Here is a 58,688-nt window from a genome sequence, read left to right on the forward strand (position 1 = left end):
AATGGATACAGATATTTTGCTGCTGTATTTTTCCATCTATTTTACAAGAGCAGGTTTGTACACAACAATTATTAGCTTCTCTGAACGGTGGCTTCTTTGTCTCCTACTGTTTCAAAAAGGCACTTCTCATTGAAATCGCCATTACTTGTTTGTCAAAAGAGCACCTTCTTTTTACACCTTGTAAACCATCGAGTGCTGTAACTTTACCTTCAAAATATAAAATTATTTTTTCAGAAGAAATTGCTGTTCATGAAAACCATATTTTTTTCACAATTTCTGTTTTCTGAATAAAAAAATTCAGGAAACAAAAATACTTCTTTTTTTTTATATATATATAAAATCTGAAGAACTTTTCGACAAGAAAAGTAAGAACTCTACAGATGAAAAAATATCTTCCAGCCAGAAAACTATTTTCTGAAACCAAACACCCTCTTCGACCATACAAATGCAAAAACAGAGAGCCGCTGTTCACAACCTTTCTCATTTCATCCCTAGTCACACCTTAATATTACAAATATGGGAAAACTTCAAATACCGCTCCTGTGGTTTGATACTTTCTCACTTTAGTACCACGTGGTTTCACACTTTCTCATTTTAATATCCTGTTGTTTCGCACTTTCTCACTTTAGTACCCTGTGATTTCAAGTGTATCAAGTTAGTACCATGTGGTTTCGCACTTTCTCACTTTAGTACCCTGTGGTTTCAAGTGTATTAAGTTAGTACCACGTGGTTTCGCACTTTCTCACTTTAGTACCCTGTAGTTTAATATTTTGTTAAATTATATACCCCAAAATGGATAATAAAAATAGAAAATTAAAATCACAGTGTACTAACTTGATACAAAAATAAAACCAGAGGGTACTAACTTGATACACCTGAAACCATAGGATATTAAAGTGAGAAAGTGCGAAACCATAGGATATTAACTTGATACACTGTGGTTTCTTTAAACCACAGGATCCTAAAGTGAGAAAATGCGAAACCACAGGGGGGTATTTGAAGTTTCCCCTAAAAAAAAAAAAAAGAAACAGCATTTTAACCTGGATAGAAAATTTTAATCCTCACAATATGCTTCCATAAAACTACTCTTCATTGCAAATAATGAGAAAGTAGATGCCCCCCTAAAGCATATCCTTCTTTTGCTTCTTAGCAAGCAATAATGCAGATAAAGATTTGAAGCTAACTAAAAATCACCTTGTCAGTCACTTCATTCAGGAAAGAAAGTAAATTCTTCAAATAGCGAAAACTAGACCAAAAGTAAATACTTCACCCTTAGGAAAACAGCAGAAATATAATTTCATTTCGATACTTCGTGCTTCACAAGGATAGGGATCGGCAAAATAGCTTACTATCAGTAATTCCATATTACACTGCAAACCAAAATTTGGCCATTTCCTTGGGTTTGATAGAAAATACCAGAAAGGCCTGAGTCACCGCTTAGTCTTGATAAAATGAGAAGCTAGCAACTTCGAAACCCCAAAGCCATTGAACGAATCGACTTTGAAAAGCTCCTTTAGCTTCTCATCGCATATAATTGTCCTCTTATTGCTAGGATCCTAGCACAAATAAATTAATGGCTTAAGCTAAAACGTGTCATGGAGTTGAGAACATTAGCCTAATTAGCCTAATTAGCAAAGATGAGCAATATATTGAACATTAAGTTACAAATATAAGGCATCAAATCTTATGATGTACTGATAAATCATCTGTGTTAGTGCATTTGTAAAGAAAGACATATTGGGGCAACTCTTTAAAGATAATGCTGCACGCTGAATTTTGACCAGTTATATTGCGTACGTGAATAGGTATTCCAGGTATATGCATAAATAACGGTTCGTAGCGTAGGATGACGATATTCCATTCATTTGGCACATTCCACTCTTTAAATTATTAGGACTCGCTGCAAACTTCCATTCAACTATCAGGTAACAAGTACTTAATAAAAGTGCGACTTCTACACAGAGTTCACAATCGGGTTTTGTTTTGTCGACAAACTCTGGTAGGTTATTCGCCAACTGGCCTATTGTCTAGGAGAATGTAGTACTTAAAGGCAAATAAATTAGCTCCAGCAGTAGATATGCAACCAAAGTTTCTGAACATCAAATGCAATTCAGAGCACACGTAAAATCATAATAGAACAACAATTAACGTACCAAAATTAATGTTTGAGAAATTTGAGAGGAATGCAAGGCCCAAGATTTTAGAATAAATAATTGCTATCACCCGCACACTTGTCTAAAGCTATTTCATCTGCCAATGACTATTGGGAAAACAGCTCCTCAGTTTCCATCAAGTAAATTATTGAAAGAAGTAATTAAATTTTTTGAAAGAAAACCACCAATCAAGTGCAACTATGCATTATCAGAGAAATGAAGAGAACAACACAGTACCTGAAGATTGTTCTGTTTAATGTAGTCCCACATCCTCTTCACAACGTCAGATCGTGACAATGTATTCTCGCCAGTACCAATAAACTTCACCAGTTCATCTGAGAGTGGAAGGGGTGCGAGAAGGCCAGAAGATCCTCCTTTGTGCCTTTTTCCTGTCCAGGACATTTTTGAGAATAAAAAGAGATATAATGCTAAGGCATATTAATGACCTGAGACAATATATATTGATCTCTAACCTTCGTTCTTATCTTTCTTTTGCTTCTTATCCTTTGTCTTAGACCTCACAGGAGATACAGATCCTGCTTAATAATAGTATTGAAATAGTAAAAGTTAGGATTAAATCTACCAAAGCTAGATAGGTGAGCTTACTTAGTCTCTTGATGAGGCAACAAGTTGTCTCCTAACCTTCCTTATCTTTTTGTCGCTGCTTGTCTTTCGGCGTTGACCTTGCTGAAGATACATGACCAGCTACATTACAAAAGGAGATACTCCAAACATGAGAACTAGATCTAACAAAAGATGGATGAGCAGAAGAACTTGGCCTCTTGATAAGGCAACAAGAGAGCTGCAGGGTATAAGATACAATATCTTTTTTATTGATGAGCATTTCTTTAAGATCCTTAGGCATGAGGGGTGCAGACAATGCATAAGCATTGATAGTTTAACCCTTGAGTAGATTGGACTCCGTGCTAGCATTTTCCATCAGATGAACTCAAATCAAGAAAATAAGATCTTTGCCATATTGAGAAAATTACAGGAAATATGTAACACAGAATGCAGTGGATATTAGCATCTTGGATCCAACCAAAAAAGCAGATCCGCGACTTAGTCAAAATAATAAAAGAGGTGATGATATTTGTCTAACCATAAACAACTAAATCAAAAATTGGAAGGCTGAGCTTATCTAGATATTCCTCCAGCATAACATAACCCCTGCTTCCAGCTCCCCAGCCCCAGACTTTTCTAGTTGGTTATCTGGGTGTCTCCAGGTCAAACAAGAAACTTGACACACACATGAACTCATGCGAAACACATTCTGTATAACATAACATAACCCCTGCTTCCAGCTCTCCAGCCCCAGCTTTTTCTAGTTGGTTATCTGGGTGTCTCAAGGTCAAACAAGAAACTTGACACACACATGAACTCATGCGACTTCTTAATTAGCATGATTTTTTTTTTCCTCCAGGATCCTCCAAACCAGAAAGTTATTTGTCGACAAGCGAAATATTAGCAAACAAAAATGAGCAAAATCTGGCTGCTGATGAGTCAGACGAGGAATTTGAATCTTGAACAGGAAAGACAATTGAAATCTAGAACGAGGAAACTAATATCGAATATCTAATATCACATAGATATAGTTATTGCTGGAAATAAAGAAATGAGGGCATCTTTTCAATATCAGTGTCCACATGTTTACACACCGTGCAACTAGAGAGGGGCCTACTTACAGCCTATTTGGCCCTGCTATAGGGTGTAGGGAGTACTGTTATTTGATGAAGTGTTATTTGCATAGTGGTAATAGCTTAATGGCTTCTCTTTGCAGTAGAATAACTTGACGTTTCTAATTTGGGGGCTCATAATCTTGTTTCAGCTCCATGCCACAGCAGAAGCACTAGAGTGTTTTGTTTAACAGACATTTTATTAGAGATGGGTGTTGTAGAGAGCAAAAGCAGAAGAGGGGCCAAACAGGCTTGTAATGTGTTCATACCATGAATGATTGCAGTGCTCTCATGTTTTCATTTAAGGCTCGGCCCCTGGCAGTGCCTTGCTATTCTGACAGAACTTACCAATTCATTTTGACATACATCATGGTGCATTGATTGTTATACCATGATAAATGGTGCATTGATTGTTATACCATGATAAATGGTTCTAGAGACAAACCATTCTTGGTCCATCAGAATGTACTAAAGATAAAAAGCCTGTGCAAAAATCTTTCGTACAGATACTGAAGATAAAAAGCCTGTGCAAAAATCTTTCGTACAGAAAGCTCTGAGAATATCTTGAAGAAGATGGCATGAAGATTAGATTGAATTCAGAAAACAAGATACTGCACTCACCAAAGGTTAGAACATTGAATCTGCATCATTTTTCACCCCCACAAGCATGTCAAAAACATCCTCAAACCCTCATGCCATTACCTATTTCCTTTCCCTTATAACCATAACACCTTCTTAAATGAAAACATGGGGACATATTTACTCTGAATTATGAAACATACTCCAAAAATGCTTCTCCATCACGTGAGGATTAAGGTCAATAGTAAGAAGAAGTCATAACAATTGGAAGCATCAAAGAGAAACATATAACTAGGTTAAAATATACTACATGATACCATAATCAAGAACAGATTAGTTGAAAAAACTATCCTATTTTAAAGGAATACGTGTTAAGTTGATTGGTTTATCTGCTAACAAGACCCTTTCTTAGGTAAATCTTCGCTAACTAAAACTTCAAGTAAAGAATCTAAAATTGCTTGCAACATCGCCGGATCAAGTGAGCAACCACATTTATTTTTCCTTCAGAAAAAAAAACTTTCCATTATCATGGTCCCAACATCAGCACAGTTAGTACAAAGTTTCTAATCATAAATGGCATCACACCAAAATGTAAGAATAGAGAAAAAAACTGTTAACACCAAATTCTAGGAACATTATCAGAACTATTTGGGTAAACATTTTTTAATACCAAATTATGAATCTAATATGTGATGCCTCAATCTGTAGACAAAACATTCATCCATGTTTGCTATTGGTAAAGCAAAGGAAAATAACAATACCCTAACTAGTTAGACTAAGTTCATCGAGAGAATTACCATCTTCCAGTGGCCAGATATGCTTTGTCAAAGCCTTATTCATTTGAAACATGTCAATGGTGTTAACATTAAAAAGGCTCCGAAGTCTCTCATCACATATAATCTTTCTCCTATTATTCGGGTCTTGCAAATTGTTTTCTCGGATATACGCCCAAAGCTTCTTGACAACCTGAAACCATTAAAGAATATCAATCAAGGACGCGATTGCCAATACACAAAGCTCCCTCCTAGTCCTTTCTTAAGGTGAACTAATACTAAATGATATAAAAGTCTAACAAGAAACATTACTTCGGTTCTCGCTAACTCAGATTCACCAACAAAATCTTGTAGTTCCGGGGAAAGGCTGCACAATTTGGTAAAGCCGCCACCCCTTCGCTTGGACTCCTCATTGACTCTGTTCAACCTTATAATATCGGGGAGGTGCACAAAGTCAATAATTTATCGAAACTTAGGAATGTTAGAAAGGCATAAACTTTCTCATCTTCTAAGCAAGTATTCTAATGGTAGTTTGAGTACGGCCAAAGGAATGCATCGATTAGCTATTCTTACTTAAAAGATTCCCCTTTTTTTTCAATAATGCACAGGTTACAGTATTACAATTAATAGAACAATACTGAAACAGGAAAAAAAAAAATATTTTTGTCAACCTCAAAAAGGATTAAACACAAAAAATAAGCCTAATTTCTGAAAATCCTAAATCACGATAGCCTCTTGTTGCATTATGAATCATTCCGATGATGCGACCTTCTATAATTCACTTAAAGCAGCAATATTAACCCTAGCAGGAGCGATTATAGTTATTGCACAGAATACAAAAACCCTAATTTTAATCGAACTATCTCAATGGGGTCACATAGCAACCTAAAAATGGAAACATAGCTAAGAAAATAGCAGCTTAATGAAACCTCACCTCCTCTTTCTACTTCCTCCGCCACCACCGCTCACCTCTTCATCCTCCTCCTCCTCCTCCTCCTCCTCCTCCTCCTCTTCCTCTCCGCTCCTTTCTCCTCCCCCCTGCTGCTCCTCCTCCTCCTCCGCCCCCGCCTCGTCCTCCTCCTTCGCAGCCTCCGCTGCGTCGTGTTCGTCGTTGCCGTGGTGGAGCTCGGAGTGGAGGAAGAGGTCGACCTGCTCGCGGATGAAGGCCTTCTTGTGGGAGAGGTCGAGGGCGAAGTGCTCCTCGAGGCTGCGGCGGACGATGGCGGTGGTGGTGGTGGAGAGGTCGGAGGAGCGGAGGAGCTCCCGGAGACGCCGCGCGAGCTCCTCGTCCGTCACCATCGTCGTCCCCCTCACCCCTTCTCCTCCTCTCTCCTCTCTCCCTCTCTCCCTCTCTCTCTCTCTCTCTCTCTCTCCCCTTTCGCTCTCGTTTGTTTCGCCTCCCCCCACTGCGTCCGTCGCCCTTTTAGATGGATCTTTTTTGGGCTCCCACCCCTTTCGGTTTGTACGGTTCTGGGCCCATATGGGCTTTATTGGGCCTTTATTAGGCCTTTGATCCTTTTTTAAGCGAACGGTTTATGTTCCACACACTGATCCAAACCCGATTTACTGGGCCTGCTCTCTTTTTTTGATTTGTCGGTTACAGGGTTTTATGAATTCCTTTTGAATTATTCAACAGAAACTTAAATCTCCGACCTTAAAAATTTTAAAGTTCTGAATCTAAAAATATTAATGATACTTTTTTTAAAAAAGTGTTTATTAAATATACCTGTATTTTCATAATTTACATTTTCGTACCAATTAATTATTATTATTTTTTTGTTTATTTTGCATTCATAGCATTGTACAGAGGCAAAAAGGCTGCGACATGCAGCAACGTTTTGTGGGGGAGAGAATCCAATTCATTCAAGCACGCTTTCCAAAGGCTGCTGCGCCCCCTCCACCACGACATGGAATCTTCAAGCATTAATTTTTTTTATTTTTTATATTTTATTTATTTCCTCCTCTTCAATGTTTGATTGTCTCTTCTTTTATTAGGCTAGTTCAGTTCTTTTTCTTTTATGTATGAAACGAATAGTATATTTTTTTTTTCTATTAAAAAAAATATTTACATTACCCTTTCTTGTTCTCATCTCCTCCTATATCCCAAAACAAAATCAGTTGTATAAATATGGTCAAAATTATTGCACTTAAGCTGGTTTAGCAAGTGGTTAATTGGAAAACAGGTAGAGGTCCACTTGCATGTTTATTAAGTGAGACTCCATTTTAATTCTTATTTTAGAAGTGTTATTCTTAGATAGGATTCTCGGTTCGGGGCCTACAAAATTGTTAAGTTTACCTATTTTAGCGAGAACGATTTTATGCCCATTGTTATATATCTATAAATCAAACCAAATGAAAAGGTAACGTATGCATCTTAAGGAACAAAAAATTTATAAGGATTTAATCCATCATTCATCATGCGGACTACACAAATCTCAAAATATGAGTCTTATAATAAGGATTATTTCTATAAAATTTTCGTCCCATCTTAATTGCTATATAATTTTTTTTTTCGTTCAAAATTGCACATAGGAGAAGAACTGTGCAATAACTATATATTGACCATGATTAATACAAACCGCAATCTAAACACACATTTAACTACTAACCATAGAGGGAAAAACACATCCAACCACAGAAATTACATCTAAGTAACAAAAGATAAAAGGGCCGTGTGCGCAAATTCGTGCCTTATCGAATCTCCAAACAAGATGAACTAGCTAGAACACTTTTTTTTAACATAGAACAACATATACACTACAATAACAACAAATAATTGATTCAAAATATACATATTCTAAGGGAATGTAGAAGAGCCACTGATAGTAGTCGGCAGATGAGGCCAAGTGAATGCCGAATTCAAGCAATACCCAAACTCACTTTCCATGAGAGGAACCGATTCTGAGATAGAAGAAGCACTTCTAGTAGTAGTAGCCACCAACAAACTACCACTACTACTATTACTAGTAGTAATATCGGAAGCAGAGGCAGAGGCAGAAGCAGAAGCAGAAGCAGAAGCAGAAGTGAAAGCGAAGCAATCCACAATGCTGGTAACTGTGTTTAAGTGATCCTTGTAGTAATAGTTTGGCACTTCACTCAGCAAGGAATTGATCGGGCTAATGCTGGGCCCAAGCCTCGGGTTTGGGCCGCAATTGGGCCATAACAGGGCCATCAAGTGGTGGGCCGACGTCCTACAGTACGGCATAGCCCGCATTGCGGTTGGGCTCACCATTGATGGACCTCCAGATAGGATCAGGTTGGTGGATTTGCGCTTGGACCTGCGGGAGGTGCCGCCGATGGGGACGTTGCGGAGGGCGCCGCCTTGGGTCCAGTAGCGGCGGCAGGTCCTGCAGAAGTGGCGCGGCTGCGCGCGGCTGTGGTTGTTGAAGTAGCAGAACTTTGTGTTCGGGGAGTTGCACCGTGGGCATCGCAGAGATCCCGAGTGCAACAAAGATGACGACGACGACAATGCAGCAGCAACAGCAGTAGCAGAAGAAGAGTTGTTCACTAGTTGGCCTACAGATGGATTCGTGGACGTGTTACTCTTCTTTGTAACTACTCCACCGGCCGTTACTTCTTCTATCATCTTTGCTAACTCCTTATGGGCTACAAAATGAATTACAAGAAGTGGAAAAGGAGAGAAGGAGAACAGGAGAAGAAGGGAAGTTAAAAAAGAAAGGATGTGTGAGATTTGAGAGGTGGGAATGGGCAAGGGAAGTGAGAGTTGGAGTGTGGCTTATTTGAGTGGTGGGGCTATATATAGCCAGGTGATGTGATTTATATTTATTTAGATACGAAGAAAAAGTTTATAAAAGTAACGTGCGTTTCGGTGACTCTTTTGCGACTCTTTATAGTGGCTAATGTGTCGGTTTAGTGACTCTATTAGCTTAAACTCCACTATTTATTTCGCATTTTTGGGCCAAATAAGGGACCACAATGTCATAAGCACTTTAGACATTGGAGTCTAGAGAGTGAACACTGCACAAAAGAGGGGGGCCCTTTTGATGCTTTTTTTCCGAACATCTGTTCATCAGTGTAACATGAAACAGAACTTTACAGCTAAGTAAAATCCTCATCAATTTATCTAGTTATTTCTATGTTATTAAGACAAAGTTAGGAGCACTTTGGGCCACCAATTTTGAAACCAATGTAATATAGAAACCCGTGGATGGAACCCATATTCTAGAGCCCGAATTGATGTAGGTAGGGCCAATTTGAGATCATGACTCCTAATTCAATACTATTGAAGGGAATGATAACTTTTCTTTTTTCAAAAAAAAAAAAAATTTGAAACTAGGAGGTATGTATTCAATCTTGCAGTCAATGATAGGTCACAGCCAAAAACCCATTTGTCATTACAATTACAGAGTTTTGAACTTTTCGAAAAAGTTCATAAAATAAGGTTCCCAATTGGCCAATCAAACATTTAAATCGACCACGAGAATCCACAGCTTATGACTCATTCATGAGGTGACCCCTTGACCATCGGTGTTGGAAATTGACCATCTTAAGCTCTGGTTTTCTTTTTTTGGTTGGTGAGGTTTCAACTTTCAATCATCGAGCTCAATAATTTATCAGAAAAGTTATTATCAACATGGCCCTCCTCTTAAGTGTGGAAGGAATAGCACATCTCATCTCATAAGATACGCTATTGTCCCATCGACCATTTGTTGACATGCATGTTATGTGACATTTTAGATTGTATGCATTGATAAATCAAAACATTATATTATATGTGTAAGCATATCACTATATCAGCAGCATTGTAAGATTAAGATTTTGAATATATGTAGCATTACCTCGAGGTGTAACGAAATATACACGAAGCCTGAAACTGTTGGTGTTTCCACGGGCGGCTGCGCCGACAGCCTTGGTTTGGTCATCTGAGCCGCAAGTGCAGACCAAAGCAGGAGACCCCTGGCGTGCCGGCAGATGAAAACGACACCACATGCCAACTCCACCACTCCTCACAACTTCCCATTATCAGTACTAGTACTGCTGAAGAGATCAGATGCTTCTTCAGGACCGACTAGTTCAAAGCCACAACAAAGTTTGTACTAGTAAGTAAAGCTATCTCTATTGAGAGAGAAACTGAAAAGAGAAAGAAAGGAGGCACACTGAAGTACACCTCGAAACATGGGCTCCCTTCGCTCTTTGTCGGCCACTCCACGGGATGAATCAGCGCTGTCTATCGCGATTGCACCTAATATGTACCCCGGTACAGGACTCTGATTATCAGAGAGATTCCTTTCTTCAATGTTCCCTCAGTCACTTCCTAAGTTCTATGGTTATTTACTTAGCTTGATAAAAAAAAAATTGCTGATTCATTTTATTTATTATAATTACTGCTTTATTCATAAACTGTCTACCACATCAACAGTGAAATCGCCATTTATACACTCCATTTCTTATCAAACAGATGAGTGTATCAATCTATTTCAATTTCAATATTTTATGTGAAAGTGATCTGCATTGACAATAAAAAGAAAATGGAAGGACGAATCATTTGCGGTGCAACATAAGGTTGAAATGTCATGTGAGAATCCCCTCTGTTAAAAAACACTAATTTAACAAATGTATGCCACTTAGTATGATTCAATACAATCTAATTAATACAGGATATAACTCGAGCCTAAAAGCTGCAGCAGAATCACACGAAACATCATTAACTTCTTAACCTCAAGTACAGATCAGAGAAATTCACCACTTAATTATCATTCACAAAGCTTAATCTATATGCTAGCTTCACATAAATAAACCTTGAATTAATGTTAAGTTCTCCACCTGACCTTCATGAAAGAGACTTGGTAAGCAATAAAAGCAATCAAAAAGTTTCCAGTACAGAAAAAGTTCAGCTATAGCTTCACACAGACTTTCTAACACTACTTAGATCGACGCAAAGGCAACTCTAGAGTATCAGTTTGACGAACAGCAACCTCTGTTATCAGATGGTGATTACAAACAGCCGTGCCACAGAGCCCATTCCACAACAGATCCAAACTCAAAACAAAGAGAGTGCAGAATTAAAATCCAGGCCTAAAGACATTCTCATGTACTTCCACTGGCTAACAATTAGAACCCACAATGTGCTCGCACACTCGAACCGGTTCCCTGCTCCTTCCAAATCTGGCTACAACCAAAATTTGCCGCCCTTATTGGAATTACATATTACGGCCTAGCCCATAAAAAGAAATTAGTATTTTAGAGACTGGTTCTCAAAAGTATGCTTGGTCTTCAGTAAAAAAGAATGAATAAAACATCGAGCTTCGCAGATAAAAGGTATCATAACACTAGAGGTACTTCATATACTTTTTCTGATGAACCATTGAAAGCTGAAATAGTTCAAATCGAAGTAGAAGATGGTTTTACCAACTTAACCATTTGAATTAGTATTCACTAGTCAATGCATGATGATTTGGTTGTCTGAATCATAAACTTAAACTAATCTGGACCTGTGGGTTCCAACTAGGTTTTTCATGGACAAGGTTTCATGGATCGGTCTTTTCTTTTTTCTTTTTTTTTCCCCCAAGAGTAGACAGGTCGGTCAACTGGGTCTGGCAACAATTTACCATTCCTAATTCTTTTTTCAGCAAAATCATGGTAGTACGATTGTTTCTCAACTGAAACAACTACAACAAGTATGATGATCACCGAATAAAATAAAAGTGTGATCTCTAGGATATTATACATTTCCAATTAAAAGTGGTTCGCAGGAATTTTCAATCAGGCAAAGCCATTCTCATGAATAATCTCAAAAGCTCAAACAAGAATTCATAAACCTACATTCTACTCAAAGATGAGTTGAATTACTATAAAACACAGACTTCACGAAATGGATCAAAACCAGAATACCTGCTTCATATATCTTACAATGAAGGTTACCTTCTATTCTAGGCAATTCTCTATGAAACTATAGTTACTCCGTTGTCGCTTTCTCGTGCCACCTTTTATACCACATGAAAGCAAGCCAAGCAGTCCTCCAAAGCCCGCCATTAGCAAAGTGAGGAATACACAACCGGCCCAAATATGGGTAATACGGACCAGGCAATTTAATCAATAGAAAAAAGGCCGCAATCAGAACCAAATGCCAGGGATCATCTGCTTCCTGATAACAGCAACTCCCATACCGTAAGTGCCATATGACTATAAGGAAATTGATATTGGCATAGCACTATATACTATTGACAAATAAAAAAAAAACTAAATTTTGGTTCAACATGACGCATTTGTCCTAGCAATATCATATTCATTTTTTGATAGCCACAGTTCAGATTCATTGAACCTGATAATATTCGGGCAGTGTGTTTTCAGCTACGTTATCGTAAAAGCTATGTAAGACGCATATAACATCTGACCTTGAGATCGGAAGAGAGGTCGATAGCAGCGTGATTAGCGACCCCAGCAACAACAAACCCAGCAAGGAATGGGATTGGAATGAATCCCATCTTCCTCTCATGCGCACAATATGACATCTCACTAAGAGATGAGATGGCCAAAAGAGGAATCGCTAGATACTTAGCGACAACAAGAGCGAGCCCGAATGCGAGATTCTGAAATATACCCAAAAATCTCATCCACGGGAAACTTTTTACTGGTTGGGGCAAACCGTCGAACACCTTGCGGGCGTTCTCAATCCAACCCAAAACCAGCCTCTCATGGCCATCGGATTCTCCAGAGGTTGCGTTGGGCCTAGAGATGGGGAACCCATTTAGGGTTCTTCGCGGTGGTCGAAGTGATAGTGACCATGGCCCCTGTGAGAAGTGTGAAAGGGAGATACCAAGTGGGTTCCTATAGAGAGGGGCGTTGGTTCCATTGGAGGAGGGAGAGGAGGAGGAGGAGGAGCTCGCCGTGAGTTTAGGCGCCGAGGTTGGGAATGGCGATTTGGGCGGGGTGGAGAGAGGAGGAAGAGGAGCGTGACGGAGAAGAAGGGTCGACATACCCTTACAAAGGAAAAGAGTACGAAAATAAAAAGAAATTAAATTAGGAAAAGAGCATGTATAAACCCAGTGAAACGAAATTATTGCATGGACCATGTCCACCACGTCAGCATAGGTCGCTTAAGCAATTTAGGGGCCCTTTGATTGCATATAATTAGAAATACAAATACACTATAGACCTATAGTATAAGATAGAAATATAACAGTATGATTTATTTGATTTAATATAGTAAAAAATGTTGTAGGTAGAAATAATTTGTTTGGTTGTATGGAACTGTATTTTTAAGATTTTATCACTTTATATATATGGTGGTGAGATTATCTCCAATATAAAAAAAATAAATAAATTTATTTAAAAAGTGATTAGAGAGGTGCTTATCTTGTCATTAAAAGTTATTCTCCAATTACTCTATTTAGAATTGTGACCAATACAATTATCGAATTCAAATGCATCAAATTAAATACCGAATTTAAATTTGCGTGTACAACTGCAATTATACACAACTGAATAACCCTTTAGAGAGAGAATCCAATCAATTATTATTGTACATGATAGACATGAATAAAATGTCTTTGTGACACTTTCCATGTATATCTATATTTTTTTTCTTTATCCCATCCTCTTTGGATATTCTTAATAAATTTTACTTTAAAATAAAGCTTAAAAATATTTTATATTTAAAAGTTAGTAAATATTTTGTATACAGATAAAAATTTAATTAANGAGAGCGATTATTCTGAAACTATTTTGTTTGTAAAACTGCTTCCCAAAAATTTCTTGTTGTTTGCAAATAATTATTTTTAATACTAAATTTTACTTTAAAATAAAGCTTAAAAATATTTTATATTTAAAAGTTAGTAAATATTTTGTATACAGATAAAAATTTAATTAAATATTTCCACCTATATATAATACAAAAATATTTTTTATACTATTTAAATTTAAATTTAGTATTTTTATCTTTCAAATGCTTAATAAATTCCTCTGATGTATATATATATATATATATATATGTGTCCTGTATGAATTATCTATAGAGATAGAGTATGTTGGACTAGAGGTGGATGGTTTAATTGGATAGTCCACAGCTAATATGGTACAATTGGCCCACTCAAATATTTTCTCCAAACAAAAAGGGTTCTTTTGATTGGCCCATCTATTACCCTATTTGGTTAAACCTGAGTTGCTCTAGTCACTAGATTGTTATGCCTTATATATGCTGAGTTTAGGCAGAGATTGCAGAATCAGAAATGTTTATGTATACTAGTTAAACACCCGCGCTGGAAAAAAAAATTACAGTAAATATACAATAATAATTAATAAATAATAACAAAAAATATTAAAAAATAAAAAATATTTATATATTAGCCTCTTTCTCCTTCACTGCACCGCCAATCCCGCCGCGCCGTACGCGAATCCCAAAGATCGCGAGGGTACAACCATCCCCTGATCGGATCCCAACAATCCTGTGAAGCCCGCCGATCTGCCAGAAATCCACCCCGTACACAGATCCCGCGAATCCCGCACCCCAAATCTCACCGGCGCACCGTCTTGCTACTCCGTGCCACTCGCTGAGCCGGAGATCCCACAAATCCCGCCATCCCGTACGCAAATTCCGGAGATCGCGCCATTGCCGTATGCAGATCCCCCTGATCCGGCCGCAAATCACATCCCCGTCTTGTCGCCGTCGGTCGCCGGCAGGGAGCCCGGTTTGGGGTCCTTCGAAGGCCTGTAAAGAGAGGAGCGAGCGGAAGGGGGAAGGGGGGAGGCACAGACAACCCATCCACACACAGACTGTGAGCAAATAAAAAAAAAATTTAAAAAAAAAGAGAGAAGAATAACTGTACTCCTTCTTCTCCCTTCCCTGTTCGTCGCCGCCCGAGGCCGCGTCCATCACGTCCGCCGCTGCCACCAATATCACTCCGTCGACGTTGCCCAACGCCGCCCCAAGTCGGCGCCGTCCACTTCTGTGCCCGCCGCCGACATCGCCCAACGTTGCTGAAGCCGCCGTTGGCGCTTGATCCACCATTGTGCCAGCCGTTAACACCGCCGGTCCGCCGCTGTGTCCACCCTCCCCTCGGCAGCGGACATCTCCGCCGTCGACGCCCCCGCGGCCCTCGCCGCGGCCTCCGTGGCTGCTGCTGCCGCCGCTGCGTGCAGACATCTCCGCCCTCGACGCCCCCGCGGCCCTCGCTGCGGCCTCCATGCCGCTGCGCTCGGAGTGCCACCGCTGCGCTCTCCCTTGCCGACCCAGGGCGGCGGCGAGAGAGAGAGAGAGAGGGGGCTAAGATAGAGAGGAGAAAGGAAGAGAGAGAGAGTATGGGAGAGGAGGAAAGAGATAGAAACAGGGAGCCAGTTGGATGAGAGAAAAGAGAGAGGATTAGAGAGAGAGAGAGAGAGATAGAGAGAGGGGGGGAGGGGGCTAAACCTCGGGAATAAGGAGATGTCTTGGAAAGGAGAGACGCCTCGGGAAGGAGAGATGCCTCGAGAAGGAGCCAAGGTTCTTAGAAAGAAGAGACGCCTTGGAATAGGGAAGAGAGAGAAAGGAAAAATAGCAAAATTAGGTTTTAGACTAGACAGAAAGACAAAAAAATAGATGTGGAGGCCTAAAATTATGCCACGTCTATTGTTACAACCATCAAATTATGTATTTGGTTCTTGGGAAGGAGATGCGCCTCGGAATAGGGAGGAGAGAGAAAGGAAAAATAGAAAAATTAGATTTTAGGCTAGACAGAAGAGACAAAAAAAACAGACGTGGAAGCTTAAAATTATGCCACGTCTATTGTTACAACCATTAAATTATGTATTTGTATGGATTATGTTGAAGGTGATGGAAAAGGTCTGCTGTGACAACTACCTAACTATGTAGGCAATAATGCTTAGAACTGATGATTTTTCAATGTAAATGAACTTAATTATGATTCAACATCCAAAGCCTAGATTAATATAGAAGATTCTGGCACTTTACAGTCATTATAACTCCATGAAATCATAAATCCAAGTAATAATTAAGAAGAGTAGTACTTCTGATAAGGGTCTTCATAGTTGGTATATGTGAATATTAGACATAATATCCAGTGCTCTTTGTTTGACTGTTTAGCAGAAAAGCAAATAATGTAATTCAAGAGGAAATAAAAACCAAAAAAAAAACGAAAAAGAAATGTAAGGCCCCGTTTGGTTGAGGGGATAAGCGGGGATAACGAAAGTTATCCCCGCTATTCCGCCAAACAGAATCATTTTTTACCGGGATATTTTATTCCGGTCAAAGCTTGCTATTCCCGGTTATCCCGGAATAGCAAGCTTTTTACTATTCCACCATTTTGGTGGAATAGTGCTATTCCCATGCTTAATTTCAAACTTAATTAAAATTATAAAATAAATTAAAACTAAATTATATAAATATAATATATTATATATTATAATACATTATTTTTATTATAAAATTATTAATTGTGCTATATTAATACATATTATTTATATTTAAATATTATAATAAATTTTATAATAAATTATATTTAAATATTAAAATAAATTAAAATTTAAAATTTAAATAAATTTAAAATTTAAAATATTATAATAAATTATATTTAAAATTTAAAATTTGTAATCTCAAAATTAAAGTTTATAATTTTAAATTCCACATTTTAAATTTTAAATTTAAATTTTAAAATTTTAAATTTTTGAAATTTTAAATTTGATTTTATTTTTTTTCAAATTTAAATTTGATCTTAAATTTAAAGTTAGAAATTTAAAATTTAAATTTTGAATTTAAAATTTGAGATTTTAAATTTTAAATTTTAATTTCAAAATTTGAAATTTAAAAATTAAAATTTTAAATTTTAAAATATAAATATAAAATATAAAAATTTAAATTCTAATATAAATAAAAAAGTGATAATATTATTAATTTTTATTTATAACTACCCGCTTTAAATCTTATTCCATCTTATCTAACCAGACGTTATTTTTCTTATTCCCAGGAATAACCCAATTTTCATCCAAACGCAAAATTGATCTAATTCCCGCTTATACCTCAATTTATACCTATTCCTGGAATACCCACTTTTTGCTTATCCCCGAACCAAACGATACCTAAGAGTATAAAGAAGCAAAAAGACCCCAATAGTTCTTTTTTTTTTTTTTCTAACCAGTATTTTCGAATCAAGTACTCAGAAAACCAATTCCATGCAGAAATCAACGTAAATTGCGCTACCGTACTTCAATCTGCTTCTCCAAGTGCTGCAAATGCTAATTTAAGAGGGTATTTGGATTGATTAAATCGTAATTTGGTTACGGCTCATGTTTAGTAAGAGTATAAACATTAGTTTTGCCATCCTAATCCCACCAAGGATCAATATGACTTACAGCCGAATTACGATTACGTCAATCAATCGGCAAACGCCTGGAGAAGATTTACAGGACAACCAACACGGTGAAATTTCCGAAACATTCTCGGCAAGGAGACGACTTGCGATCGAAGAGGAGACGTCGGGCTCGCCGCGCGGTACTCGCGCGGAGTGACGCCGCACCACCTGAAGCTCTCGATGCTCGGAGCGGAGATCGCGAGCGTCATCTCCACGTTTACGGCGAAGGCGTTCGTTACGCTCAGCCGTTTGAGCCGGCCGGCGGTGATGCGGAGATCCTGCAGTTTACAGCGATGGAAGTTCGCGAGGGAGAGTTCCTCCAGGAGGGGGCAATTCACGTCGAGCGAGGGCAGCGGCTGGCACCGCTTCAGCAAGCACGAGCGGAGGCGGGGGCAGGCGGAGGAGACGAAGTCGGCGGCGACGGAGGGGTAGAACCGGAGGCCGACAAGTTCCAAGGTGTCGAGAGAGGGCAGCCGCGCAGAGACAGGCCAGTTGACGGGCAGTGCATAGCTGGATGTGGTGAGGCGGAGAATTCTCAGCGATGCGAGGTGGAACAGGTCAGCGTTGCGGAGCCAGCGGCTGACGGTGAGGTGGGAGCAGTTGTGGCGGAGGGCGAGGCGGAAGGAGAGGAGGGCGTTGGCGAAGCCGCAGCGGGGGACGTCGAAGTCGTCGAAGTCGAGGTGGAGGGCGGAGGCCCAGAGGTAGCGCCACCGCCGCGAGAGGAGGGCGGTCGCTACGACCGATTTAGTCGGCAGGTAGGAGAGGATACGCTCCAGGAGATGGCACGGGAGAGACGACAGCCCATCCATTGTGGCTTTTTTTTCTCCGTTGTTGTCGTCGTCGTCGTCGTCGCGCTCCTCACGATCATCTTCATCTACTTCTCCGTGATTTTTTTCGTTTTCGTCTTCTTCGGCATCTTCGACATTATCTTTTCCTTCTTCTTCTTCTTCTTCAATTTTTAGTTTCTTCCTCGGCGAAGGATTATGATCATGATCATGGGCAGGACGAGGACCAGTTGTTTCCATGGGCGGAAAAGTAGAGAGAAACAAACGCGCTCGATCTCCTCGTTAGGGTTCTTCCATATATATTGTAGGATGTATAAGAGCATGTGTGCAGATTTAATCCTAGCCGTTTATCTCAAATCTTACGACTGGTGCAGTTCTTTTGTTAGGATCTAAAATTTAGTGTCGATTAATTAAATAATAATATAGTTTAAGAGATAAACAACATAGGGTCATTATCTCAATGCATGTTCATTTTCTAAATACTTTAAATTTTTAGATCAAATCTTGTACTCTCTCTCTCTCTCTCTCTCTCTCTCTCTACGTATCATAAATGCAAAATTTCTCAAACTTCAATTAGGGACCGTTTGGTTATATGTAATTATAAATACAGTCATGCAGTTGGAAATACAACAGTTATAATTATATAAATTTTGTTTGGTTGAATGTAGTAGAAAACATTGCAAGTATAAATAATTTGTTTGGTTGCATGCAGTTGATAAATAATTTTTAAAATTTTATTATTTTATATATATGATGGTGAGATTACCTCCAATGTAAAAAGAAAAAATAATTTTTTTTTGAAAAATATTAAGGAGGTAAGCATACCTTTTATTAAAAGTTACTCTCTCCAACTGTTGTAGTTGGAACTACGGCTAATTTGGGCGTAGTTTGAACTGCTGCAGTTGGGCCTCCTCCTGCAGTTCCTACTGCAGCAGTTGAAATTAAATACATCAAATCAAACACGAAATTTATATTTACATACAGTTACAACTGCAATACAGCTGTAACTACATGCAACCAAAGAGTCCCTTAGTGATCTACAATTAAGAAGAGTGTATTGCTTTCATCCTAAGTAAAGGATAATTATTATTTTGACAAGTGACAGGATTTTTAAATATTATATTGTCACATTTGCTAGACCATATAATTATTGTTAGAGCAATGCTAATTATTGTTAACTAATTTGATAGTATTGAAGAAACAATGATTTTAAAAATTCCCCAACTCTAAAAATAACATCATTTTAATTCAAATAAACTCCCTCATAGTTATACATAATCTGAGAAAATCTCTATCATTATTTTTCACAATCATTTTACAGAATAAATTACTATATTATAACTTGTATTGGAATTAATAGTCAACTAATTATAAGTCACTTATTGTACGGTAGGCCATTTACATCATGTAAGCTACAAATTAAAATCATTCCAATAGTATCCAGCTGTGGAATAAAATAAATGAGACGTGTAAAGATGAACTTAATTACGCTAGCTTAAGATTTAAGCTATTTTATTCTTTTTGCATATATATTGTAAAAAAAGCCTTTAATTGATGCTAACATTGTAACTAATTTGTTTCAATATGATCTAGTGTAGGTGAAAGGATAATTATACAATTAAATGGTGGTTTTAGCCACGTAGTTGTAAACTTTAACTACATTCTATTTTGAAACTGCACCATAAACTTTACTTTGAGTGATTTAAGTTAAATAATTTAGGAATTTACTTAACCTTGCAATAAATTCCCAAATTTTAATAATTTTAATTTTTTAATAAATATAAATAATAAAATTAGAAAATCTGAAAAAGGTTAAATTTAACCAACTAGAATAAATCTAAGTCCAAACCCAATAAAAACTAAAAAGGGAAGGGAAAGGTGATAGGGTCTATATGTAACTCAATAGAACTGTTTAAATTAATTCCAAGTCCTCTACGCGAGTAGCTATTCTTATTCCGTTTAATTCTTATTATTATTATTCTTATTCTTATTCCCCAGTTCGGGGATAAGTTACCTCGTACGGTAAAATATCTCTGATTAAATCGATCAATCGATCGCTCTAGAGCTCTCGCGATCGATCTCGTTACCATTTTCGATCTCTCTATTTTTACACGTAAATTTTCTGCGAATAATACCTTATTATTCAGGTTTTTATTCGCCTTTTTTGAGGGCTCATGCGTGAGTGAGACGCCATGAATTGCGAAGTGTGCGAACTCAAAGAAGTGGTTTGTGTTTTGATTTTTTTTTCCCTTCAATTAATTGCTTTTTTTTTTTTTTTTTAGTTTTGTGGGTCTTATGTTCTGTGAAATTTAGGAGTTAAAACAAAAAAAAAAAAAATCATTTTTACCCAATATTGGGGATTGTTTTTATAGTAATAGGAGCATTATTCCAATTATAGTATTGTGTATAAAGAGAAATGATAGAGATTTTTAATTGCAGGAGGTGGAGCACTATGAGATTCGAGAAGTTTTGCGATGTGAGTATACTTCTTTTAGTTGTTTTTCATTCCATAATTTTTTTTTTTTTTGAACTGAAATTAGAAGAATATATAGGTGCTTTTCATATTTCTTCTGCAATGAAGGGGCATTACAAGATGTTCTACTTAAGAATTTTCCTGCAGAGATAAATCGATTTCCGGAGAATGATATCAACATAACTTGAAAAGTAAATAATAACATCGATTTGATCTCCGCAAAAAGTATAAGACTATAGAAAATGAAATTGTATGGTGTGTACCAGAAGCTTAATTGAACTTCCTTTTCCCTGTTTGGAGCTCTTCATTAGGCCTCAAAAATGTTTTACGAAATTAAATGGGTTAATTTGGTTCTGGGATGTTTGCTTTGCATTGGTGTTGTGTTAATTACTGGATTTTCTTACAAAGGCTCCGGCTTTGGTAAAATTGGCTTATGTTTCATATGAAATGCGACTCATTTTCTCTGATGTTGGGTGGTTAGTAATTTTAATGTGCGGTTTTGCCATTTGCTAGTTTCACACCTCACTGCAGTTCTTAGTTAACATTGTTACGGAATTTTGTAGTTGTACGGGCCAATCTTGCATTTCAGATGCAGTTTCTAAGTACCAAGTCATCTCAAAGTATTCAAACAGCAGCCCCGACAGACTAATCATATGGATACACGTCCAATACCCGTAGTGTAGATTCAGATATAGCATGAGAAATCCGATTTAGTTACATGTTTTAATCAGATCTTTTTTGTGCTTCTGATTGATATTTGGAAAAAAATTCACATCCTTACACCCTAAGATATCGAGTCTATGAAGAGAGTAAATTGGAAAGAAGAGGGTAAAAGAAGTACTTCTTGTGTCTCTTATTGGCTAGTTTGTTGACAATTGAAATCGCTTTTTGACAATACGTGCTAAGCTCTAATGAACCTGAATCCTACTATCGACTACAGAATAGTAGTTGCATTTCGCAGGGGGGAAAAAGTACGTGTATAGTTGATCCCAGTGCTGGTCTTTTGGCGACTTAGACTTTCTTGGTTTATTTTTGCTGCGAAAAAAATGGTAATATGTTCTCACTTTCTATTGCTGCAGGCATACTGCATACAATTCTATTTCACAGAGCTTTGGGTCTTGTTCGACCAAAAGACGTCGACTGTGAACTTTTTGAAATAACTTATGTAAGTATTGCTGAACACAAAGAAGTATCCAGTGGTCTCCGTCTAGATACACTGACTATGAGGTGTTGAGGCAGTAAAATTGAATTGCCAAGAAGCATTATTGTGCTGAATTCTCTACTGCGCAGGTTCAATGCGGAGATCCAGAGATAGAGAAGAAAATAGAAGATAAGATTGATGAGTTCATTAATAAGGTTGACAAACATCCGAACAGAAGAAGCCAGGTTTATTATTTTCTTCTGTCGGAATTACTAAGATGAGTGCAACTTTTTTATTCTTTTACGTGTAGAGATGCTATATGCAGCATTTTGCATTTGGCTTTATGTAGAATGTAATTATGTGGATTTCCGCGGACCAAATTAAACTTTTACTGTAATGTATTTATCATGCAGATTTGTTTATCTTTCTACGACACCAAGAATAAGCAACCCTCATGGTTCATTAGCAAAGTAGAGCGACTGTACTGGGAAACATGGTGCATCAATTTGCATGTCCTTAACCCAAAATCACTTCCCAAGTCTCACCAGAATAAAGTAATAGACGCTGGAGGTCGATTTTTCTCTTTTTTTACCCTTGATTTTGTTTACTAGTACGTCTCACTTGCCCATTTGTTTGATACATGTACTATCAATTGATTTCAGCATGTGCTTTCGAGGAGACTGAGTCGCACCGTGCTGCGTTGGAATCGTCACTCCGTGAAGTTTTATTTCAAATTATAAAATTTGCCAATGAGAAGAAGGATCACTTGCCTCCTATACCTTCCAATAAAGAGGGCGCATCATTTCCATACGAAATCACAATAGTGAGGTCCGTCTCTGTTCAATCTCTTTTTCCGGTCAATCCCTTTGGATCAGTTATCGATGAGACCTCGCACCTAATCATTTGACTCTTTTTCCTTTTCATATAATTTGCTGCGTAGTTCGTCAGAATCTTCTTTCGGGTGGCACGCTGATGTTTTCAAGAGAATGTTGCAGACGGGGCATCCGACAATGATCGGCTGAACATATACTTAGCCTTTCAAAAGGTGCTCTCAATATCTTCTGATAAAAGTTACACATAAAGAGCCTACGAGCCTTGTGTATACTGGATAGATATAACAGTGGAGAATTAATAGAAGTACATTATATTTATTATCTACACATGAAATGAATGATGAAATTTGAACCAACGAGTCTGATAGTTCTACTCATGCTCTTTACTTTTATATTCATCTGCGCGTGTGGTTTTAAAATGAATGTAGTGTCCCTTTATTTTCCGTGCCAATTTTGTGAGATAACATATTCTGTTTCTGCAGTTTGTGCTCGCGCTGACTTTTGAAATTTTTTTTAGAGACAAATAAACTTCTCGAGTTTCTCTGATGTTTCTTACTGAATCTATGAGCAAGTTTAGAGCTGGTTATTATCATGTGGTACTACTTGTTTCTGCTGCGGCGAATTTGGTCAGTAAGAGCCTTCATCCCCCTTTTTCGAGTACAATTGCTTCTTTAGTCTTCTGTGCCCGGCTTATTGGAACAGCTTCTCTACTCTGAAAACTGAAACTGCGTCGTTCAATTATTAGAGTTTTTGACTGATGCATGAAGTTAGAGTGACATTCTTTGCCGCAAAACCGTGACCACAGAAGAAAATTGCAGCAATGTGATGCTTTGTTCAGGAAGATCTCTTTTGCTTTCCAAGCCTTAAAGTCTAAGAACGCATATCTAGAACAAAAATTTTGACCAGGTTTTTAATAATTGTTCGAAGATGGGAAGCTAATCTCTCTTGTTTGAGTAGATTCCATTCACGTCTTTTTTTTTTTTTTTAATTTCCTGATTGTAAGACGTGGAGTGCACTGATAAAACAGCTTCAGACTCTCAAAAACTTCCGAGGATTATCTGTCCAATTTTATTATTTAATTTGAGTCAACAATATCAAAATTTAGAATTATTATTTAACTACAATAAAATCAAAGTTGAATAAACAATTTTGTATTAGATTGCATTGGATTACAAAAAATTTTAATTTAATTCAGTTTACCCAAAAGATCTATTCAGGAGATGAAATACGATACCAAACCAATTCAATGAGTATATTTAACAAAATAAATTAAATTATAAAATTTAAAGAGTCCAACTACTATGCTATCGATAACACCAAGTACTTTTTGCTATTAAGTTTTCTGTTGTTAAATTTATTTTTTTTTAATCATTTTCATTCTTAAAATCATACTATTTCACCGACCATTTATTAAACCTAGACAATCATTGTCATGCTAACTGCGCATTCCTTCGTCTAAGGGCCGAAAACTTAATAGCACATGAGTAAGTGCTATTAATAATATTCTAGCTGAGTTCTAATTTAAATTATCTAAATATATTTTTTTTATGAATAGTGTTAATTATAATCATACTCGTTAGATAAGTTTGAATTTAATTTAGATTAAACTACATTAAGATCAAATCAAATCCCAAAAAAAGTAAATTAATTTACTACAATATTAATTTCATTTAAATATATATATATATATATATATACTAGATTAATTCACGATCTTATCCTCTCCGGCGGAGCACCAGAACTCGGTGCGGTCACCGCCTCTTCTCTCTCTGTCAGTCTCTGTGCGTTACGTCCCCAAATATATCTCCACTACGACGCCAACGGAGTTGTTAGAGAGAGAGAGCGTTAATGGCATTTATTCGCCCTATTCCCCTCCTTATTCTCCTCTTATTCCTCCGCTTATTCACCTACCCTTCTCTCGCCCTAATCTACGTCTCCACCCCCAACTCCACCTTCCTCCCCCTCTCCCCCTCCTCCTCCTCCGCCTCCGATGACTCCTCCGCTTCGTTGTTGCTCCGTGAGATCGTCGACGCGATCGCGGCGAAGGAGCGGTGGGACGCGAAAGACGGGGTTAGGGTTGCGGATCTCGACCGCGGCGGGGTCAGGGTGCGGAGCGCGCGGAGGTACGAGGTGCGGGGGAGGGCGGGGAGGACGACGGTGGCGGCGACGTTCTCCGACGAGGCGGCGGGGTGGAGAAGGGCTCGGGAAGGGGGCGACGGCGTTGTGGTGGTGGAGGAGGGGGAGGATTTGGTCGGAGGGGACGGCGCGGTGGGGTTGGGTTTGGGAGCGGCGATTAGGGATTTCGAACTGGTGGGGCCGTTCGATTTGAGGGTCGGTGGAGGAGATCATGATGAGATCGCGCTTCATTATCCCCTGGTAAGTGGTCTCTTTCGTTCTCTATTGGATTTGGTGTGTTGTAGTGGGAAGAAGAGAACTACGTAAACGAGCACTTTAGTTGTTTTTGGTACTTTTATTACGAGTACTTTAGTTGTTTTTGGTACTTTTATTACGAGTAAAATTAGCTGTTAATTGAAGGTTTCTTTTATTATTCATGATAATTTAGTGAGAATTTGTGGTGATTAATGTGCATGAATCTTAGATTCCTTTTTTGCAGGGTAAATCAGTTGGTTTTTTGATAATTATGTATGGTAGTAATTAGCTATTAATTGAGTGTTTCTTCTATAACTCACTTTGGGTTTATTATCACTCTCGCTTAAACACTAATTCATTGGAAGAAATTTATTACAAGTTTGTTTGTTAGACAAATGACTTTCTCTTCGGTTGCTAAACTCTGGAAAAAAAAGAGAATTTGTCAGTGTGATGGAGATCCAAACTTGGTCAAATTGAAAAGGTCATAAGAAATTATTGAAATAACTGGACATTATTATGAGACAGTGAGACTGAGAATGAGGGATTTTCTTGGATAGTTTTTCTATTAACTAATTAGATGAGTGGTGAGGAAGTTTGGAGGAATGAAAAAGGAAAGAACTTGCAATAAGTTTTTAATTTGACAAACTTTTGTTGCTGATAATTTTCAAAGTTTGTGGTTGGTTCGATGGACATGTAGTTACTTATGTAATTTTGAAAAGTAGGAGGCCTAAAGCTAGTTTACACATCTTCATTATTTTTGTTGGTAACATTCTTTGTTTGTTGTTAAAAGTGTTTTTACTGCACAAATACTTAAACAGCTGATTATTGCTTTGTTGCTAAAAGTGTTTTTACTGCACTTCATTATTTTTGTTGGTGACATTCTTTTTTTGTTGTTAAAAGTGTTTTTACTGCACAGATACTTAAACCACTGATTATTGCTATGTTGTTAAAAGTGTTTTTACTGCACAGACACTTAAACAACTGATTATTGCTTTCTTTGGTTGGATATGCTGATATATATTTATTGGCGTCTTTTACGTTCTTCCATCCTCATCAATGAGTTTTATATTATGTAAACTTCACTAAAAGACCAAATTGAAGAGTTGAAATGTATCTATATTTTAAATAAATAGCTGTGCAAGCTTTCATTCTAGTTCGTGTTGTTGTATTTCTTCCGGTAGTTGGATCATTTCAAGATTTAGCCTTGTTCTTCTTTTGATTCTTCACTCATCTTCTTCACGTGTGTAGTTGAGTAATTGCCTGTTTCCTATACCTTCTATATTTCCCGCAATTTCTATCATCAGAAAAAAAAAAAAAATTATTATGGTGACAATTCTGCAGTATCTGAAGATAATATAACGTGTTTTGCAGCTGAATACCACCAATGTAGGTTTGAAGCGTTTACTCGTCGGTGAAGGCATCAAAATAAAGGTTGCAGGTGCCCAACAAGTCTCGTTCTCTCACCCTTACGATATTGGTCTATCAATGAATGGCATCTTGGCTCCTCATGATGTAGGTCATTGCCATATTTGGCCCCTCAGTTATCCCGCATGCGCCCTATTACTGTCCATAGATATTGTAGGATCAATTAGGGTTTTTGTACAAAGCACCCATACCTCTCGATACAAGTCGAGTGACACCATTGAGTTATTACCTAAGAAATGTTACAATAAAAGACCAAGCAGTGAGATTTCTTCATGCTTGTTCTGCTCAGCTAGTTCCAGATTGAGTTTGTTTGGCAGCGTCTTGATAAAGGTGCTAAGAAAAAGAACTTTTGAGAATAATAAACCGATTCGGTTCCTAAAAGCTAAAGTAACGGCTGCCGCTGAAGTTAAATTCCGTATAGAGCTGGAGAAAAGGCTTACAGAGAATGATAGGGCTTGGAAGAAGATCCCGGCGTGGAAAACAAAACCTAGGGTTGACCGCGTGTGGCTTGAGGTGGTGGCTAGAGTTGAAGAAGGGGGGCGGTTGAAGGCTGTGCTACTAAAGAAGCTCGGCAGAAGCTTCTCTATAGATGATTCTGTTGCCTGGAGCAACATGATGTCTAATGTTTCTTTCACGCAGTTCCCGTCTTTCGTCGTACATCCAAAAGCATTGACACTGGACGTGAAATGGTAACTATATAATCATATATTTATCTTGTATTTTAAAGGTAAGTTTACATGCATATATTAATCTCTTTTTTTGGCTGTATCGGTAACTTTTGAGGTTTGTTGCTTTTCTAAAGGCTCTCTTGTCTAGATGAAAGTATTTTAGCCAATGCTTGGAGGTTTGTAAATTTGCCTTGTATATCAAGGTAGGACTTATTGGAGCTCTTCTTTTAATCTTTTCGAATTTTATGTGAATTGATATCATTATTTCTCTCTCTTCTTATAATTTATCTATCAGAGAAAATGTGGTTGGTATTGGTACTATTATCATCTCGTCTGAGCAAGTTGGACTTTTATTTATTCTGTGGACATGCATCGACTTTAGCAGATGTATTAAAATTTAGGCAACTTAATGATCTTGTATTTCTGTTATGCCTAAAACACAGCTTTTATCATCGTTGCTTTCTAGGGAGAGTAGTTGATAGTTGTAGCCGTATGCAATATTGCTGTCCATACGAGAGAGAGAGGTATTGACATATGTTGAATCACTAAGTTGTTACTCATCACAAGGTAACCTAAAATAGAATAGAAAAGCCCATCCACAGCACATCCAAAAAACCTCACACACAACGCATCCAATCACATGGAATATCTTTAAAACAAGTGGAAAAAATAAAAACAAAATCAGCTCACATACGTGCAATGTTGATCCATCAATAATAGAGGAGTCATCAGAGATTATTTTATTACAAAATAAAGAAACATTTGGAGGGACCTTTAGAGCTATGCATACGTTCTTTTTCTACAAATAGGCTTCAAATTTAGAATCTCGCGTATCAAACATCAAGCTTTTTGTTACTTGTATTAGAAACGATTCATGCCATACTGCCAATGTTGAAGGCATTAAAAGAGAATGATCAGTTTGCAAACTTCTTTATTTGACCGTCATATTGATTCAGCAATATCTGGATAACAGGGTGAACAAAAATTCAGAAACAAAAATGGTATAGCTAAACTACAGAACGTGCTGAAAAGTTTAATACTGCATCCATAAAATTATCCAAATAATGTGATGCTATCAAACTGAAATTCCTAAATAAAAGAATAGGTGAAGGTACAAAGTTCACATTAATTTTTTTGATGTGCATGTTGACATTTCTAAATCTTTAAAAATGCAAAGGGACAGAATTAACCATATGGTCCTGAATACATGAAAGAGAGCAGCAGTTTGAATTCTGAAGTCGCTTATTATTTAGAATTTTTTGAGAGCGGGAAGGTACCATGGCTAGCCTCAAAGCAGGCTTTCAATATAGAGTATTATCTAATCACTGTGCTGAATAATAAACATGAAATCGAGGCTTGAAAGGCTTAAATTACAGCTTAGGCTTTACGAAGTTTATTTGACCCACAGATACAATTACATGTATAAGATTGCTCGATCTAATCAAACTTGATAACTTAATCTCCAAAAGGCAAATTTTACATTTCACTACATATCGAGAATATTTATGTTTCACTAACAAAGTTTAACAGATCCTATGATGTTCCAGGAACTAAAAAATGCCAAATGTTTACTAAAGCCTAGTTTGGTAATGTGGTGACTAAATATACCAGTTTAATATTTTGGATGGGCCAAAAAACAAAAAAAATCCGAAAGCGCATCCAATCTCCCTTCTTTTATGCTGGCATGTATCTTAGTGGTGCTTTTAGTCGTCACATAACCAAACCAGGCCTAAGAATCATAAAATAAACTATAGTTGAAGATACACTAAATTTTACACCTACATCATCAGGCTGTTCATGTTTTGGTTAAGCACATTGAAACACACATACCTGTACATCATCTGAAACAACTTGGAAGTATGCATAATGAAATATGCTATTGCATACTGGCTTCAAGAGAATGTCCATTCCGCCAAGAGGACTGGTGGCAGAATTATATGTTGAATACATTATCTCGCTTGATCAGGACATGTACTAAAGGATTGTGATACAGAATAGTTATTGGATAAGTTAGACGAATAAGGCCCTTGCAACTCATCCCCTATTATAACCAATGAAGAGCAAGCAAACCTTCGCCAATCTCCACAAAAAGGTATCAGGCATCTATTTTCTGGATGTTATCTCCTGTTGCTTGCAAAACGCCTGAAACCTGGAAAAGCTGCTAAAATCAAAGTAATTAAGCGTGCTCACTCCAGGAGCTGTTCAACTTAAATTAGGCTCTTGATATATTCAAATATATAGTTATTCATGCAGCATTGAATAGCTAGCAGAAAGAACAGATAGGATATTCAAGTAAAATGTGTCACTGAACCTTTAAATTTCCAGCATGCATTGCAACTTTACAACATGATACCTATTTTATACAACACGATACCTATTTTATAACTGGAATCTGCAATTGCAAATATGCATCTCCACATTATCATCAACATTCAGTGAAAATAGGGCACCGACTTTCCGGCGGAACTCGTTCATCTTTTAAGCAGTATAGGTTGGTGTACACAACAATGAGCTTAAGGGGAAAAAAAAAAAGTACACAACGATGCATATCTTTTCTCATTTTGTTCAGTTTTCATTCATTTAAAATGGTCATACCAAGATGCCACAGATAAGTTTGAGAAAATGTTGTAAATATCCAGAAGATGAAAATGTAAAAGATGAGAATGGCAAACCTTCTAAGGAGGGGTTTTGGATTGTAAGGAAACAAATCCTTGCGATGAAGATCTTCCAGAGTCTTCTTTAACGAAAGAATACATTCTTTGGCATTTCCAAAAGGGTGCAGATTGACACTATTACTTAGGCTGCGAGATTTGTGCTTTCGTGGTATATACTCATCAGTCACAAAAGAAACTGATGATGATGGTTGTTCTTCCCCCCTTAAATTATCTTCATCTGTAGAGATCCTTTGTCTCTTGTGATATGATTCATTGATTAAATTTTTGGGAATTGTATAATCAACAAAGATTTGCCAAGATTGAAAAATTACTCGTAAGCACCTACAAACAGAAAATCATGAGGGTGCCGCAACCTTAAATTGTATAAACAGAAAATAAAAAGATAAGTGCATAAAAATGCTTTTACATAAGAAAACCCCTGTGATTATGGCTTTATGTTTTGAACCAATTCGAAAGTTTTTGTTTAATATCAATCCATATTTATAAGCTTTCTTCCAATATATAGAGTTTTCAGAATTCATAACAACACAAACAGAGGAAGATATAAGCAAAACAAACGTACCTTAACAGATATTGCACACAATTAACACCGATGTCTTTAGAAATAAGATAATCAACAAGCACCAAGTGGTCATAGTGTAACTGCAATGTCGAAAAAATATTAGTAGCATGCTTGACGCTGGATTCTAGATAAAGGAGATGCTGAGAAAAATGGAAAAGGCAGATAATGGGACAATGGAGGAAGAAACAACGTGTGTAATAAGAATGATGCGCGAATTTTCTCCTTGCATGTGTTGTATAGACTATGACTAGTTCAAATTTCTATAGGCTGCCTTAACTAGAACCCAGCAATATGTATTAGTTTGAGCAAGAAACAACTTATCTGAAATAAAATGAAAAAAAAAAATGATAGCAGTGTTTCTCACAGATTCCATGAGGATGGTAGTAGAACCAGTGATGCACTGCATTTTTTTTTTTTCAATACACTGCATTTGACAAGTACATGTAGTAAGAAAGCTGGAGATAAAGCTCCATGGTACTACATTTGGGCAATAATGACTAATAATGTTGTCTTCAGCCATGAGCAAGCAATGGAATTTCTCCAGAGTCTAAAGAAACTATATTCACTTTAGGTATGTCCAGGCATCTCCTAGACTGACTAATGTTTTTATTGACACTATAAATACAACAAACCATGCCAATTAAGCACAATAAACGAACTTGTAGAATAAGCTTTTCAAAATTTCCAGATGAGGGAATACTTGACAGCACAAATACGCATTCTACTTTCCTTGATTATGAATTTATGTGCTTCAAATCGTCACATGTAGAGGAACAAGAAAAGCAAAAGTAAAGAAATAATTGCTTAATGTGCCATTCACACACTCACCAATAAAAGCAGCAGATGGAAAAGGTGAACAGGATTAAAAATACTTGAAAATGCACATCTAATTGTCTCCGCAGGAGACAATTCCTTTTCATCGCTCTCTCTGCAATTTTCCAGAGGTAAAATCAAAATATCATTGTTCGCATCCATGTATTCTTTAATGTTAGTATGATATTATTTCATGCTGCTTACCCTTGCAAGGCAATAAATGGAACATCCAAAAGCTGTAATAACATGTCAAAAAGCATATCATCCTGCAGTTTAAGGAGTATCAATCAAGCTAAATACCAAGCAAGCACAGCTGCACAACTATTACTGTAGCCTTACTACAGAATATGAGATGAGGACATTGGTAGAATGCAAACTTTTTTGTTAATAAAATGATGACCATCCAATAGTTGGGACAATTGTTTTATTTTTCTTTTTTTGAGAGAAAGGTAGTTGGGACAATTGTTAGTATGAAAAGATTGAATATCGGTGTTGCTAAGCAAAAGCCTCCTCTCTCCAGGAATATAACAAGCACAAGTTAGGTTTACATGATTCTACAAGTCAAATAGCAGCAAGGAAGACAAAGGAACCTACTAACAAGTCAATGCTAATGAAACCTATCAACAACAAGGATGACCTGTAATACAAGATTATTAAAACATTTGAGGCCCGAGACTTGTAAGCATTACTGAAAAGGTCATGACTTTCATAGTTGACCAATAGCAGCTAGCAAGGAAGTTTCATTACAGAATCATCTGAAGACTCGTATGCAAGACAAGCAACTAAAGAAAATCACAAATTTCAGTCAAGAAATATATGTTAAGGAAGTTGGCTGTATAGCAGATGAATGATTATAGTAAAAGAAATAATTTAATGATAGCTTGCAAAAGAAAGCATTTGAAGTACAAACAGATCTTTGGGTAATGCAGTTTCAGCAGCGACAGCCACTAAAAAGAAATAAAGAAATACACAGGCTTTATTAAAGCATACCTCCTCCATATAAAGTTGCAGGAAGGACAAAGCAAACGATGTAGATGATTTTAATAAATATACACGATCAAACATCTCTATGTGACCACACCTTTGAAGCCATTCAGAAATTTCTAATAGACCAATATGGCAACAATGATCACCGCACACTGGCAGCTTATAATTCAATAGAGAAGGCTCTTCTGCACATGAACATTGCTGACTATTTTCACCACTAATGTGGATCAACACGAAGCATAATTTGAAAAATAGAAATATGACTTGTCTCTGTAGGTGTTGCGTACATGGAATTTGCAAATTAACTGCATCAGAAAAGCTAGACCAAAATGGAGATTCTTCCAGAGAGATTTCGCATTCAACATCGGAATGTGAGACAGATTTGTATAGAAGATCTTGAAAATGTTGTTTGAGTAATTGTAGCCATAAAGCAAGCTGAGATGATTGCCACTGCATGAGGAAGCTAAGCCTAATCATAAGCATCTGCAGAAAACACAAATCACTGTCCAATCAGGTTTGTGCAATCTTACAGTACACTAGTATAATAAAGGTTAATGCCATTAAGTTTCAAGACTTAATAGTTCCACGTAACAAGTCATTAACTTTTTAAGTGAAAATTAGAAATTACATGATAGTAACAAATGCTTGCATGACGTTAAGAAACAGCTTGTCTTTCAGAATAAGGATTACCAGCATTTTATGTCTGAGATATTGAGAAATGAGTTTGTTATCAGCTTCCAGCTGATTGCAGAAGTAAGACAAAAGCTTGGGAACAAGATCGCATAGTTTGCAAAACAAATCTTGCCTTTCCAGTAAATCATTTTCCACACCTTCTAAATCATTTTGCCCAACTAGGGAGCAGAACAGCTGAAGTAGAGTCCCAGGAAGGATAGCTTCCAACCCTGACAAGCCATTATTTTTCTCACCAACATTAATCTTGCTTAAACAATCCCATGGCATATTTTGAACGAAAGGTGTTGCAAGGTCTATGTACTTTTCTAAAAGCTCATTGTTATCAAGTTTAAGAAACTTCAGAATGTTACGAAGAAGTCGCAAGAGTCCAGCAACCATTTGCCAGCTCAAGTTTGCTCTTCTTAACTGCAAAAGTGCAATGAAGCTTCTCGAGTCGGTACTCAAATTCTCAATTTCATATAACTTATCAGTTGCTGTACACGATGATGAGTTACGACAAATATTTGATATTGCTGTCTCTAGGGTGATCCATATAAATTGAACAAACATAATCCAAATGCTTCCCTGAAACAAGGATCACCCAAAAGAAATAAACTGTTAGAATATCAATTTATAAACTATAGGCACCTAATAATACTGAATAATCAGATAAGAAACTACATACGAAACTAATTAGGGTATTTGAGATGGCAAAAAGAGTATTTCCAGCCAAATGTTGAACATATCCATTGTCAAAACCAAGGAAAGCAACCTGAAAAATGAAAGTAAGAGAATAAGTTAAGCCCAAAGCCATCATACTAGTGAAATTACAACTGCAGGGCTATCAATGGCCATGAGAAGAATCAATAAATTCAAGAATACACGAGGGAAAATGATATCTAAGCTTCAACAATGCCAAATAGTACAGTCAAAAGCAGAGAATCTGATATTCCAGGGAACACTTTAACATATAACTGAAGAAACATTGACAACATGCGACAGTTTTATTCAAGAATATTTATGAAAGTGGCCGAAACGTTTATCAATTATTATGTGGGGCTGGTCAATATGTTGATGCATGTTGATAATTGATTAATATGAAAAAAAAAGTCATTTTGTGTTTCTTCCGAATTAATGTGGCAGGAAGCAATTATTAGCCAATGATAAAGGAGAAATTTCTGTTCACGGCAATAATAAATGAGAAATTTGTTTATCTTGGTGGAAAGCAATATTAAAGGAGAATTTTCTATCCACAGCGTCAACTTACCATAATGGAAACAATATTAGTCAAGCATTTGCAGTCACCATCGAAAGGTTGCTCCAAGAACACCGGACAACTGTGAACAACAATAGCATTCGCCAAACTTTCCTATAGTATCAAAAGAGAAAAAGGAGAAACAGGAGAATTAATCTTTGCTATTCCTCAGACATTTAAAAGGGAATTTGTCAGGAGTTCAGAAATCAAAGATTTGTAACTGGCATCTAGTACGCCAAATGGGAGAGTATTGCCTATGATTGGCCTGAGATGCTAAATCTCAATAGTCAAGTACCAACTCATTTTGGGCATATAATGTCGAGCGTTAAAGCATCATATATTCTCGTTCTAACTTGAAGCCTGGAGAGAACTGCAGTCGTTGATCCAATATATGACTCCATTCAAAAGTTGCATAGAAGGTCGACTTACACATAGAAGCTCATAATTCACACCACCACTCGTAAATTCCACTCTAACGAAATATAACAAGCAGTAGCTTATGTTCTCCTCTTCCAGAAGAATTAATGGCACTTCATATATCTTTTACTACTTAATCATCTGTGCAAGTATCTAACATCGAACATCGCCCTTTCCAATAAACACTATTAACTCAAACTTTTAGCACCAAATTGTACAAACTAGACTATCAAAACCTAGAAAACGCCCCGATATATGGAATAAGAGTAATACCTGATCTAATTTCGGGTCGAGATCATTCCACCATTGCCGGATTTCTTTGGAGACCTAAGACCAAACAAACACACGATCAGAGGGGAAGCAAAAACCCTAGAGAGAAAGAGGAGGAGAGACGATGATTACTCGCGAAAGAGATAGAAGGAGCTGCTTCTCAGATTCCTTGTTGAGTGGAGAGGGCTCTGACTCCTGCGAGAAAGTGAGTTCATGGCGATTGAGTGAGAGAAACAACGAGATCGAAGAGGAAGGGAGAGAGCAGGGGAGGAGGAGGTGGGGATTAGGGCACGGACGATGAAGGGGAGGAGGGAGCTTGTGATGAGATCGCAGAGGCGAGAGAAGCGCGCCATTTTTTTTTTTCTTTTTTTTTGGAAGACGAGCGGCCGCCTCCGTCGACATGCCTTCCCTTTTATATGTGCGGTAACTGGTCGACGAACGGCGTGAACTAACGGCGTTACTTGCCGTTACTTTGCGTTGAAGTGGAAGAACGGATACTTACACAAATATTTATCAACATATTACAGTTAATCAGAAAAGTCCTTGGAAAAATCTAAAATATTTTTTATATCCTTAAATGTTTGTAAATTACAGCTCCCGGTTATCTTAGAGAAGAACGAGAACATTCAGAGCTAGAAACATGGGTACTTACATAGAGAAGAACGAGAACACTCACAGCTAGAAACACGATAAAAAAACCTTCCGTATCAGTATCCGGCTAGTTCATCCTTTTGACTACAATTCACGTGGCATACCCACAGAAGCGAGCACAACAAACAAGTACAGGATTAAAAGGAAAGTAAAATGACTCTCAGCATCCATCCATCCCAGCATGCAATTTCAAACTTGATAGATGACATAAAAAGAGAGTTACAACCACAACAGTAGAGCCGACGGATCCACCTACAATTTAAGAAAGAATTGAAATCGATGCACATTCACAAATTACGGAGCTCCCACAATTCCCCATTCAAAGTTTCAGACAAACTGAGGACAAAAGAGAACAACAAATTCTATCTTATAGTTTTACAGAGTGATTTGCATGCATCAAAATCTTAAGAAAGTGAGAGCAAATACAAGTTCATTCATTCGTTCTTTGTCCCTGCCTTGCCTAGGTTATCTGCCTCTTCTAAGAGGCCTGTGTATTCCACGGAGAGCCAACCACCACAAGCTTTCACGAGCATCATTCCTCTAGAATCACACCGACAATGTCCTGTGCTCGCTGTCCTTTCAGGTTTGTTTCCAAGGAAACCATATTTAGAGTAACAAGCAAACTCAAGCGAAACAATAGATGCTGCACCATGAGTACGCTGCAGCAATACACTTTGAGAACCATCAGAACATATATGTAAACCACAAAGCAAACTTCATAATCAAGTATTAATATGCTCCTTCATAGGGTAATGAAGGGACAGAGGGTGCATTTGCTTAAGCAATCTTCCGCCAAACAGGGCGGTGCGAAACAGAATGAAGAGACATCTGGGTATTTGCAGAAATTTGTTCAGTGAATGAACAATATATAACAGAGAGAAAGAAGCTCATTGACAAAAAAAAGAAGTCATGTCTAGTCTGCAGCTGGTGTTCCCAATCAGAAGGGGTGTCAAGAAACCCCCTGCGCGTAGTGTACGGCACTTGGTTCATAGATTGTATCTGATATTTTTGATGGGGGCCAGTACCGAAGCACCGATCGTCCAAGAATGTTCTTAACCGGGAGAGGTCCCCTGTAATAACAAGGAAAACAACTAATTAGATCCCAGTTGTACCTCATGGGTCAAGCAGCTAAATTTTCAAAATACATGGAGAAGCAAAAATAATCCAAAGTTGGGCATCAAGGCCTACCAGTTATGAGAGTCGAAGCTGTTGTTCCTATTATCCCCCAAGACAAAGACATAACCTTCAGGAACAAGCTGCATGTCCAACAGCGGAAACTAATCAATACATCATAAAAATTGATGGAAAACACCTAGCATCTGCAGCATTCTTACTAACAACACAGGCTCATATTTAAAAGCATCAAAACATTTGCAATGGTTGGAAAACTAGACGTTAAGGGATAAATTGCGGTATAAACTCTTATATCCAGAGCTACATGAACAGGAGAAAGAATATTTCTAGATAGCCCAGGCTTCAACAATATATATGTATTAAAACCAAATGCAATCCCAAATTATACAGAGTATGAATATGCCTATATGTCAGGTATTTTAGTTGTTATCTCCAAAATTCGAGCAATTTGATTAACTCTTAACTAATCAGGCAAATTGTAAATTAGCTAAAAAATCAAACTAGAATGAAGATGACATACCACTGGTTTCATCTTGTAGTTAAGCGGCTCCAATACGAATTCTTCATATTGGATAACACCGTTCACCAGCAATTTACCATCACAGACCTATCATGTCGGATAACACACCAAAAATTTACTTACAGTTTGAACACAAACAGCAACTTTACAGGAAAATGCAACTGAAGAGTGTGAAAAGGCTTACTGAAAGAATAAAAGCTTACTTCAACATAGTCCCCAGCTTTGGCCACAACTCTTTTAATGAAAACATCACCTGAACTGTAACCCAGCTCCTGCGAAGATGTGAGCGCAAGTCAGATATTAAGCAGGTTATAGCAAATAGCTCCACTCAGTGCTATAAATGGACAATGTTTAACAGAAAAGAATATATAAATAAAAGAATGAATGACATTATACCTGAAGAACTGGAGGAGCCCTGAAAATAACGATGTCCGTGACCTCGGGCTCTCTGAATAAATAAGACACCTGCAGTTTTAGGAAAAACAGCAACAAATCAGATTAGTCAGATGTAAAATTAAGCACAAAATTAAGATCAAAGCATAGATACTCATACTACAATGCAACAGGGCAGAGAAATTAAGCAGGAAATCTTACCTTCTCTGCTAATATCCTGTCCCCAACATCAAATGTCGGGTACATAGACCGAGAAGGGATCGATCTCGGCTCTGCCATGCATGATCCATACAGCAGCGGCACCGTCACCGCAGCAAAAACAGTCTTCGCATCATCCGAGCAAGAATTCACCCACCGCGAGAGCCAGCCGTTCTTCTCGCTCGGCTTGCTCATCTCAGCCACGCCACTCATCATTTTCGAACTCACCACCGTGCTCGAGCTCTCCTTAGCTTGGCACACAGGAGGAGCAACACTTTTCCCCCTGTCCCGGGGAACCGCAGAGGCTGTCCCTCCCTTATCCACCAGGCTGCTTCCGGAAGACCCCGGAAGGAACTCACTGCAGGGGAACCACTTGCTCGCCTGCAAGAACGGGAGCAGCGACGAGGGCTTAAACCCTAGCGTAACCGAAGACGAGATCCCCATCGCTCCGACTCCAGCAGCTGACCCGGAGCCAGACACCATGGCAGAGAGCAATCCGGCGGCGAGCGTCGACCGATCGCCCTTCGCGGACGGATCTCCAGCGATCGAGGCAAAGGATCGTGATGCCGAGCGATCTGTAGAGAACAAAATGGAGGAGGAGGACAACGAAGAAGAAGAGGATCTGGACAACGCCTTCGCACGATGTTCTCCGGCGAGCGCAAAGAACCCAGAGGCCGGATTCTTCGACCAATCGCGAGCCCTAGATCGATCGTCGTCCCGGCGATCGGAGGGGCTGTGGTTGTCGGATCGGAGGCCGGCGAAGAAGGCGAAGGGCCGGCCGGCATCGTGGAAGAAGCGGCGAGGCTCTGGGCCAAGTAGCCGGAGTAGGAGATGGTGATCCGGATCGCCATAACCACGAGGTTGAGGCACCAGCGGAGGATCGGATGCAGCGAGGAAGACGAAGAACGCCGAGAGAACCGAGGGGAAGCCCCAGAGATCACAGGTCGTAGGCCATTTCCGCGGAGTTTCGCGCCAAATCGGGATCGGAAGCGGGAAATTGAAGGGTTTCGCGGCGATCTAGGGTTCCGGGGACGCCGAGATAGAGAGGATTAGCGTTCGCAGAGGAGGGGTGGAGCGATTGATGGATTTAGGGCTAGGGTTTGGTGGGAGGGTTTCGATCCTGAGCTTCTCTCGCGAGGAGAGAAGCTCAGAAGAACGGGATGGCGAAGACAACGACAACGGAGAGAGGATGGAAACAGAGAGGAAGTGGGAGGAGAGTAGGGTTTTATTAGACTGAGATTATTTGAATGCCACCGAATTTACAGGTATTTACAATATAACCAGCTGTGATGAGTCGCTTAATGGGTATTTCGTTTATTGTTTCTAAGTTGTATTATTTTTTTTAACTTTCTTTCCTTGTTTTTTTTTTTTTAGTTGTTTTAATAAGTTCAACTAATTCTCAAAAAGTGTTCAATAATCTAAAAATTAATTTTAAAATATATAATAATTTAATAATTATTAAGCTAGTGTGGTAGTTATTATTCAAATTATCATTAATAAAGTAAAAACTAAATTTTTATATTTACTTTTTATAATAAAACGGAAGGCTTTGTTTTTTAGATAATGTAGTAGCTTATGTGCTATGGGACAATTTATAATAAAAAAATTTACGAATAATTTTGATGATATGCTAATATTTCTAAAAATAATTAGCAAACTAGTTACATTAAATAATTAATTTATATATTTTACTAAAATTTAGCATTTTAGATTTTAATAGTACATACAAAATTCAATTTGAAATTGCTAAAAAATTACGCAATATATAATAAAAAATAAGATGAAAAAAGTATTATCACATTTTGCATGTTGTAATAAAAAAGTTACACTATATTTTTCGTGATGTTAAACATCTACATGCTTTTATCTCGGCTACCTTTAGTCCATTGGTATTTTTGGTAAGCTACCAAATAGACGAACTATTCTCATAACCGAGGGTTGTTTCCGTAATTAGGAGCATCTTCAAGGGCAATTCTCTTTTCTCTGGTTCCTTCACTACTAAGCCGCCGTAGGTTGCTTCGTGGCAACCTCCGTTAGAAGGCGAACGTGGGCCGTACAATGGAGACCGGTGACTCCAACTGTTGAGGAAGTTGACTAGGCCCAATAAGATCACTCCTTGGCCCAAATAGGCTTTCCCCCTTTTTTTTTTCCAATTATTTGAAAAAGCTGTAATTACGAAAATCAGATGACTAATTTAATAAAAATTTACAAATGTTTGGAAAAATGGAAATATGTTGAAATTGATTTTTTTTTTTTTTTTTAACTTTTGTTTTCCAACCCAGTTATGTTAGTCGTGGTGTTCACCTCTTATGCTGGGTCAAATTAGAATATGCAGATAATAATAAGGGCTCCTTGGGTCGGTCCACCACGTGTCAGCAATACTGCAAATAATTGGACGAGCGATATTGGTCCAAAGATGACGTGGTGAACTCGGTCCAGGGAATAGTTTATCGTAACAGAGTGTTGGGCCGAGGTAACTCGGCCCAGTAGATGAGGAAGATCGTAGAAGCAGAGCGAAAACGCCGTTACGGTTAACGACATTTGGACACGAGCGATTTTGATTGGTTGGGGCACTTTGATGACGTTAGCGCTGACGAGACAGAGAAGAGTTGACTTGGTCAAACAAATATAAAATAATAAAAGTAATAGGGGGTTTGTGGGTTTGACTAATAAAATAGCTTGATTGAATGTGATACCAAATTGGAGGATTTTTTTTAATTAAAAAATAGCAATGATAAATTTTATAAATTATTTTTTTTAGTGGGTTAAATGCTTAGGTCATAAGATTGATTATCTTAATGCTTAATTTGATCATGTGCTTCAACTACATTTGGGATGCAACTTTTACATTCCTTTTCGGAAAAAAAAAAGGAAAAGGAAATGTGTAATATTGTGGCAAAGGTTTACCAATTTACATCTTTTATCTTCTCCAATAAACATAGCTAAAATCGGTTTGATGTATCGTGAAACTATATATGTGTAGATGCAAAAATTTATCTTATGATCCTCTTTTATCATCGTAATTAACCATAAACAGATGACATTTAATAAATCAATTGGATCTAATTCCTTTAATCATTCATTCATAAGATAAGATTGAAGATTCATTGTATCTAGATTGAAGATTCTTTGTATTTGATCTGTGCATAAAAAATTTACATATGATACTACCATTATCAGGTGTTTTTGACCAACTCCTTTCTCTTCCACGGAGGAGCATCTAACAATTCAAAGATGATTGGGTTTGCTGGAGAATTAAATGTCTAAACTGCTGGTCCCCTTACTTTTCATCATAAATCTGCGAAATTTGGCAGATACTTTCCTCTAACCACTTTCTTCGGAGATAGTTTTATATACAATTAACAACGTCAAAGAAAAAGACAATTAAAAAAAGTAAGAGACAACTTTGAACAGTACATTATACAACAACACACATTTTACAGCATAATTCAACTTTCAGAAATACTCGCACTTATAGCTGCTACCGATACTGTTCTAGAAAGAAAACCACGTTGCGAGGAACCTACAGCGCACACGCAATTTATGTACAAAAATTTCACACATTAAGCTCTTATGAAACAACTTAATATGTTTCATGATCAGGCGCCGGCGTATACCACGCAGGATGGCGCCCTTTGCTTCTCAGTAGCCTGGTGAACGGAGAGTCGGGCATGCGAGCCTTCTCTTCTTCTTCGAGCTCGTCTTTGGTTTTCGGTAGCCCGTCGGGTATCGGAAAAGGTCTTTCCCTTTGTGCCTCTGAAGTCGACAAAGCTGGTTTTTGCGCTTCTTTCTCTTTCTTCTTTTGCATTGCGGTGATTCCATGAAGACAATCGATTAGAGACTTTATCCCGCCAGCTTGTCTGATGAATTTCTCAACGTCCTCTCTAGGCAGTTCTTTCTGCATTTAACACCGAGAATACCAAGAATGAAGCCATGGCATTGAGGAGTTCAAATTCGATAACCTCTTTTAAGTGGTAAGGGGTTTTATTTACATGCATACACCTACTGAATCTCGATTCCTTGCAGTTTCTTACATATACATTTTAACCTAAGTTGGGGAGTAAGCCAATACGTGGGGAAAGTTGGTTTTGCATCAAAATAAGGACAATTAGAGTGGGGCATTTCATAAGCACGTTATGTGTAAGAATTGTTTTTTTAAGGGCGCACATAAAAATTCAAAATTTGCAGGGTCTTACTATAGTACATCAATATGCAGGATTATACATGTAAATATGTCCAAACTATGCATTTACATGGTTCGCGTACATTAAAGCAGGACGTGAAAAAAAAACAAAAAATATTACGTACTTGGAGATCTTTAAGTGCAAAATAGGCCCTCCAGCAGTTATAGGATTCGTCGCCCTCGAGTGTCGAGCAGTAATCTGCAAAAGAAAGAATCGATAGTATAAGTTGGTCGATAAATACTTTCAGATAAACAGTGAATCACAATGTAAACCATGCGGTAAGAATGTTCGACTTTGACATTTAATTGGCCTTAATGTTAATATATCATCAAATTTAGCATCTATTTTCCAAGCATTAGCTCTCGCGGAAAAAGCAGAGAGCCTAAATATTGGGATTACTTGAGCAACTTAACTGAAAAAAAAAATAAAATAAAACTCCAGAAACTTCGGGTGTTTTCAACACAGATGTAGATCTCATTGAATGTTTCAATTACAGGGCCTTTACATTTCTCAGCTCTACATTGGAACAATTTGATGCCCATCTATACAACATAGTATGCATCCGCGCACAAATGCATGCATCAATAAGAGTGTTCTTTCGAGGAATGGGGATATTGAACCATTGAATGATCTACGAAACTAATCAAATATCATTAATTTTATCGTTTCATAACACTCTTTTGGGAACTTTTGATGAAAATAAATTGTGAAAAAAAAAAATATGGACTATGCCAGTCTCAACATTTAAGGGCTTTGGTGAGTTTAGAAGACAACTAAATAATTGAACAGAGAGAGCATTCAAAATCCTCCATGTAAATCACATAATATTTATAATAATGTCTCTAAGATTAGATTAATCAGCCAAATTAACAAACAAAAATACATCTTAATCAACAAATTCTTTCTTATTTTCACATCCATATCCATCATCAACTCATTTTTCTACGAACCTAACGCCAAATTAACAGATCAAATCCTTAAAAAACACAAAAATTAGTACAAAAGATGGGAGGAAAAAAAAAGAGATCAGACCTGTGAGATCGTTCTCGGTTTTTTGTAAGAAAGGGGGATCCCTAATCCCGCGATCGATGCGGCTTCTACTGAAGGGCTCGAGCTTGGGGATGGAGCCACCGCTCCTCCCCTGGGCCCCGCAAACCACGCTCGACCACTTACGTCGCGACACGTCAACACCTCCGGCGGCGGCGGAGTAGTGCGACGATGGAGTTGGGGATCGGAGCACGATCGATCCGAGCATTTCGCCTCTTCCTCTTCCTTCGATCGAAACCCTAGGTTTCCTCTGTGGTGACACTACGACGACGACGACGACGACGACGAAGAAGAAGAAAAGGAGAGGGTTTCTATATACGGTTTTGGATAAGATCACAAAGATATTAAATTCTACAAAATTATTAAATTACTACATTTAGATATTTAAGATCTCGAAAGAGACCGAGCATGTCTACTACGAGAAGGAACTCATCAAGGACTTTCCACGTGGCGTATATATGTTGGTGGGTTTTTTCGTGGGTACAAATCTGTTTTGGTTCGTGATATAAAAACGAGGAGAACTTTGGGCGTTTTCACTACTAGTTTTCTAAGCGGTAGTGGAACCTCCCGAGTTAGCACAGCGTATGGCCGCATAAAAATCTCTATGAAAGAGCGGTGATGGGACACGGTAGGGCGTAACGGACGGCTGGATGGATGGGTCGCAGAGAAAATCTATGGATATTCCAGAGGACTCGAAGAGTCTAGTAGTTTAGATATTTTTGTGAATAGTAGAAAGAGTTGGGCTAAGGCCCAATGGCCCCAAATTTTTTGATATCTAATTAAATTGGGCTTTAATTAGGTTCGAGTCAAACATGTTTGCTACAAAAATTTAATTTTGGGCTAAACAGGCCCAATATTGGTATCGAGAGTCGCATGACGCTATTAGGCCGAAAGAGAATGAGTTGGGGATGATGTCTTAGCTTTTCGATAGAACTGCAGAAATCATATCATAAGTTCGTAATCAGACCGGTGTAATCTGGACTCTGGAGAGATGTGTTGTTATTTACGAAAATAAACAGCATATTTTTCACTCTTATTTTCTCTTCGCACATAAAGCTTTTTCGTTACTTAATTGATCACATATCACACTTGTGAACATGGTAATGGTGCAATGAGAGAGCTTATTCCAATTTCATTGTTTTTGAGCATGATGTATACTATTTTTTGTTCATAAGTGTGAAACAAATCACCCATTCCCTTTCTTTTTGTTGTGCCATATCTATCTATTATTATTTTAATTAACCTTCTATTTGATTCAAAGTAAGAGAAATTATGGGTAGGTTCTCAATCTATAGTGCACATAATAGTTTTTTTTAAGATCTAGAAATGCTTTTCTAGAGTGAGTGGGACTTTGTAGAGCACTCCACATGTACAAAGCCAAATAGATATGCTTTTGAGCACACAAAACAATCCTCTTGAGAAGCCCAGCCAAGCCACTTTGTGTCTAAAATAGACTAGGCATTGGGCAAGTAGGCCACACCTTTTTAACTTAATCTTTATGTTAATGCCCTAATAATACCAAGGTCCAAGATCCTAAAGTTATGAGAGTGAAATGACAAATCTACCCTTTCTCTTTTCCATTATTTTGTGCTACTGTGGATACCTCAGATAGTGAGTGATTCAACTTTTCAAATCTTAGATGTAGCAGCACATTTTAGAGTATATTTTGAGATATATATTATATATAACTGCATTGTATAGATGTGCCAGCCCAGAAGATCACTGCAAAACTCGCTAATGAATTATTTGCTCACCTTATTAGTGTCCTTTTTAATATTATTATAGCAAAGCAAAGCTGTAGCTTATGAGTTGTATGACCCACCCAATTAGAGAGTTGTCCAATTAGGAATCAACCTTTATACACTATAACCCCTTATAGTGGTATATCAACACTTATTAAAGAAAAAGAATAGCAGGTGTGACACAAAGGGCTTTAAAAAAAACCAGAAAGAAGAGTGCCAATGGGACTAGGACCCAAAGTGCTTTTAGATGGGGTCTTATCTCCACTTACAAAGAGCTAGATCATGCTTCTTTTTGATTGATTTGTAAAGCACTTTATGTTTCCAATATGTACCTCCGACTCTGATGTGCTTCGCATTGCTTATTTTGCAAATTCCTATCTGAATAAAATTGTTTGAAGAAGCAGTAACTAGTAATTGTGATTTAGTCAAAATCGTAGAACAACCACTTAACCCATATACAAGAGCAGAAATTTTGATTTAAACTAATGCTGTCAATGGACACGATAACCTTAAAACCAATAACCGACTGTCCCTAGAGCAAGTGGCAAAGGACTTGATGGTTGGTACTCGAAACCCAAGTTCGAATCCTAGTTGATTCACATTTCCAGCGAAGTTTATTTCTAAATGAAATAAACGAAGCGGGTAGCGTGCTACCTAATCTCTCTCGAAAAAAAAAAAAAAACCCTTAAAACCAATATTTGAGAATTCGATCCAAAACATAATAATTTCTTTTTGCTTATTGCGCATGACTCCGAATACTCTACTGATTGGATTCAGAACTGACATCTCTAACTAGAACTGCAACTAAACAAAGCCGTCCTCGATTCGATCGGACGATCTCGAAGTATGGTACACCCTTAAGAGTCAAAAGAGGGTGTTTTGGTCTCTTATTTAAGAGGACAACATAACTGGGAAACCCTAGAACTGGGTATTGAGACCCTAACAATATATGACTACTAATAACACATTAATTATATTTAATCCAAATTCAACGCATCAAACCATACGCTTACGCCACCCTTTTTTTAGCTTAAAAAATGATGAGGCATTAAATAAAGTGTTTGTTCATAGTAAAGCCACAAAGAAGAGCTCTACAAACTATGATCAAACACATAAAAACAAACTTAATTAATTAAAACATTTTAAATTTATTAATGAAGCTCGAGATTAATAAAGGACTAGTAACCGAGAGAAAAATACCCCTTAGTTTTTTTTTTTTTTTTTTTTTTTTTTTTTCTAAGAACATGCTCTCATTGGAGATTCCCCAAAAAGCCCACCCAATGCATTAATTCGTTGGTTTTTTTTTTGAAATAGAGTGAGGCGTTGAGCAGGAAAATGACCACTAGGGGTAGTTGTCCGAATATTAAAGCTTTGACAACTCCATTTGTTGCACACTTGTCCACGCAAGAGGTGGTATATTTAAGAAGAGCATCTTGATTAATTTTCGTGACTTAAGATGATGCAACATTTTTTTAGCCCTAACATTGAACCATGTTCGCAAATCACAGATGAGGATAATTTTATAAATACCTGTAATATCCGAAATTTTTTTTTTTCTGTAACTCTGCTAAGACACAACTTCTAGAACTTTTCGATATTTTGTATTCGACTATGATCATATCAGCTATTTAGCTATATAAATTTTTACATATAATTTACTATGAATATTCTGCTAAATAATTTTATGTTAGATCGACTTGCTGTATATATAACGCCTATGTTTTGAGTCAATTTTAGAAAAGTTATGAAAACTTAGAGATGTATAAAACACCCATTTTGGCAACACGGAAAGTTACACATGAAAATTTAGAATTTCTAAAACAATTTTTTTTTCCTCTTACAACATGGATAAGCTCATGAAGATGCCATGGATTAAAATATATGTAGTAGGTGTGCATGGTAATAAAATGTATCTAAGTTTTGACCACAATAAATTAACTCTTTCTATATTACCATCCAAGATCATATGCTTCTATTAGAAGATCTCCATGCTCACTCGTTACTACTTAACAAGTACTAAAACCATGATTTGACTAATCGAAAATTGCGTAATAGATTGTTTATGTTCTCTTGTTTGTAGAGATAAGAATATAAAACAAAAGGAATCTTTAACTAATTAATTAATCTGCAGCTAACATCTAACCCTAATACCCTATATATAGTATTAATTGTTCTCATTTTTAAGCCAAAAAAAAATACTTCGAAGTATATAATAATTAGAATGCAGTGGTTTAATTGAAGAGGATGAGAATAAAGTAGGTACTAATTCTTTTTCTTAATTATGTTGTTATTTGAGGATTGGAATGCACTAACACATTGTCAAAACAGGATGAAATTGAATTAAAAGAATTTGATGAAACTAAAAAAATTAAACAAAATCAAATTAAAACAAACCTACATTAAAAAGATGTATCCAATATGGGATTATATTCTCGACAACGGAGAAGCTACGCATCGATGGCCATCAAAATTTTATTTTGGTGATGTTTCTACGGTAATGTTACTACCACCATGCATTTTAATTAAAGTGAAATTTTCGTAAATTATTTACTTTTTAATTTTTTTTTTTAAAAAAAATTGATGTGATTGGACAACTTATTTTCAAATTACACCTAGGATTTGGTAGTATGTGGCGAGTTAAGGTCCATCCAAACTTTTGTCACGGGTTTGGAAAAGCTTTATCTGTAGAACTTAACTAATAAACGTGTTATTTATAAACAAATACATCCAAAATAGCATGCGCTGACCTTTTTTTAAAAAAAAAAAAAAAAAAAAATCTTCTCCCAAGTCCTAGTTAATGCGGGAAAAAAAGACAAAAAAAAAATCTCAACATATTCTTCAAAAGAGTCAAAAATACCGATAATACCAACATATTTATTATCCTTCAATGTTCTCCTTTAATTTAAGTTATTATATATTAAGTTTTACTGAATAAAACCAAACACCATCCTAATACTATTTGCTATTTTGCTTATTACTGTAATTAACTTACATTTGAGACATAGTTGCATCTAATTTAGTAGTGATTTTGACCTAATCTACTTCTCAGGCACCGACTTATGGCAAAACTATTAATTAGTGTTGTCAAAACAATGATTTTTATTGCTTCGGCGATAACGATTTTTATCAATAATTGAGATACAATATTTTTTTTCGAGAAATAGGTAGCTAGCTACCTGCTTCATTCATTAGGTAAAATGAACTAAGCGTACAATTTGGAAGCAGCCAGGGCCTCCCAAAAAAACAGGCAAGGAGCGAAAAACAAAACAAAACAAAAGAGAGAAAGGAGGGGTGTTAATAAGGAGAGTAGGGATAGGAGCTGAAGCCCAGTTGGCACATCACCGAAAAGAGTTCCAGTCGTTTAGCAAAAGTTTGACACGTTCCAGAGACCGGGTAGCGTTGTGCGTGCTTCCTCGAAAGATGACGTTGTTTCTATCTGTCCAGATCACCCACCAAGTCGCGGCCAAGAGGGACAGGCCTTGTGTCCTCGAAGAGTGAACCGGGAATTGAGATACAATATTATTAAAGGAAGAGCTATATATGAAGTGTTATAGAGCCAGTGTTTTGCTGGGGAAAGTTGCTACATAAGTGTTGCTAAGTAGAGATTGTTCCGATTAACACCAAAATTTTTTTCATTAGAGTTTTTAGTAGTTTCTCTCTCTTATTTATAGGGTTAAAAAAATATTTTAAACTATCATCATAGCAAAAGTTACTATTGTGCGTAGATTTTGAGCTCAAATTTGTACTTAGACATAACTTTATATTGAGGTTAACATATGCAATTTGCTATCTTTTTTGTACAAACTAGAAGAACCACTCATTGGGTTTGTTGTTCCACTAATTTTTCCTGAAATGTTCACTAATTCCTTGGGGAATTTTATTGAATTCAATGCTCTTTAATATGTTAAAATACATCAATCCCTTTGCAAACTCAGAAAATTCCAAACGTGGTCAATAACAACAGCACATTATTAGTTGGTCTCTGACTATATGTTAGATTCAATCATGCAACTTCACTTTCAAATAATAAAAAAGATTGCTCATTCTCAAAGAAATTTGGGGTTTCCTCTACGCGTGAAATCATATTTCTTAGCACTAAAACAAAGATACGAAAGATACAACAATATCAATGCAGTCGTGTTCAGCCATTACCCTTGCAAGTGATTATGATCTGACTTTTCCAAAGTTAAGGATTCGAGTTTTACCGATAGAGGTACGCTCACAAGAACGAAACAATAATCGTGCAATCTACAATTGTTTTGGTTTAGAGGCGCCGGTTTCGAATTGGAGTTATATTTGGATTTGCATTATCAGATCGTGTTTGGAAGAAGCATAATTTCAAAAAGGACTAAATGGGCATTGACTTTGGGCCAAAAGCCAACCTGGGAAGAGGCCCACCAAAGACAATATCACGAACCCACCCAAGTACTTGTACATGGGAGGGTGACGTGGCAAGCAGGGAGTGGTTTACAGTATACACATACACACACAAAACAAATAAAATAAAATTTAAAAAAAAAGAAAGAGAAAAATGCTGCTTATATATAGAGCAACTTCTTATATAGGTCCTTTACTAAGCTTATAATCTCTGAGTAGTCCTTTTCCTCGTTGTACCATTTTGGCCTTTATTTGCTCAGAAACAAGAGTACCTTTTCAATGAAGGAGAGTGGACACAATATAATAATATACCTGTACAAAATTCCAAGATTGCATATTTAATTTTGTAAAATTATTATTAGCAACAAATATTTTCCCAAATTCTTTCAAAATCTCTCTCTCTCTTGGGTTTACTTGCTGTATAATTTAAAGGAAATTTACTCTTAAAAAAAAAAGTATTATTAGAATTTGTTTACATTATCTGTTATCTGTGAATAAAAATTTATCATATTTTTTTACAAGAAGAAAATATATTAGAAGTTTAAAGAATAATTATAACACTGATGTTTAGAAAGCGTTTGGCCAGGGACAAAACTAGGATTCAATCTTGAGGGGGGCCAAAATATATTTAAATAGAAACTTTAGTAATAAATAATAAACAAAATTTTTTCTAATTAAAAATTTTTTATTAAAAAATTATTAATTAAATAAATAATGTAAAAGCATGAACTTTATGTTTTTTATTTTCATATGTTTAACTTCTAACTATTTTTTTTATATTATTACATTAAAATAACTTAGAAATTTTACTAAATCTAACAGTAATTTCTTAGTTTTTTAGTAAATAAAATTAACATAGCTATAAAATTTAGTGCAATTATTGATTTAGTCAAATAAAAAACATAAAGTTCATACTTTTNAAATAAAAATTTTAAAAAATTATTAAATAAAATTTTTAGAGTAGAAAAATATATTATATAATACTCTATAAGTAAGAAGCTTTTAATATATTTTCATCCATAAAAAGAGTATACCGATTAGGATAAAGAGTGAGAGAGTTATATTGGTACCATAATATTAAGTAAATATTGAAAAGTTAGGGGGGCCAAAACTATCCATATTTCAAAAAAAAAAAAGGGAAAACTTCAAAAAACCCCCTTGTGGTTTTAATTTTTTTCACTTTAGTACCCTGTGGTTTAAAATGTATCAAGTTAGTACCTTGTGGTTTCTCACTTTATCACTTTAGTACCCTGTGGTTTAAAGTGTATCAAGTTAGTACCCTGTGGTTTTGCATTTTATCACTTTAGTACTCTGTGGTTTTGATTTTGTATCAAATTAGTACCCTGTGGTTTTTTAAACTATAGGGTACTAAAGTGATAAAGTGTGAAACTACAGGGTACTAAAGTGATAAAGTACAAAACCACATGGTACTAAATTGATACACTTTAAACCATAGGGTATTAAAGTGATAAAGTAAGAAACCACAGGGTACTAACTTGATACACTTTAAACCACAGGGTACTAAAATGAAAAAGTGTGAAACCACAGAGGGGGTTTTTGAAGTTTTCTCAAAAAAAAACTTTGAATAACCATTAAACAAATATTGAAAAGTTGAGGGGGGTCATGGCCACCTTGGGCCTCTATTTGCTGCGTTTGGTTGTTAATTTGAAAAATATTTTTTTTGCTTAAATGATATATTTTTATCCGTTTGATTTTTAAAACAGTAATTTTTTAATTTTTTTAAAAAATTTTATATAAAATAATGTTTATGAAATTAATTTTTCCTAATTTACGGAAAAACCAAACAGCCTTTCATTTCATTAGAGTGCTAAAAAAAAAAAAAGTTTCTCAAAAGTGGAGAAATAAATATGTAGTCTAAACCAGAAATTATCAGAAAGTTGGGTGCTTACATGAAATTTCCCAAAGAAATGTCTCTCTCCATAAGAAGTCAATGCTCCAGGGTTTGTTATAGTATTAAAAGTAATCATGAGAAAAAATTGATCAAAATAGCTTTTGTTTATTTTATTAATTTTATAAAATATATATATATATTTTTATATATTTACTTTTTGTGACTGTTGAGTTAAAGTTGAGAGGTGAGAAAGGTGGGGACTTTGTTGTGGGAATAGTAGAGCTCTGCAGAGGGGCAGGAGCAAATAATGAATGCATCCTTGTATGGATTGACCCCTCCCCAAACCCACCCCCCCAATTGGAGTTAATGGATCTGATGGGTAATATGGCCTGGCCCTGCTTTTAATTCTCTGCAGAAGAGGTTGGTGGTAGCAGCAGCAGCAGCAGCAGAGACCCAACCACAACACACACACANGAGAGAGAGAGAGAGAGAGAGAGAGGGAGAGAGGGGGGGAGGTGGAAATTGTTCATTTTGATGGGATTTGGGGATCTGGGGTTTTGTTTGTGAGGAGGGGAAAGATCTTTGTTTTTTGTTTTTTGTTTTTTTACATTTTTTTTTTTTGGTGTTTAAACTGTTTTAGCATCTTGGTTGTGTTTAGATTTGGTGTTTTATTTTGATTTGGTGAGGGGAAGGAAAGAAAAAAGAGAGAGAGAGAGAGAGAGAGAAGAAAAAGTGTGTTCAAATCCTTCTTTTTAAAAAAAAAAAAAATTTTGGGCTCTTTTTCTCTTTAATTTGAGCATCTTAAAGGTGCCATCTTTGTTTCTCTTTGTTGAGGATCTGAAGTTGATTTTAGATTTTGAATCCACTTTTTTTTTTCCCTTTTTTTTTTTTTTTTTTTTTTTTTTTTTTTTTGGGTTCTCGTCGCCTCTCCTCTCCTACCCAAAAGTAAAAGCCCTTACTTTCATGTCAAAAAAGCTCGGGAATGTCGTTGAATCCCTAGGGTTTAACCCCTCAAATCCAAATCCCATCTCCTCCGCCTCCTCCCAATTTTTGATTTGATCTCGAAATCGAGGCCCTTCCCTTCGCCCTCCTCCGGATTTTCTAGGGTTTTGATCTGAATCGGATGGTCCTTTGCTAGGGCTAGGGCTAGGGCTTCATGCATCTTTCTCTATGGAAGCCCATATCCCACTGCGCCGCCCTGATCCTGGAGAAGAAGAACCGGTGGCGCAGCAGCGGCAGCGGCGGCGGCGGCGGCGGAGGATCGCCGGAGGATGGCGGCGGCGGAGGCGGCGGCGGCGGTGCCTCCGCCGGGAAGCGGCGGGCTCCGGCGCCGTCGTTCCTGCGCCAGCTCCAGGAGTCGAAGCTCCGGGAAGCCCTAGAGGAAGCTTCCGAGGACGGGTCCTTGTTCAAGTCCCAGGACGCCGACCTCAGCGCCGAGGAGATCTCCGGCTCGATCGGGCGGTCGCGGTCGCTCGCGCGCCTCCACGCCCAGAAGGAGTTCCTCCGCGCCACCGCCCTCGCCGCGGAGCGCGTGTTCCGCTCCCCGGAGAACGTCCCCGTCCTCGAGGAGGCCTTCTCCAAGTTCCTCACCATGTACCCCAAGTACCAATCCTCCACCGAGGTCGACAACCTCCGGTCCCGCGAGTATTCCCATCTCGCCGACGACGGCTCCAAGGTATGCCTCGATTACTGCGGCTTCGGCCTCTTCTCCCACCTTCAAACGTTCCAAAACTGGGAGTCCTCGGCCTTTAGCCTCTCGGAGATTACCGCGAATTTGAGCAACCACGCTTTGTACGGCGGTGCCGAGAAGGACACCGCCGAGCACGATATCAAGGCTCGGATAATGGATTATTTGAACATCCCCGAGAACGAATACGGTTTAGTATTTACTGTTAGCAGAGGCTCTGCATTCAAATTGTTAGCCGAATACTACCCCTTTCATACCAACAAGAAGCTCTTGACAATGTTCGATCACGAAAGCCAATCGGTGAATTGGATGGCCCAGCGCGCGAAAGAGAAAGGGGCGAAGGTCTATAGCGCGTGGTTCAAGTGGCCGACGCTCAAGCTCTGCTCGACTGAACTGAGGAAGCTGATCTCGAGCAAGAAGAGGAGAAAGAAGGATTCCGCCGTCGGGTTATTTGTGTTTCCCGTTCAGTCGAGAGTGACGGGGGCGAAGTATTCTTATCAGTGGATGGCTTTGGCCCAGCAGAACAATTGGCACGTATTGCTCGATGCGGGATCTTTGGGCCCTAAGGACATGGACTCGCTAGGGCTCTCGCTTTTCCGGCCGGATTTTATAATCACTTCGTTCTACAGAGTGTTCGGATCCGACCCAACTGGTTTCGGCTGCCTTCTGATTAAGAAGTCGGTGATGGGGAGTTTACAGAGCCAGAATGGGAGTACTGGGTCTGGCATGGTCCGGATCGTTCCGGTGTTTCCTCAGTATTTAAGTGATTCTATGGATGGGCTGGATGTAATCGATGGGCTTGAGGATGATAACATAGTTGGAAACGAAGAGAGTTCGAGGTCTAACACACACAAGGAATCCCAGCTGCCGGCCTTTTCAGGTGCATTTACATCTGCTCAAGTGCAAGACGTATTTGAAAGCGAGATCGATCACGAGAATAGTTCTGATAGGGATGGCGCGAGTACCATATATGAAGAGAATGAGAGCATTTCTCTCGGAGAAGTCATGAAGAGCCCAGTTTTCAGCGAGGATGAGTCGTCCGAGAGTTCTTTCTGGATTGACTTGGGTCAGAGCCCGTTATTTGGGACCGACAATTCGGGCCAGCTGAACAAAGGTAAGTTGTTGGGATCTCCATTACCGCCTTCATGGTTTACGGGAAGGAAAAATCATAAGAAGGTATCGCCAAAAGGGAAGATATCAAAGAGCCCAATTTATGATGAACGCGTTCTCTCTTTCGACGCGGCTGTGTTATCGGTCTCGCAAGAGCTAGACCGTGTTAAAGAAGTACCCGAAGAAGAGAATGCAAGTAATTCTTGGAGAGAGAGTGAGATTCAAGAAGAGCCTGTAGTTAAAGAACCAACAAGTGTTCGTACAGTGAAGTTCACTTCGACCAACGGGCTTCGAAGTATTAATGAGAATGGTTCCGCTTCAGAAATTTGCGTGGAAAGCCAAACTGATGCGAAGGAAAGTGCGATAAGAAGGGAAACAGAAGGGGAATTCCGTCTATTGGGCAGGAGAGAAGGAAATAATAACAGATTTGCGGGGGGTAGATTCTTTGGTGTGGAAGACAATGAGGGGGCTTCAAGCATGGGCCGAAGGGTATCATTTGGTGTGGAATATCATAATTCCGATGCTGGCGAACCCTCTGGGCATGCGGCTAGCCATGATTATGATGATGATGATGATGATGATACTATGATGGAGGATGATGATGGTGCTGTAGAATGGAAAAGACGAGAGCCTGAAATACTATGTAGACATCTCGACCATGTGAACTCAATGGGTCTTAACAAAACCACATTAAGGCTGAGGTATTTGATCAATTGGTTAGTGACTTCCCTGCTTCAACTTCGTCTACCTGATTTAGGAAATGACAGTGATGTGTCTCTTGTTGAGATTTATGGCCCAAAGATTAAGTATGAAAGGGGGGCAGCTGTGGCTTTTAATGTGAAGGATAGCGGCGGAAAGTTAGTTAACCCAGAAGTAGTTCAAAAAATGGCTGAGAAAAATGGTATTTCTCTAGGCATTGGCTTTCTTAGTCACATAAGGGTCATGGATAACCAGAAACAATTGCATGGGGCGGTCGATTTGAACGATGCATCCTTCTGTAAGCCTACATCGACAAATCGGCACGATAGTAAAAATGCTACAATAAAAGTGGAGGTTGTTACCGCTTCACTTGGGTTTTTAACAAACTTTGAAGATGTGTACAAAATGTGGGCTTTTGTTGCGAAGTTTCTAGATCCTTCTTTTCTCGATAGTGAAAGATTATCCTCAGTTGCCGAGTCTTCAGAATTGTAGCAGATTGGAAAATTTTGCCTTTAGCTGTTAATGGTGGCGATGGTTTCAGAGGGAGATGCAGAAGGAAGAAGCAGAGTGGAAGTTATGTGTCTTTTGCCTGTTTCTTTTGCATCTTCGTCTCTTCTGCTTGTGAAAAGGACGGACGATGGCTTGTGATCTTTGGCAGGTGAATTTATTTATTCTTGGCCTCTGTAGAGTTTGTTTAAGATATATGTACCAGCTGAGTTACTCGCGGAGCTTCTTTTTCTACTGAATATTTGTAAAGCAGCTCTTTGCGCAAGATCTAGTCTCGCTAGCTTGTATGATTTTGGATAGCAAGGTGATGAAGCAATTTTTACCTTTCCTCATTTATGTTGTCCTGAATTTGCATTTGTGTTTAATCAGATTGCTCAAATTTAATGCTTATTATCATAAAGCTTCCAATCTTCCTTCCTGTAAAGTTTAATCGAATTTGTTCTCGCATAAGCCTTTGAAGTTCACACACCATGTTGGCAGTGCAGTTTACCTGTTGGATTGCTTTTGTCTTAATCAGTAGGACAAATCTTTTTTGTATACAAGTTAGGCTGCTGAATCTAGAAAAGTAGGCTTTTGATTGTTACTTTCTACTATAGTTGTTCAAAATGCGGTTAGGTTGGAAGCTGACTCTGAATGCATTTTGTTCAATTTGTCGTGAGGCGATGTTGAAAGATCCCATAGTTGTTTGCACATTCTTTTCTTTTGGTTGGTAATTGGTATTCGACTGTGAAGTGGTCAACTGATGATAACTGTTTAGTGTATTTTATATCTGTCAAAAGAAATGAAAAGAGTCTTAAATGGAGCCTAAAAATAGGCTATGCTTTAGTATGAGTCGACTAATTTTAGTATCTTGTTATTAAGGTCATTTGGATTATTTTCATCTCTTTGGCTTTAATTTCCCATACCCTTCCACAATTTAGGTGTTTTTTGTTTTTTTTTTATCTGTGATTTAGCTATCATTATCGGCAAAACTTTGGGAATTTGAATTTTGGTGCATTATCATATCGCTTTATATATCATAATGAATATCTTTCTACAAATAAAGGTTCAAACAAGCTACAGTTTAACATGGCCTTGGGAGACATCATAATTTCTTGCACTCTTTTTCCATATTTGCTGATAGTGCTGGCAAACGAGCGAGCCGGCTAGATAAGTATTTCTCGGCTCGCTACATAAGTATATAAATATATATTTTTAGCTATATATAGGCTGAGTAAGTAATTTAAGTTTAGTTAAAATTGGACTAATATTGTTAGCTTATAAAAATAAACTCAATATGCCAACAAAAAGGCGAAATTTTATTAAATTTACACTCTCCTTCTCTTTCTTTCACATAGTCGTAAATTCCTAATCTCTCTCTCTCTCTCTCCATGCGGCCAAACCTGAAGCCCTTTAAGTTACCAAGTAACATCACGCATCCGCCGTTACCTATTTTACTATTAGTTGTGTGCTTGAAAAAATATCTAGAATACCTTTAAAGTAAAAAATAATTGTTTACACACAATTTTGATTTTAGTTATATATAATTGGATAGTTTAATCTAATATTTTTTTATATAATTTATTTAATTTTTAACCGCATAGATGAAAAATAATAATATAAAAATTGAAGGCGGAAGAAAAGACATGTAAGACTGAAAAGATTAGATACTCAACTCATAAATTATTTTTCTTCATATTATTATACCGTATTTTATATAATTATTTTGTATTTTGAACTATTAGATATATTTTTTGTATCAAATTATAAATAATGCTCTGTACAAATTAAACTATTGCTTATTCAGTGTTGAGAATTTCAAGCAGCTCGTTTAGAGTTCGAGCTTGCTCGATTCGAAATTAGGTTCGCTCGAACTCAGCTCAAATTAATTTTAAGCTTGAAATTAATTTCAAGTCGAATATAAATTGAGCTCGTCTTGTTTCCACCCCTATTTGCTGATCCTATCTTTGAATTGGACAGGTGTCAACAGTTTTTCAGCAAGATAGCATCTGATTCAGAAATCAGATACGTAGGTATTATTTTATAAAGTTCTTATGTACACACAGGGTTTCAATGAAACCATTCATTCTGATGTGAATGAATTATTACTGGTCATATCACTTTTCATTAGTCAACCAAATTTTCCAAACTTCAATCAAATTTTAGACTTCTCAACCTCTGTGAAACATGTCTATCACATGCATGAGAAACTCAGAATGTAAACTAGTATGATTCTTTCTCTCCGTCTTTTTCTCTCCTTTCTTTTCTTCCAAGAGGATTCCTCTGATGTTTGGTGTAATACTAATCAACTACAGTGTTCTGTTGACAAAGGGGGGACATTTTGGCTGTTCCTACTCATACCACTCTGGGGACCATATAAAAAAAAGTAAGCATTTATTTGCTGGTTGTTGACAATTTAGTGGAGCAGCAACGTAACATTTGAAGCATTGGCTAGAGAAAAAGTAAGGTACCAAGATCACCCAGCAGTTGCATCATTGTAACATTGACATATCACCAACTATATAGACTCAAAAGATAAGAAAAAAGAAAATATCTCTCCATTGGATGATCTTCTAAAGCAAATATTTATCATACCAACGACCATTGAGCTCAGATTCTGAAATGGGATTAGGTAAAAGAATAATAAATAAGCGCCATTTGACTTAAGAGCAAATGAAGCACTAGTAAAAGTTTTTCGTTAAAATATTTTCAACAGCTTGTAACTGAAGCTAAAGCAGAAGCACGCTCCAAACCTGCTATTTGCCAAATACCTAATTTCTGAAAGCCTAGATGCCAAGCCAAATAGGGCAGTGGAGAAGCAACAATTTTATTTTGTAGTAAAAAAGGAAAAGGAAGCAACATATAGTAAAGGAAATTTGTCTCTCTTATTCTTATTTGATAGATAGGTTTGAATGTGATATAATACAAAAAAGAGGTTCTTGTGAGCTTTGCTTTCACTTTCCACTGCTTAGAGATGTTGCCTGAAATAGATGTTATCACTTCAGAACCCTTCAAAATATCTCCAGGTACTCAGCATACAAGAGTAAGGTGAAATAGCAACTTAGATTGGCTCATGTACCAATAATTGAGCCACATTAAAACAGCTTCTAACCAATCCGTGACCAAGAAGCGGCCACCTCATCCTCTAACCGAAGTCCGCGCCTCGAGTGAACGAGAATAGTCATACATGTCTGTGTCGTCTCTTTTCGTTTTGCGAGTGTCGACCATAAGAAAATTTCATAGATTTCATAGGAGTTTATGAATCTTCGACCATTTTGATCAGGAAAGCGGTTTCCAGAGCTAGCTCTTTCGACTGCAAATACTTGCTCTCCTCCACTATGTCGGTGGTTAAGTTGAGTATTATCGGACGTTTTGGGTCGTACACGGTTAGCTCACGTACTCTCGCAACCCATTTAGCTGCTTCCCATACACCAAACCTAACAATTTCATATGCAAGTGCAAATTATAGCTTCTGCAATTTTGATAGCAAAAATTTCGCAGGCAAAAGCAATATAAACTGCCTAATACACATTGAAATTTAGTAATTTACTGTTAAGAAAATCCACTACTATTTTCCTGCATGTTAAGATATTACAAGGTACTAAAGAGCCTGCCCTTCTAGTAGCTGTAGGGAAGAATTGAATATTCGGTTGATCTCCAACTAAGTTTCACTTGTTTTAGGGAAGAAACATATGAGAGATAAACGAACACTTTGAGTGGTACAAAGCAGTAAGTAAATTATGAAATAAATGCAACTAAGCGCTTGGGGGGGGTGGGGG

At 37.5% G+C, this 58,688-nt stretch overlaps 11 protein-coding genes across 23 annotated transcripts in view; 3 read left to right on the plus strand and 8 right to left on the minus strand.

Annotated features, from left to right (window-relative positions):
- On the minus strand, positions 1,182-6,564 carry LOC109714907 (upstream activation factor subunit spp27-like). 6 transcript variants are annotated; one of them, XM_020239646.1, is made up of 7 exons: positions 6,116-6,564; positions 5,494-5,608; positions 5,206-5,374; positions 2,796-2,858; positions 2,627-2,689; positions 2,391-2,542; positions 1,182-1,556 (listed from the first exon to the last, which is right to left on the minus strand). In XM_020239646.1, the coding sequence occupies exons 1-7, from the start codon at positions 6,478-6,480 to the stop codon at positions 1,431-1,433; spliced, it is 1,053 nt and encodes a 350-aa protein (XP_020095235.1). In that variant the 5' UTR covers positions 6,481-6,564; the 3' UTR covers positions 1,182-1,430. The 6 variants fall into 6 exon arrangements, 3 of the variants coding, with proteins under 3 accessions (XP_020095235.1, XP_020095234.1, XP_020095236.1); XM_020239645.1 differs by having other exon boundaries at positions 2,627-2,692; XM_020239647.1 differs by lacking the exon at positions 1,182-1,556 and adding an exon at positions 1,584-2,260 and having other exon boundaries at positions 2,627-2,692.
- Positions 7,725-13,146, minus strand: LOC109714908 (dof zinc finger protein DOF3.6-like). Of its 4 annotated transcripts, none has more exons than XM_020239649.1 (4): positions 12,537-12,669; positions 10,310-11,356; positions 9,981-10,210; positions 7,725-8,697 (listed from the first exon to the last, which is right to left on the minus strand). In XM_020239649.1, the coding sequence occupies exons 3-4, from the start codon at positions 10,129-10,131 to the stop codon at positions 7,979-7,981; spliced, it is 870 nt and encodes a 289-aa protein (XP_020095238.1). In that variant the 5' UTR covers positions 10,132-10,210; positions 10,310-11,356; positions 12,537-12,669; the 3' UTR covers positions 7,725-7,978. The 4 variants fall into 4 exon arrangements, 3 of the variants coding, with proteins under 3 accessions (XP_020095238.1, XP_020095237.1, XP_020095239.1); XM_020239648.1 differs by having other exon boundaries at positions 7,725-8,787; XR_002217449.1 differs by adding an exon at positions 12,064-12,286 and having other exon boundaries at positions 7,809-10,210; positions 12,537-13,146.
- Positions 14,490-15,696, minus strand: LOC109715327. The gene is made up of 3 exons (XM_020240278.1): positions 15,548-15,696; positions 14,962-15,403; positions 14,490-14,848 (listed from the first exon to the last, which is right to left on the minus strand). The coding sequence occupies exons 2-3, from the start codon at positions 15,323-15,325 to the stop codon at positions 14,655-14,657; spliced, it is 558 nt and encodes a 185-aa protein (XP_020095867.1). The 5' UTR covers positions 15,326-15,403; positions 15,548-15,696; the 3' UTR covers positions 14,490-14,654.
- On the plus strand, positions 15,506-27,451 carry LOC109715325. The gene is made up of 3 exons (XM_020240275.1): positions 15,506-15,519; positions 24,547-25,091; positions 26,457-27,451. Exons 2-3 carry the CDS (start codon positions 24,564-24,566, stop codon positions 27,201-27,203), a joined length of 1,275 nt encoding a protein of 424 aa, XP_020095864.1. The 5' UTR covers positions 15,506-15,519; positions 24,547-24,563; the 3' UTR covers positions 27,204-27,451.
- LOC109715370 (F-box protein At4g09920-like) lies at positions 17,507-18,508 on the minus strand. Its single transcript, XM_020240347.1, has one exon. The coding sequence runs from the start codon at positions 18,506-18,508 to the stop codon at positions 17,507-17,509; it is 1,002 nt and encodes a 333-aa protein (XP_020095936.1).
- Positions 20,167-23,138, plus strand: LOC109715326 (autophagy-related protein 101-like). Of its 2 annotated transcripts, none has more exons than XM_020240276.1 (8): positions 20,167-20,290; positions 20,416-20,493; positions 20,708-20,744; positions 21,821-21,906; positions 22,032-22,127; positions 22,296-22,452; positions 22,545-22,710; positions 22,823-23,138. In XM_020240276.1, exons 2-8 carry the CDS (start codon positions 20,461-20,463, stop codon positions 22,902-22,904), a joined length of 657 nt encoding a protein of 218 aa, XP_020095865.1. In that variant the 5' UTR covers positions 20,167-20,290; positions 20,416-20,460; the 3' UTR covers positions 22,905-23,138. The 2 variants fall into 2 exon arrangements, with proteins under 2 accessions (XP_020095865.1, XP_020095866.1); XM_020240277.1 differs by having other exon boundaries at positions 20,167-20,285.
- LOC109715072 lies at positions 27,829-35,304 on the minus strand. 4 transcript variants are annotated; one of them, XM_020239866.1, is made up of 15 exons: positions 35,126-35,302; positions 34,962-35,024; positions 34,833-34,886; positions 34,155-34,256; positions 33,573-33,659; positions 32,906-33,472; positions 32,219-32,698; positions 31,433-31,494; positions 31,244-31,343; positions 30,780-30,839; positions 30,416-30,495; positions 29,851-30,174; positions 29,249-29,336; positions 29,009-29,152; positions 27,829-28,140 (listed from the first exon to the last, which is right to left on the minus strand). In XM_020239866.1, the coding sequence occupies exons 1-13, from the start codon at positions 35,180-35,182 to the stop codon at positions 29,282-29,284; spliced, it is 2,091 nt and encodes a 696-aa protein (XP_020095455.1). In that variant the 5' UTR covers positions 35,183-35,302; the 3' UTR covers positions 27,829-28,140; positions 29,009-29,152; positions 29,249-29,281. The 4 variants fall into 4 exon arrangements, with proteins under 4 accessions (XP_020095455.1, XP_020095458.1, XP_020095459.1 ...); XM_020239869.1 differs by having other exon boundaries at positions 29,009-29,327; positions 35,126-35,304; XM_020239870.1 differs by lacking the exon at positions 30,780-30,839 and having other exon boundaries at positions 29,009-29,336; positions 35,126-35,299.
- LOC109715371 (thylakoidal processing peptidase 1, chloroplastic-like) lies at positions 35,767-40,266 on the minus strand. Its single transcript, XM_020240348.1, has 7 exons — positions 40,108-40,266; positions 37,729-38,742; positions 37,531-37,599; positions 37,338-37,406; positions 37,135-37,221; positions 36,669-36,736; positions 35,767-36,550 (listed from the first exon to the last, which is right to left on the minus strand). Exons 1-7 carry the CDS (start codon positions 40,264-40,266, stop codon positions 36,430-36,432), a joined length of 1,587 nt encoding a protein of 528 aa, XP_020095937.1. The 3' UTR covers positions 35,767-36,429.
- Positions 41,016-43,295, minus strand: LOC109715884 (CCG-binding protein 1). The gene is made up of 3 exons (XM_020241104.1): positions 42,942-43,295; positions 42,034-42,107; positions 41,016-41,623 (listed from the first exon to the last, which is right to left on the minus strand). Exons 1-3 carry the CDS (start codon positions 43,162-43,164, stop codon positions 41,309-41,311), a joined length of 612 nt encoding a protein of 203 aa, XP_020096693.1. The 5' UTR covers positions 43,165-43,295; the 3' UTR covers positions 41,016-41,308.
- LOC109715433 lies at positions 51,410-55,338 on the plus strand. Its single transcript, XM_020240413.1, has one exon. It carries the CDS (start codon positions 52,084-52,086, stop codon positions 54,913-54,915), a length of 2,832 nt encoding a protein of 943 aa, XP_020096002.1. The 5' UTR covers positions 51,410-52,083; the 3' UTR covers positions 54,916-55,338.
- Positions 57,773-58,688, minus strand: part of LOC109715517 (dipeptidyl aminopeptidase BI) — a 6,206-nt gene continuing 5,290 nt past the window's right edge. The window contains exon 10 of the mRNA XM_020240566.1: positions 57,773-58,346. Within this exon, the coding sequence (XP_020096155.1) occupies positions 58,166-58,346 (181 nt within the window). The 3' untranslated portion in view covers positions 57,773-58,165. The remainder of the gene's footprint in view (positions 58,347-58,688) is intronic.

This window comes from Ananas comosus, linkage group 9, assembly GCF_001540865.1.
Source record: "Ananas comosus cultivar F153 linkage group 9, ASM154086v1, whole genome shotgun sequence".
Lineage (NCBI taxonomy): Eukaryota > Viridiplantae > Streptophyta > Magnoliopsida > Poales > Bromeliaceae > Ananas > Ananas comosus.

Bases quoted from the DNA above. Each gene is read 5' to 3' on its own strand.
- LOC109714907 (XM_020239645.1), bottom strand. From the start codon at position 6,480: ATGGTGACGGACGAGGAGCTCGCGCGGCGTCTCCGGGAGCTCCTCCGC. The intron at 2,693-2,795 runs GTTAGGAGACAA...ACTATTATTAAG, and splicing joins GCGACAAAAAGATAAGGAAG to CAGGATCTGTATCTCCTGTG. The intron at 2,543-2,626 runs GTTAGAGATCAA...TGTCCTGGACAG, and splicing joins AAAGAAAGATAAGAACGAAG to GAAAAAGGCACAAAGGAGGA.
- LOC109714908 (XM_020239648.1), bottom strand. From the start codon at position 10,131: ATGTGGTGTCGTTTTCATCTGCCGGCACGCCAGGGGTCTCCTGCTTTG. The intron at 8,788-9,980 runs GTAATGCTACAT...TTCATTTTGTAG, and splicing joins ATATTTCGTTACACCTCGAG to CCCATAAGGAGTTAGCAAAG.
- LOC109715327 (XM_020240278.1), bottom strand. From the start codon at position 15,325: ATGGAGGCCGCAGCGAGGGCCGCGGGGGCGTCGAGGGCGGAGATGTCT. The intron at 14,849-14,961 runs GTTATTCTTCTC...CTCTCTTTACAG, and splicing joins AAGGGAGAAGAAGGAGTACA to GCCTTCGAAGGACCCCAAAC.
- LOC109715370 (XM_020240347.1), bottom strand. From the start codon at position 18,508: ATGGAAACAACTGGTCCTCGTCCTGCCCATGATCATGATCATAATCCT.
- LOC109715326 (XM_020240276.1), top strand. From the start codon at position 20,461: ATGAATTGCGAAGTGTGCGAACTCAAAGAAGTG. The intron at 20,745-21,820 runs GTGAGTATACTT...CTATTGCTGCAG, and splicing joins GATTCGAGAAGTTTTGCGAT to GCATACTGCATACAATTCTA. The intron at 22,711-22,822 runs GTCCGTCTCTGT...TTTGCTGCGTAG, and splicing joins TACGAAATCACAATAGTGAG to TTCGTCAGAATCTTCTTTCG.
- LOC109715325 (XM_020240275.1), top strand. From the start codon at position 24,564: ATGGCATTTATTCGCCCTATTCCCCTCCTTATTCTCCTCTTATTCCTC. The intron at 25,092-26,456 runs GTAAGTGGTCTC...CGTGTTTTGCAG, and splicing joins TCGCGCTTCATTATCCCCTG to CTGAATACCACCAATGTAGG.
- LOC109715072 (XM_020239866.1), bottom strand. From the start codon at position 35,182: ATGGCGCGCTTCTCTCGCCTCTGCGATCTCATCACAAGCTCCCTCCTC. The intron at 31,495-32,218 runs GTATGCTTTAAT...CTTAAACTGCAG, and splicing joins TGCAACTTTATATGGAGGAG to GATGATATGCTTTTTGACAT. The intron at 29,337-29,850 runs GTTTGCCATTCT...TGATTTTAGCAG, and splicing joins CCAAAACCCCTCCTTAGAAG to CTTTTCCAGGTTTCAGGCGT.
- LOC109715371 (XM_020240348.1), bottom strand. From the start codon at position 40,266: ATGTCGTTAACCGTAACGGCGTTTTCGCTCTGCTTCTACGATCTTCCT. The intron at 38,743-40,107 runs GTATTGCTGACA...CCGGAACCCTAG, and splicing joins CGCTCGTCCAATTATTTGCA to ATCGCCGCGAAACCCTTCAA. The intron at 37,222-37,337 runs GTAAGCTTTTAT...CCGACATGATAG, and splicing joins AAGCTGGGGACTATGTTGAA to GTCTGTGATGGTAAATTGCT.
- LOC109715884 (XM_020241104.1), bottom strand. From the start codon at position 43,164: ATGCTCGGATCGATCGTGCTCCGATCCCCAACTCCATCGTCGCACTAC. The intron at 42,108-42,941 runs GTCTGATCTCTT...TTTCTTTTGCAG, and splicing joins AACCGAGAACGATCTCACAG to ATTACTGCTCGACACTCGAG. The intron at 41,624-42,033 runs GTACGTAATATT...TGTTAAATGCAG, and splicing joins TTGCACTTAAAGATCTCCAA to AAAGAACTGCCTAGAGAGGA.
- LOC109715433 (XM_020240413.1), top strand. From the start codon at position 52,084: ATGCATCTTTCTCTATGGAAGCCCATATCCCACTGCGCCGCCCTGATC.